The 71009-nt window shown below is 51.9% G+C and overlaps 1 protein-coding gene across 1 annotated transcript; it reads right to left on the bottom strand.

The window, feature by feature from the left end:
* Positions 1-26844: 26844 nt before the first annotated feature.
* Positions 26845-52629, bottom strand: TRIM29 (tripartite motif containing 29). The gene is made up of 9 exons (XM_065946226.1): positions 51826-52629; positions 42712-42807; positions 41726-41959; positions 40247-40445; positions 37547-37648; positions 34887-34970; positions 32703-32798; positions 29932-30008; positions 26845-27139 (listed from the first exon to the last, which is right to left on the bottom strand). Exons 1-9 carry the CDS (start codon positions 52627-52629, stop codon positions 27077-27079), a joined length of 1755 nt encoding a protein of 584 aa, XP_065802298.1. The 3' UTR covers positions 26845-27076.
* Between the last annotated feature and the right edge of the window lie 18380 nt (positions 52630-71009).

Below are 71009 nucleotides of genomic sequence, written 5' to 3'. Positions count from 1 at the left end.
AATCATAAAGTACACATGGACCCAGAAGAGAAATTCAACAGATACCCGTCCCTTTCTGCCAAGGCAGTTCTTTCAAGACTCGCCAACGTTCACAACCAATGAAAGTGAAAGTGTTCGTCGTTCAATCGTGTCTGACTCTTCTCAACTGTGTCTGACTCTTTGCGACCCCATGGACTGTACCCCGCCAGGCTCCTCTGTCCATGGGATTCTCCAGGCAAGAATACTGAGGTGGGTAGCCATGCCCTCCTCCAGGGGATCTTCCTGACCCAGGGATGGAACTTGGGTCTCCTGCATTGCAAGCAGATTCTTTACCGTCTGAGTCACCAGGGAAGCCCAGCATCCAGAGCTGCTGTCTAAACAACCGCACACAGATGCAGGGATTTTTCAGTGTCAGAGAGCATGGCAGAACACGTGCCATCTTTCTCTTGAAATTATCAAGGAGGGGCACCCCTTCGCTGGGGAGACACCTTAGGGCAGGTTTCACATCTGAGATAACATCACACCAGGTTGTGGGAGCAGAAATTTCAAGAGGCCTTTTTCAGATGCCATGAGTGTCAGGCTCCCAGACTTCCCACCCACCACAAGCGTATCCCCCTCCACCAGTGGTCACAGCAGTTCTGAAAACCGGAGGGAATAAGGATGCCTACTCGGATGCACATGTTGGGGTGGAAGGAGGTGTGAGCAACAAACTCTGTTCCCAATCATTCCAGACCAAATTCACTTGAAATGACACAGTTTTCAAAAACAATTTCTGGGTAAGTGGTGGAGAAAATAAGATCACCCTGAACACATGGAGGGAAGGAAGTAGCAGCCCGCCCCCCCGCCTACCAGAGCAGAGATGTGTTCTGGTCCACAGGCAGGCGAGGCTGGCAAGGTTCCTTCCTCACATACCTTCGCACAGAGGCATCGGCTGGGCTCGGACAATGACTTGTGTGGGTTGTCATGACGATGAAATTGAAACTGGGATAAACAATAGCCACTCAACCAGCAGCCTAACCTCACAACTGACCTGTCATTATGATGGCAGCCGCCTGGGCCTCATATAGACATCAAGAGATGAGCATCTCTGAGCCACTTTCATAACAGGTGGCTAAACAGGAGGTTGGAAATCAACTGGCTCTTTTTGCCCTTTCTTCAGCTAAACTAGGGGATCGAGCGGCATCCTAGGAAAGGTCCCCAGAGCCTGTGGAGGGACAGAAAAGCACAGAAAGCTAATGGAGTGGCCCTCCATGCCCACCACAGCCCAGCAGAAAAGGTGAAGCATTGGTCCCCCATCCCAAGTTCAGAACCTCTGAAATCAGGTCACTGTGGGTCAGACAGGTCATTCAGGGCTCCGAGTGTGCATGTACAATCGCTCAGTCATGTATAACTCTTCACCACCGCATGGACTATAGCCCACTAGGCTCCCCTATCCTTGGGACTTCCCAGGCAAGAATACTAAAGTGGTTTTCCATTTCCTCCTCCAGGGGATCTTCCTGACCCAGAGATCAAACCCGCATCTCCCACTTGGCAGGCAGATTCTTTACCATGGGTAGAATTTTTAAAGCCCATCGGGGATTCTTGACATCCCTTACCAAATGGGCACCGCAAAATTGTATTATTGTCTCTTAGAATTTGAACACGCCTTTGCAGTTCCAAGTCAAATGCAAATTGCCTAGTTCCTGTGGCACTCTGTCCCACCCTCCCCTCCATCTCTGCTAGCCTCAGACAAGGAGCTTAAGCCCCCCTCCACAGCCACAGAAACTGAACCCCAGGAAAGAGAATAGAATATGCCCCATAGGGTTCAACTTGGCTTTAAAAACTGGTATTGTTATTTATATTTAATAGCAGCTTCAGAAAAAGCTGCAAATCCTAGAGCATGGCAGAAATGTAAATGCTAACTGATTGTTATTCTTACGGAAACTTAGAATTCAAAAGTTTAATCACCCTTATTAGCATAATTTGGGCGACTTCAGTCCATAACCTTACCCTGGAGTTGATTATTTATGGCACCCTGAACAGAAGTCGAAAATTAACTTTGATTTAATGGAACAATTCCATCCCCAATATAATTCATAATGCAGAGACGTTTGTCAAAAATAAATCAGGCTGCTTTGCCCATCTCAAAACAAGAAATCTAGAAAGGGGTAGAAAGAGAATCCCTAATCTTTCGTTTCTGTGGCTGTTTCCACTCTTCCTTCCCCTTGTCAAGTCCCTGCCTGCCCAGGCATTGGCTTTGGAGGCGGCAGAGAGCTTCAGAGTGCGGAGAAGTCTATGGATCAAGACAGGCGGGCCAGACAGGAGTAGGGCTCCTCAGGGATGGACTTCTTGCTTCTCCTGAGGGTTTTATCCAAGTAATCAGCTTTCTAAGAAAATTGAATGAGAAAAAATAATAACAGGGAGCTAGTTTGGTGGAAGGGCTGCAAATGGAGAGCATCATCTATGTCTTGCCTGTGTTTGAGGTTTCTCGGTTTGTACAGTTTGCCTTCACCTGCATCGCCACATTCAGTCCTCACAATAATAGATAAGGCCCATGGAACTGAGACCTGGGGAAGTTAAGCAACTTGGCCACATCCCACAGGGCTTGTGCAAGACAAAGCGGTCCTGCAATGCCCATCTCCTGGCTCCACTTGCAGTGCCTTCTCTCTGCCAGCAGGTGCAAAGAAAGGTGCCTGGCCGAGCAGTCTGTCTCCCAGCCGAGGACTCTCACAAGGGCTTGGGGTGATGAGGGGAGACAGGGCTCTCAGAGCAAGCAGAAAACATCCTCATGACATCACCAGCTCGGGACTTCTCTGATGGTCCCATGGCTAAGACTGCATTCCCAATGCAGGGGACTCAGGTTTTATCCCTGGTCAGGGAACTAGATCCCACATGTCACAACTAAGAGTTCACATAACACAACTAAAAGGTTGCATGCCACAACAAAGATTGAAAATCTTGCATCCACAACTGGCACAACAGCAGACAAATAAATTAATTAAAATCCTTTAAAAAAGACATCACCAGTTTACCGATTTCCAAAAGCTCAGAAATGGCATTTATTACCCCTGCTGGCTTCTCTGGTGGCTCAGAAGGTAAAGAAAGAATCTGCCTGCACTAACAAACACATGAAAAGATGCTCAACATCACTCATTATCAGAGAAATGCAAATCAAAACCACAATGAGGTACCATTACACGCCAGTCAGGATGGCTGCTATCCAAAAGTCTACAAGCAGTAAATGCTGGAGAAGGTGTGGAGAAAAAGGAACTCTCTTACACTGTTGGTGGGAATGCAAAGTACAAACGCTATGGAGAACAGTGTGGAGATTTCCTTAAAAACTGGAAATAGAACTGCCATATGACCCAGCAATACCACTCCTGGGCATACACACTGAGGAAACCAGATCTGAAAGAGACACGTGCACCCCAGTGTTCATCACAGCACTGTTTATAATAGCCAGGACATGGAAGCAACCTAGATCCTCTTCAGTAGACGAATGGATAAGGAAGCTGTGGTACATATACACCATGGAATATTACTCAGCCATTAAAAAGAATTCATTTGAATCAGTTCTAATGAGATGGATGAAACTGGAGCCCATTATACAGAGTGAAGTAAGCCAGAAAAATAAAGACCAATACAGTATACTAGCACATATATATGGAATTTAGAAAGATGGTAACGATAACCCTATATGCAAAACAGAAAAAGAGACACAGATGTACAGAACAGACTTTTGGACTCTGTGGGAGAAGGCGAGGATGGGATGTTTCAAGAGAACAGCATCGAAACATGTATATTATCAAGGGTGAAACAGAGCACCAGCCCAGGTTGGATGCAAGAGACAAGTGCTCGGGGCTGGTGCACTGGGAAGACCCAGAGGGATCAGGTGGAGAGGGAGGTGGGAGGGGGGATCAGGATGGGGAATACATGTAAATCCATGGCTGATTCATGTCAATGTGTGGCAAAAAGCACTACAATATTGTAAAGTAATTAGCCTCCAACTAATAAAAATAAATGGGGAAAAAAAAAAGAATCTGTCTGCAATGCAGGAGACCTGGGTTCAATCCCTGAGTCAGGAAGATCCCCTGGAGGAGGGCATGGCAAACCACTCCAGTAATCTTGCCTGGAGAATCCCATGAACAGGGGAGCCTGGGGGCTACAGTCTGTGGGGTCTCAAAGAGTCAGACGTGACTGAGCGACTGTGCACAGCATGCAGCAGCCCCCTGGAAAAGCTCAGAAGATGTAGGTCCCCCGCGTGCGTGGTCAGGTGTCCCAGGAGGAACCTCTTTAGATGCTGGGGGTCATAGTCAGGCTGGAATTCTCTTTACCCCACTTCACATAAAATTGCCTGAGTTGCACCAAGCTCTCTGCCAAGGAAGAGATCCGTCTACAGGCAGCACCAAGGAGCCCGATGAGTGTTGCCGTACGGGCACTTCCTCTATGTTAATTCTCTGCACTGCTAAAGCCTTCCAGACGCGCCAAGTTTTAGCGGCAACAGGTCTGCCTGCCAGGAACCAGCCTCCTCGGCCTTCTCCCTCAAGCACCTACTGGCTGGGCAATGCCAGCTCTCCCCTTCCTGAGCTAGGCAGAGCCAATGCAACCTCATGATGGGCAGCAGAGTAGTGCCAACAGCCAGAGCCTTGCCCGATGGCTGGCAGGAAAGTGACCGAGCTCAGACTATGCCATTTGACTCTTCTGGCGTCTGCTGTGGAAAAGAACTGGCTGAGAAGAGGCAAAAGCTGTTGGCAAAACATAAAGCTTGGGTTCTCTTGGTCCCAGCTCAGCAGGGATAATCATCAGCTTGTTTGGCTTCTGTGATTGTGCGTGTGTGTCTTCACGCTCAATCACATATTTTTGAACAGTTTTAAAATGAAGGCGAAATCAGGCCACAGAACTCATTGTGGAAGAGAAGGTCTTGGATAAAATCATGACCATTCTTAGACGGGGTCACCAGAATGCCAGAACAATGAATTGATTCATCTGATTAGAGCAACCAATTAGTTCCTCCAGTTCAAACAACCACCTGATCCCACCAATGAAAACAATGTGTCAGTTAGAGCCTTTGTGGACCAAACACTCAAGGAGTTGGCTGCATTGATGTTTTACCAACTAAAGGCTGTGATGTGGTGCAGATACAGCTTTGGAATCACCTCTTCCAGGGTTTCACTTTACTGAAAGAAAGGTCTCTTACTTCTATTTCTAAATGTGCAATTCACAATAACAGTAACAAAAATGCATACATGGGTACATTCGCCATGAGTCAGTATTCCATTGTGTACTTCATATACTTTCTTTCAAGTCATCTTCACAGTCCTACGAAATCAATATTATCATTATCCTGACTGTAAAGATGAGGTAAATGAACCTAGAGCCTGTTATACAGACTGCAGTAAGTCAGGAAGACAAAAATATATATATAGTATATTAATGCATACATATGGAATCTAGATAAACGCTATTGATGAACCTATTTGCAGGGGAGGAATGGAGACTCAGATATAGAGAATGGACTTGTGGACACAGTAGGGGAGGGAGAGAGGGGGACAAATGGAGACAGTAGCACCAACATATATACACTATCACATGTAAGACGGATATCTGGTGAGAAGTTGCTGTGTAGCAAAGGGAGCCCAGTCTGGTGCTCTGCGATGATCTGGAGGGATGGGATGGGGGGAGGGGAGGGAGGCGAGGGAGGGAGGGGAGGTATGCACAAGTATGACTGATTTGCATTGTTGTATGGCAGAAACCAACACAACATTGTAAAAATTTTTTTTAATCTTTAAATGAAATTAGAAAGATGAAAAAGTTGAGGTTCAGCACAGTTAAGTAGCTTGCCCAAGGTCACACAGCTACTAAATGACACATCCAAGGCTCAGACTCAGATCTACCCAGTTTTCCTCTTTACATCTTGCTCACATGCACGCACTTGCCTCCCCAATTAGAGTATAAATTCCATGATGCAAGGGACCTGGGTTCTCACATCTAACACAGTGCCAACAAATAGGCACAGAAGAGGCTCTTGATAAGCATTTATTGAATGAGTGAATGGTTGAATGAATCTGCTCCACCATAACTGTGTCGTGAAACCAAACCATATCCACCTCCAACCTGAAGCCCCCAGCATTGAGAATGCCCAAGGATGGACATTGGGGTGAGGCACTCCCAGAGGGCAAGGGTGAGTGTGCCCATGTTCACTGCAGTCAGCAGGGGAAAGGAGGGCAGAGGCTGCCGGCCTTCCTGTCTCCTGGATGTTTACTTTATCCCACTCCAATGCAAGTTTCCCATCAGTCGCATATCTCCTCAATAGGCCCTTGTGCTGGGAATGCCCTGGGCCACTCGGCACCCATTAATCGTGCCATTGGCATCCATGCTCCATCATGCCAAACCACTGTCAGAGCCAGGCAGTGGATGTCCTTGGCAATGTTGGCCATAGAACCAGACAAGTTTCTACCTGAACTTTCACTCTACTGGTGACTGGATGGAGGAGCCAGAATAGAGACCTAGGTGAAGGAAAATGCCTTCTCTTTTCTGCTTCTGGACCACAAAAGGCCAAGAGAAAAGGATGTGCTGATGGTGGTGGGGAAGCACCAATAAGAAGAGATGGTCCTTGGGCAGATGGGAGCTCCAAACTCCCACTCATGACCTAGCTGCCAGGCTAACCTGCACAAAACTCACCTGGGACAGACCTGTTCCTCCATAGCCCCCAGACAGGAAGCTCCTCTGATAACACATTGGATCTACCACATTCAGACCTGCAGCCCCTCCCGATGGGCAATGGCAAGGAGTGGAGAAAACCAACAATCTGAGGGTTCTCCCTCAGCATAGGATGGAGAATGTACCAGTTCTCAACCGGGTCTCTCAAGCACAAGTGTTACTGCTCCTGTCTTCAAAGCCCCTGGCCCAATGTATGCCTTGTCCCACACTCTTTCTCTTAGGACACAAGAAAGTGAATAAATAACATGGTGGGTTTAACCCTTCCCTTGGCAGGGATAGGAAGTTGTCAGAGTTGAGTAGGAGTGAATTTGCAAGATGAATACCTTGGGCTTGCAAAATGCTTTATATTTGACAAAGTATTTTCTCACTGGAGCCTGAAAGCTGTGAGATGAGCTGTCGTTCAGTCGCTTGGTTGTGTCTGACTCCTTGCGACTTCATGGACTGTAGTGCACCAGGCTTCCCTGCCTTTCACCATCTCCTGGAGTTCACTCACATTCATGTCCCTTGAGTCACCGACACCTGTAGCTATGTAAGTATCTATTGATTCCATTACTCTGGAGAATCCTGACTGATTCAAGGCCCCAGACAGGCTTTGATTTAGGAGATGAACTGGGAAGCCGGGCTGCGCTGAGTCAGGCCGGCCTCCCATCCCCACATCAGTCAAGAAAGGAAAGGTTGTCTGCTCTTGCATTGACTCCTTTGAGAAGCTGCCCTTCCTCCCACAAAGAATTTTTTCAGAAATATTTACTGACCCCTACCTTATGGCAGGCACTGTTTGGGGAGTATGTGTATCAGTGACAGAAGCAGACAAAGCTCTCTGCCCTCATGACACTCAATTTCCATTGCAGATGTAATAAGGAAATTAGTGTATTACAAGGTGAGAAACACTGTAAAAAAAATAAAAATGGATCAAGGGGAGAAGGGTCAGGTATGTTGGGGTGAGAGCAAGTGAGCATGTTGAATCCAGGAAAGCCTTGATGTGGAGGTGAGATTGGAGTGGACTTAGAGGGGGAGATGGAGCAAGCACACGTGTGGAAAAGAGCAATCCAGATGGGGAACAGCCAATGCAAAGTCACTAAGAGGAGAGGTGCCTGATGAGCACAAGGAACCACACAAGTTAGCTCTGCTGATGTGGAGAGAGTGGAGAAGGGCAGAGAGGCAGGAGAAGGGCGAGATGTTGCAGGAAACTGGATCATGCTGGGCCGCTGTAAAGAAGATGTGGTACATATACACAGTGGAATATTACTCAGCCATGAAAAGGAATGAAATTGGGTCATTTGTACAAAAGTGGATGGACCTAGAATCTGTTATACAGAGTGAAGTATATCAAAAAAAGAAAAACAAATACCATATATCAACATGTGTGTGTGGAATCTAAAAAATGGTATAGATGAAACTATTCGCAGGGCAAGAATAGAAGGCAGATGTAGGGAACCCACGTAAGGAAATGGGTGAGGTGGGCTGGGATGAACCTGGAAATTGGGATTGACAGAGGTGCACTGCGGTGTGTAGAACGGATGGCTGTGGGAAGCTGCTCAATGCCACAGGGAGCTCAGCTTGGTACTTCGGGTGGGTGGTGGGGGGTGGGCAGCGGGAGGGAGGATCAAGAGGGAGGGGATATATGAATACATGCATATCTGTTGTTATACAGCAAAAAGTAACACAGCATTGTAAAGCAACTATACCCCAGTTTAAGGAAAAAAAAAAAACAGATGTGAAGGGAAGCTATGGCGGGGGGCAAGACAGGACACATGATCAGATCATGAGGGTCTCTCTGACTCTCTGTTGAAAACAGACTATAAAGGAAGCAAAGACAGAAATGGAGAGACCAGTTAGGAAGTCTTGTCAAAATCCAGACAGAGATGATGGTGGCCCTGCCCAAGGTAGTGTCAGAGGTCTGATTTTGGATGGAGTCAGTCAACAGGTGGAGACACACTCCCCAAAGGTGAGCAGGCAAGTTCCAGGTTCTTGGGTCCTTCTGCTCTCTGCCCAAGGACATCTTCTCTCCTGGGGCAAAAACTAGGAGTTGATCTCCTTTGGAGGAGATTGTTGAGGAGGATGAGAAAGCCAAGCTCTAGCTCCTTGCTTCACATCTGGTACAGCCAGTAAAGGCTGATGACACCTTACAAGTCCCCAGAGTTAGAGTGGGGAGGAAGGGGATGAGGGTATCTCTCATGAGTCTAGTCAGTGGCAAGCTGTAAAAGGTTTAACAACTGTGTGTGTGTTTGTGATTTTACTTATATAAAGGGTGCATTACATATTTACAAATAATAATAAATTATTACAAATAATAATAAAATTTTATTGTAAATTCCATATAGCCGATTGGTCCTCATAGAAGGTTTCTGCTGATTATTGCAGAACTCTTATACCCATAGCCAACCTATGGTTATAATGACAAACAAGTGTAGTTCCCCCATGAATGTGGGTTGATATTTGCATTTACATTAATGGGTAAAAAGAAAGTGAAGTGACAAAGACATTTTCAGGAAATTCCTTCAGCAATGATGTGATTTCTTTGCTGCATCAGATAATAGTTTTCAATTACTGCAAGAATATTTTCTCAATTTTTTGTGCTATTTACAATGTAATAGCTACACACACCACATATTACTTTGAGGTTTAATCTGCATCATTAAAATTTTCCCCATCACTGTTTTTAAGTCTAAACAAATAACGAAATAATAAATGAAGTCTTAACTTTATGGCATTTGCCAGTTTCCATGTTGCAAATACTCTCACGCCAGCCAATTTCTGGCTACCAAGATGATGTCACTGGTGTGGAGTTGAGAAGAGATGCTTAGCACTGTGTCATTACACCAGGATTTCCAACATACAGATACTATTGGTGGAAATAACCTCAAGAACAGAGATAATAGTAAAATAATTAGAAAATAATGAGTTTTGAGTATTTATTACTTTTGTGTTTAATGCAACTTGTTTAATTGTAAGTTTATATAATTTAATTTTTAATAATGACCGTGTTTATCAACTAGCTCGCAAAATCACTGAAAGTTTAACAACCGACTTGTGAATCGATACCAGCAGCTCAGGCACCCCACTGACTGTATGGGGCTGTCACAGAAATCACCCATCTTTCCAATAGGGAGACCAAAAATAGAGAAAGTGAGGCTCAGAGGGGTGAGCGATTTGCCCAAGGCGCCTGGTAACTGGTAGCCTTGGGTGTCTTGGCATGAGGGGCGGGTAGTAGAAAGCTGGGGAGCCAAAGGAAGCTTTATACGAGGCAGGGAGGGTCAATGGAGGCTGTGGATGTGAGGGACCCTCAAGCCCACACCCCCATCGCCACCACCTGCTCCTCCATCTGCCAGGCCAGGGTGATGGATCTTCACGGGGAGGCAGCCGCACCCAAGTTGCATAGGCTGTGGTTGATTAACAAACTGGCTGTTAGTCACATGCCCATCAACGTAAATAGCATGTTTGTCCACAGGATGGAAGATGTGCCAGGGCCAGCCTCCTTGGCTGGGCTCGTGGTGAAGCCAGCATGTGAGGATCAGGCCACAGGGAATCAGGTGGAGGGTCTGGCCCTCTGGCCCAATGCACTAGTGTTTCATTGTCCCAGAAATGAGAGAGGGGCCAAAAGAGAGGTTGATAGCTATCCCCCAACGATCCCAGCTGCAACTGTGAGGAGAGTCCCCTTTCCCCCCTAAGTCCTCAGCATCCTGTCTTGTTCCCCAAGTTCCTTCTCTACCAACCAGTGCCTCCAAAATACTTGCTTGACCCTCTGGGCCCCAGAAATGAAAGTGATAATAGCAAGGCCAGACTCACCCCAGCATCCCCAGGTTCACCTAGGTCCTGGACGCGGAAGGAGCAGCAGTGTGTAGTCCTAAATCCCAGGCAGGCTGAGTGTGGCCTTGGGTGTGGCCACTCTGATTTGGCCAAATCAGAAGCCAAGGGGCCGAGTAGGCCTCCTGAGGCTGGGGACCCTGTAAGGGGCGAGGGCAGCAGGGAGAGTGAGGGACTGGCCAGAGCGTGGCCCACACCCCAGCTTCTGTGCCCGGGAGGGAGAGCCCACCAACCCAGAGCTGTGTGATCTCAGGCAAGTTCAAAGAACCTCTCTGAGTTTCCATTTTCTCCATGTTAGAAAATGAGTTAACAATACAATAAATTCTTGGCTTTCATAGATTTACTATTTGGCTGTTTGGTTTTGTTTGTAGCCATTTAACAATCTGGACGTTTGCCTGGGCAGGACTCCCTCGTGGTCCCGGTTTGCCTTCCCAGAAGCTCTTGGTATCCTACCTCATTGGCCTTCTTGGAAGCTTGGGAAGAAGGATTCAATGTCTTTTCTAGCCTCCATCCTTGACTCAGTCTAGACTCACGCTTCCTGGATTTCCCTTCCCAGTAGGAGCTAGAATCTGCACTGCTGCAGCCAGGGCCATGCCGCTGGTGGCGGAGCCCCAAGACCTCCGCACTGGGGTCTGCAGCTCTGCCCCTTCCCCGTGTCCAGGCTTTATCAGTCCTGGGGATGAGGACCATGTGGGCCGCAGAGCGAGGCTTGGAGTTGGTCCTGCCATGGGACAGGTGACAGGAAGAGAAGTTTCCAAGGCCCCTTCCTCCTTTTCCACTAAGGGCCTCAAGGCAGCTCTCCTGGAACAATGGGAGTTGGGGTGGGGGGGCAGAGCACGTCTCTCCCAGTGACAGGTCAGGCCCTCAAAGGAGCTAAAATTAGGCCTAGCTCAGCCTTGGGCAATTCAGGGAGGGGGGGCCAGTGAGAGGGGAGACTGCAGTGGGAGAAGCAGGTGAGGGTGCAAATAGATGGGGGCGGAGACAGAGAGGGCGGGCAGAGCTCAGGATTTGCACAATACTGCCATAAATCACTTGGGAGAGGCCTGGGAACCCTCACAGCTCCAAGGAGAAGCAGGAAACCTCAGATCTAAGCCCAAGGAAAATCCTTTCCCTGGGAGGCCTGGGGGACCTCCGGCCACCCTCTGTTCTTGCTGGAGGTGGGGGGCTTCATTTATTCCACTGCAAAATACGAAGCGGGATCCCTTCCTCTGAGGCCCTGGGCAGAGACTGTGTCCTGGGGACACTGAGGTCTCCATGCACAGGTATGTGGACAAGCCATGGGAATATTACTAGCGATTCTCATCCCTAGCAGTATTAATAAAAATACTTTGTGCAGAGCTCTGGAACAAGCCTGCTCCGGGGTGTGGAACAATAACTAACATTTATATAGCGCCTCACAGCATGAAAAGCAGGGTGTATTTCTCTCCCGTGATTCCCACAATACAGGAGCAATGCAGGTAAGGGGGAGGACATTCTTCTTGTTTTACAAACCAGGAACTTTCAGTTCAAAGCAGCCCCAGGCTGGCCCAGGGCAATGGAACCAGGAAGCTGGGAAGAGCAGAAACTGCACCCCAACTCTCGCCCTTTCTGTGGGTCACACGGGAGAACCCGGTGACGGTGACTGAATCCCAGGAAGGAGAGAGACCAGAGGATGCAGGGGTCTGGGTCACTGGCACAGGGGTTCTGTGCCACTTCCTTGTTATAATGAAGACAATACCCACCCGCTAGGGTCATTGGGCACATTTGGAGTCAGGATGGATTCAAAGGGCTTGGCAAAACTCCCAGAAGAGAATCCACTGCTCAGTTAACATGAGCAGTGGATTTACTCTTCCTAAGATTTAAGAAATGGCAGGGTGTGGGGTGGGGGTGAGGGGGTTGCCGGCCACTCATTGGCCAAGAGATGGACATGATGACCCTCCTGGCTCTCTCCAGGGTGAAGGACCCAGAAAGTCATTTTCACACCTTTTCTCATTTCCCTAAGAGTCCCCTCCCCATGGAGGCTTTGGAGGCCTCTAGACAGTCAGAGGACATCACTAAGGTGATGGGTGTCCTGAGCTGAAGCAGAGGAAGTGGGCTCTAGAGCCTGGGGACTTAAGCAGCTTTTTGGAGTCCACTTGCACCCACGGCAGACCCGGGACAGATCTGCACCTCATCAAAGTCATCAGAGATGGAGGAGGAAGCTTGGAGCCAGGCAAGAGCATAGACCCTGGATGCCAACAGATCTGAAACCTAACTCTGCCTCAGTTTCCTTATCTGGAAAGTGAGATTATAGTAGCCATGAAAGTGAAAGTGAAGTCGCTCAGTTGTGTCTGACTCTTTGCGACCCCACGGACTGACTATAGCCCACCAGGCTCCTCTGTCCATGGGATTTTCCAGACAAGAATACTGGAGTGGGTTGCCATTTCCTTCTCCAGGAGATCTTCCCGACCCAGGGATTGAACCCGGGTCTGGTGCATTGTAGGCAGATGGTTTACCATCTGAACCACCAGGGAAGTCATAGTGGGGACTGAATGTGGTTACCTGGGTTGAGTTCCCCCTCCTCTCCCACCCCTCACTATGGAGGCTAGATGAAGGCCCAAGATGCCAGGCCACTGGGCGGAGGTCCCCAGCCCTCTCTGCGTGGATGCCCTGGGCTCAGGTTCCCTGGGAGGCAGGTCTCTCATCAGGCGGGACCAACACAGGGGGATGCTGGTCACAGGAGCATCAGGGCCTGTCTGTCATCTGCAGGACTGGGGGCTGCCGCAGCCTTCCAAGATATACCACCCCCCTGAGGCTGTGGATCCGTGAAGACAGCCCTGTCTCCCTCCTTGGCTACCTGAGTGCCCTGACCCCTGGTCCCTCCTCCACGGTCCCCTTGAGCCCTGAGCCATGTGCCAGCATCACATGTGGTCTCCTTCCGCCACCCTTACCCCTGCAGCAGGCAAGTAAGTCTGGTGACACGTTTGGAGGTTCCAAGGGCCCCGCCATTAAGCGGTGTAATTTAGTCTGGGTTCTGTGTTTTGATTTTGCCCAGCTGCGTCTGTGTGCATTTAGATTAATCCTGTTAGCTGGCGGGAGCAGGGCTACCTGCTGTTTATCAAGAGTGCTTGTGTGATTCGCGTTTAATATGCAGCCACCTTCCCTCGTGGTGAAGCCTTCTGTCCCCTCCCTCCCACCTGAGCAGAGAGAGGAGGAGGGGTCCACGTAGGGGGCTGCGGAGCCACCCACACTCGGCCTAGCACAGACCCACCTTTCAGCCTCCTCCACCCTCGTCACCTCCCCTGGGCTCCACTTTGATCGCAAGGCCTTTGATCTGCTGCATCTTGGAGTGTGGAACGCTCCAGCATCATGGGTGTGGCTGGCCTAAAGTCAGCAGGGGTCCGGTGCTCTGAATGATGTTTGGAGACTTGTCCCTGACTCTCAGTTTTCCCACCTATCAGATGGAGCTTGGGCTTCCCTGGCGACTCAAAGGTAAAAGAATTGGCCCGCCAGTGCAGGGGACACAGGCTCAATCCTTGATCCGGGAAGATCCCACATGCTGTGGTGCAACTAAACCCATGCACAACCACTGAACCTGTGCCCTAGGGCCTGGGAGCCACAGCTACTGAGCCCGTGTGCCCTAGAGCCTGTGCTCTGCACCAAGAGAAGCCTTCACACCACAACTGGAGAGTAGCCCCTGCACAAGGAGAAAAGCCTGTGCAGCAAGGAAGATCCAGCACAGCCATAAATAAATAATTTTTTTTTTTTTTAAGATGGGGCTAGTTGTGTCCGTCTCTTAGCGACCCACGGACTGCAGCCTACCAGGCTCCTCCGTCCATGGGATTTTCCCATCCTACTTATGCAGAAACTTGTCATGCAGGTGAAATGAGAGCATTCATTCCACAATATTCATGCAGTGTCAGCCCTGCTGCACCGTCGGGTGTAAGGCACTCTGGAGGCAGGGTCCCGTTCTGCCGATCTGCCCTTAGGCGAGTTACCACGACGCACGGCTGCTGGGACACCTCATGGGTTGCCCGCCCCATCTACCCACAGGGTTGATGCCAAGACCGGCTGAGATCAGTTTTCACCCATCGCTGGAACTCTTACCAAATGCTTTCAACACAGCATCTGAGTTCACTCAGGGCAACCCTAGGAGGGAGAAATGACCACCCCAGGCTCCTGAACCACTCCATTGCCTCTGAACTCGTGCTCCCAGCGTTGTGCTCCTCTGGTGGGACGCTGACTGGGTCAAGTTCTGTCCCTTTGCACAAGGTCACATCTTTAGTGGTGGTCTCCACATGGAAATAAATGGATGGGCAGGGTCACTGCTCCTCAGGACTGCGGGCACCGCATCAGAACCCCAGCTCCCCTCACCTGACGCTGATCAGTCCTCTCCTGCTAGAGGGTTTCAGGGCTGCCAGAGGTCACCGGCTGAGCCCATCCCCTGCCCTGATACCTCCCAAAGGTGCACCAGCCCTCCCCCCTGGGGGAATGAGGGCATTCCACCAGGGTCCATCATCCATCCCTTGGGAAATCCTTTCTAAGCAAGGTCACAGCCCCCCACACCGTCTCCATGAGCAACTCCCCAGCCTCTGTCTCCACCCATACCTCACCCCTCAGCCTCAGATTTTTTTCCTATGGATTTATTTCTCTTTTTTGAACAGTTTTGTTGAGACACAACCCAAATACCCTATAATTCGCCCATTTAAAGTCTACAGTTCAATGGTTTATTTAGTTTATTCACGAACGTGGGCAAACATCACCACAGTTCACTTTAGAACATTTTCATCATCTTAAAAAGAAAACTCGTACCTTTTAGCCATCACCCCCCCATCCCTTCAGCCCCACTCACGTCCCTAAGCAACCATTAACCTACTTTCTGTCCCCACAGATTTGCTTATTCTGAACTTTTGTAGGAACAGAATTGCATACTAGGTGGACTTTGGTGACTGACTTCTTTCACTTAACCTAATGTTTTTGAGGTTCCTCCACGTGGTAGCATGTGTCAGGACCCCATTCCTTTCACGGCTGGATGATGTTGCTGGGATACACACAGTAATAGCTGGCTTGTTTCTACCCTTTAACTGTAATGAATAAAACTGCTATAAATGTTAGCATACAAGTTTTTGTGTGAATGTATGTTTTCTATCCTCCTGAGTATATACCTAACAGTGGAATTGCTGAGTTATATGGCATTGCTGCTCTTTAATTGCCAAGTCTTGTCCAACTCTTTGTGACCCCATGGAGTGTAGCCCGCCAGGCTACCCTGTCCATGGGATTTCCCAGGCAAGCATACAGGAATGGGTTGCCATTTCCTTCTCCAGGAGATCTTCCTGACCCAGGGATTGAACTCATATCTCTTATGTCTCCTACATTGGCTGGTGGGTTTTACAACCAGTACTACCTGGGAAGCCCACCAGCAGTGTATGAGGTTCTAATACAACACTTCCTTGACCACACTTGCTACTATTGTCTGTCTTTTCAATTATCACCGTCCTGGGTGTGAGGCAGTATCTCATTGTGGGTTTGATTTGTGTTTCCCTGATGGCTAACAGTGTTGAGTATCTCTTCACATGCTTACTGGCCATGTGTATTTCCTTGGAGAAATATGTATTCAGATACTTTGCCCACTTTCTAATTGGGTTGTCTTTTAAAATATTTATTTATTTATTTGGCTGCACCGAGTCTTAACTGTGGCCCTCTGGATCCTTGTTGCATCATGCAGGACCTTTCGTTGTGTGCCCGGGCTCTCTAGTTGTGGTGTGCAAGCTTAGTTGCTCCACAGCATATGGGATCTTAGTTCCTTGACCAGGGATCACACTGGTGTCCCCTGCATTATAAGGCAGATTCTTAACCACTGGACCATCAGGGAAGTCCCTAATTGGGTTTTGGGTTTTTTTTTTTTTTTTTAAACTTTGGAGTTAAGTTTCTTTATATATTCTAGATTACAAGTCCTTCCAGCTCAGATTTGAACAGCTAACCAGGCCTAACTTTAAGGTCCAGGGGGAGGACAGTGGGCTCTGAAATGAGATCAATTTGGGCTCAAGTCTCCACTCAGGCCTTGAGTAGCAGAGAGTTTATGTAACTCATCTATAGAACGGAAGTAACGGCACCTGGAAAATAGCACACTCGTGTTTAGCTGGTGCTAAAATGGAACTGGAGCCGAGGCTCTGGACAGTTTTCCCACTGAGGTAGGTAAGGAACGGCTGTCATTCGTATTTTGCAGGGGAGGTCACAGAGGCACAACTTGCTCAAGACTATGGTGTCATCAGCGTCAGGCTGGGAAGAGCCCAGAACTGCAGGACTCCAGAGCTGAGAGCCACAATGATGCACAGCTTTTCCAAGGTAGACCATCAATGTGGGCTAAATGAATGAATGAATTCATGCCCCCACTGACGGGGACCTCACTACTGACAAAGCAGTCTGCTCTACTGTTGGAGATTCCTAGTTACTGCAAATTCTTTCTTTCTTTGAATAACAATTGCCTGTCCCTCATCATAACCTCTCGCGCTGGCCCTGGTTTTGCTCTGCAGCAGACTCCTGATGCAAGGACCACCGTTGACTCCAAGCCTCTCCCTCTGGCACTCAGATACTCACAGGTGAGCCCCAGTCCTGCCCACCTGGCCCCGGGGTTGAGTCTGGGGAGTGACCACTCCCACTGGCCTGTCAGCCCTCCCACTGGGTGCAGAGAGAGCCAGATTCCCCTCCCCAGGAACCAAGAGCTGAGGCCTCCACAAGGAGATGAGGCCCTTGTCGACAGTGATGTGGGAGCCGAGGCTTTGAGACCAGGTCAGGTTAAAGCAGACACAAGATCCAGGTGAGAGCCAGGGGGCCTGTGGCTGGCTGGTGGGGGGGGGGCGGGGGACGGTGCACACGGGGCGGGCAGGGGGGCAGGGAGCCACGCACACTCTAGCAAGCTGAGCAATCCCACGCTTGGTTAACTCTGCGAGTGACATTGATTTGGAGCTGACCCTTTGTGGCCACAAGGCTGACCCAACCAGAGGGCCGTGAGACCCAATCTCTGGCTGTGAGCCCTAGACAGCCTTGGGGCCAGGGTGGGGGGCAACTTGAGTGCATAAGCCTCCCCCCTACACACACACACTCCTCCGGGCATCGCAATCAGCCTGTTGTGCAGTCAGGCAGACAGTGCACCTGAGCCCCTCTGCCAGCCCCTCCAGACAAGACAAGGAAGGAACTCCACCTCTGTCCCTTCAGGGGTCCCAGGGTGGGCTGCCCTTGAGAATTCAGGCTGTGCTGAACAGGCTGGGACCATGACACCCAAGGATCCAAGGCCCGGACCTCTGGCTGTGTCCTGAATGTGGAGGGAGCTCCCCTGACATGGGCAGATCGGAGGGCCATCGTTTCCAAACAATTCCTGCAGGTCAGTATTAGTTGAGAGGCAGGCTTGGGGGGCAGGATGACCCCCAAGTTACTCACTGGCCTGACCTCAGCTTGCATTTCTGTGGCATGGGCTGGGGATGCTCATGTCGCCAACGTGCTATGAGGGTTAAAGGAATCCTCAGAACCAAGCCCACGAGATGATACGTTCTACAATTCCATTCATTCGACACTCCTGGTACCAAAATGATAGAAATGAGAATGGATCCGGGGTTGGCAGGGGTCAGAGAAGAGGGAGGAAGGAGGAGATGAGGGTGCCTACGAGGGGAATCAGAAAAGATCCTTTTGCTGACGGAGATGCTCTCTATACTGACCGTGTCTCTGTCAGTATCCTTGGTGTGAAATGATTTTTCAGGATGCTACCGCTAGGGGAACTGGATACAAGGCACAGGACTCTCGCTGCATCATTTCTCACAACTGCACATGAAACTACAAGTGTCTCAAAATTAGAAGTTTAATTTTTAAAAAAGAGTGTTATCTCGTGTCTGGTGAAGAATAGCATCTATGACGTTAGCTATTCTTCTTCCCCCTTCTCGTGGGTTCCGCTATGAACTGGTGTGGCCCGGAAATTGGCATTATATGAGCTTGTCACATCAAAAGAGGGGCAGCAGTGAGAAGAGGCTGACTGTGTGTCAGCATCTTTCACTTCTGTGCCTGCCATAAGTGCCTAATAGAGGCAGGAATGAGCAAACGAGTGAGTGAGTGAATGGCCAGCACAGCCACTGAGCTGGAAATGAAATAGGCTTAAAGCACATGATGCTTGGGGTAGACACAGGGCTGAACTTGCAGCCCCTAGACTGTCAGCCCAGGACCCCGCCTGGCCAGGTCACCCCGGGCTGTGTTTTGGGGTGTGTTGGGGGTGGGGGGGCAGGCTGTGTGCCTGCACAGACAGCACTTTAATTAGTGCCGGAGTCAATTACACCATAAGAGGAGGGCCCTGACTTCTCCCCACGGCGTGGGGAAAATGGAAGCCTAGCATTTTCAATTTAAGGTTTAGTTAGATAATGCCTATTGGTGCCAGTAGATTACAGAGTGGATATTAAATCCTGCAGGATTTGGAATCGGAGCATACAAGTGGAATCCGTAAGTAGGGGGAAGCCGCCGGAAGGAGCTGGCCCGCCGTCCTCAGCTAATGAGACAGCCTCTCTGTGAAGCAGCAGCTGGCACAGACCTGGATCCTCCAACTTCCGCTCTGGGACGGCGAGGGGTCAGTGATCACTGACATTCCAGGGGCTGGAATTGCTGTCCTTACTGCCTCCCTGCACAGATTCTTCCCGGGCAGTAGGGCCCGAGTTCACACCAAGTTTTGCCATCATAATAGGAACTCACACTTCAACCCCATCCAGCCCTTCCCTCCCCTCTCCATCTGATTGACTCCGACACAACCTTGGGACTACCCTGGCGGTTCAGTGGTTAAACTTTTCCTTCCAGTTCAGGGGGTGCGGGTTCGATCCCTGGTCAGGGAGCTAAGATTCCCACATGGCTTGTAGCCAAAAAAACATAAAACAGAAGCAATATTGTAGCAAATTCAATAAAGACTTTAAAATGATCTACATAAAAATATCTTGGGAAAAAAAAAAACTCCTACACTACCTTCAAAATGATTCAAGCTCCCCTCCTCCAGGAAGCTGTCCAGGTTGCTTCTAAACTACCCACTGCGGTTCCTCTGTGAGCCCAAGGGCATTCCGTTCACCACAGTCATTATCATGACTTTCCTTTCTTTCTACCCCATCTTTGAAGGGACCATTGTGATTTACCCTCCCACACTCCCAGGCACACAGGGGCAACCAACAAATATGCTGGATGTGAACTGGAGTTTTTATACTATGTTTGTTGTTGAATGACTGATGTTTTCTGAATATGTGATGCATTCACAGTACTCAGGACTCAAGAGGTACAGAAAGATGAGGACAAAAGTCTTCCTCCATCTGCCTTTCAGCCCAGCTCCTCCCTGGGGGCGGCCAGTCTTCTGTGAACCTGTCCAGGCTTTATCCTGCCAGCAAACATGTTTGGGTGTCTTTGCCTTTTTTAACAAAACAGGAGAACAATCTTCTTACACTATCTTCACCATCTTTCTTGGAAGCTCTTTCTTATCCCTGCTCAGAGGATGTCTTCCTGTGCCTAGTCCTCTTTGTACCAAATCCTGCATCTTCAGCCTGGGGAGCCTGTGAGGCTGTGGGGATGGACTCCCTTTTCCCCCTTTACTCCCAGATGGGCACGAGGTTGCCTGGGTGCTCTGAGATGGCCTCGAGGCTTACCTGGACCATTGTGCTCAAAAGTGTGGACACAAGGCCTCCAAGCCTTGGGCCCAGACCACGGCTTCCCTGAGGCCAGAATGACATCTCTGGCAGGCCCATTGCAAAGGCTCAGGCTCAGTGGAGAAGGAGGATATAGAAGATTATTAGTTTAAGCAGGATGAAATGTGTAAATTAATTACCCCAGCCACCCGTGCATGTAGCGGCCGCCCCTCGCACTGGGAGGAGATGCATCAGCCTTCATCCTTCTCTCAGGTTGCCTTCTCTGCTAGATGCTGTCAAAGGGCCTGTGGCTGCACACCCACTTGGGGTGCGAGGGGTCCAGGCCCATCCCATGCCCAGGAACCGCAGTGGGTGGTCTTGAGGGATGAGCAGGCCCTCCTGCGGAATGGTGAGGCTGAAATCTGCCACTACCAGCAGTGAAATCAGCAGCAGAAAAGGACAGCAAAGGCCCAATGCCCACTCCCGGAGCATTTATTTATCGAGGGATAAGGTATCAGGAACTGGGGCAACCCTTTGCTTGCTTCCTTTCATTTAATCCTCACAAAACACACAAATGGTTGTAATTACTAGCCCCATTTTACAGATGAGGACATAGAGGGCCAGGATGTTGAGACGCCTCTAATATTGAGAATGAGCAAGGAAGCCCCTACCAGTCCTGATACCACACCAATTCCCACTCCCACCCCTGTGCTCTCACCTGGGCCTGTGTGCGGACCCAATCCTGGACTCAAGTCATCTAGCCCAGATCCCCCTGCCTCCCAGACAGTTCCCCACCTAAGCCACCAAAGACACACAGCCTCACCTCTCAAGGAATAATCAGGAGTCCCGTGCCCCCCACTGCCAGATCTGCCTTCTGCAAGTTGCCAATCAGCAGTGGGCTTTGCAGTCCACTGAGAGCCTTGACATGAGGATGGAACCAACCTCAGAGAAATACAGTTTTCTCCCCAAGGCCAACTGCAAGGCCAGTGGGGAAATAAATGATCAGTCCACTCAGGATTAATTTCCTAATAACCACGAGCTAGCCAAAGACCTCCCCACCCTCCCTCACCCAGCTCCTTGTTCTTCCTGGAGAGCCTCAGGGACCAGAACTTGTTCTCATCCTCGGGGGAGGGGGTCCTGGCTCCCGCCACCCACTGCCACATCCTCTTGCAAGAGTGTCTAGTTGCCCCCGGAGTCCTGGCCCGGCTCCTTCCTCCTTCCTTTGCCTCTTCTTAGTCTCAGCACTGTGAGGTGATGAATTAGAAACCAGAAGTTGACACATCCACCCAGCAATTAGCGTTTATCTCTCTTGTTTATGTGGCTGAACAACTGTTCATTTTCAAACTCAATAGTCACTACTCAGAAAGATAAACCTGCCTGGGTCACTCCTGGTAGGCGATTTGAGGGTTTGGTGGAAAGATGAGGACAGGGCAGGAACTCAGCCCACGTCTTCACCTCCAAGTGCTCACTTCTCCCAGAGTTACTTCTGGGGGCCCCTGCCCTCCCTGCCTAGTTGACTAGGAGAAAGGTTCAATTCCCCCCCAATTCCATGTGCAGGAAATCTGAGGATGACAGATGTTGAGGGGTTCTGCAGTTTGCAGACTCTCCATTTTTCCTCACCTTGGACTTCAAGGGCTCACACTTTCCATCCCACACTACAAGGGGTCTGCCTTGTACAGAGTCTTGCCTTCAGGGGCTTTAGAAATGACCCTGAGGCACCCACTCGGCCCCCTTCCTGAGGCCCACAGAGCCAGCGCAAGGGCAGCAGCGCCTGCATGGAAGGGACCCACCCCATGCACCACACTATAACCCCAAGCCAGGCTGGACAGGGTTTGTTGGGATGAAGCAAGCCCCTCCTTCCTGCTCACCTGTCATCACGTTCCAGCCTAAGACTACAGGGTCTTGACTAATGCAGAAAGAGGCAAGAAAGGGGCTCCCCTTGCGGGGCCAGTCCTGACACAGGGCTAGGGGAGGGAGGCTCGGGGTCCATTAACAGTGGTGAAATGCTGTCACCTACTGGCCATGCCCCAAACTGCAGGGAGCCCTGTGGCTGCTTCTGGGGCTGGAGAGGAGTCCAGGAAAATGTCCAATGGCCCTATGGTCTCTCCCATCCAATGGCGGAAGGTCAAAAGGACCAGAAAACCAAGCTTGGTCTCAGGTTTGGATGCTGACTGGACAGCAATAATCATATTTTTACTCATTGAGCACTTGCTGTTCCAGGTACTTTGCACACATTCCCAACAATCCGCTGTGTGTGTGTGTGTGTGTGTGTGTGTGTGTGTGTGTGTGTGTGAGAGTTGCCCAGTAAAGTCCGACTCTGTGACCCTGCCAACTGTAGCCCGCCAGCCTCCTCTGTCCATGGGATTCTCCAGGCAAGAACACTGGAGTGGGTAGCCATTTCCTTTCCCCCTGGTCTCCTGCATTACAGGCAGATTCTTTACCATCTGAGCCCCCAGGGAATCCTGAAAGACACCCTTGTGGGATTTACCCTCCTAGAGGCCAGGGAGCTCGCCAAGGTCACACAGCTGGTGAGCTCTACAGGCCGGCTCCAAACTCTGCACTCCAAAGGAGCCCCAGTCTCTGTTCCCACACAATGGCGCAACCCAGATCCCCGCTTCCCTGGACCTCTCCCCAACTCCTCTTCTGTTTCTTTCACCCCCACTGCCATGCCCTCTCCCCCAAGTCCCGTCCACAGGATCCCATTCCTCCAGGAGAACAAAACTCCACGCAGTCCATATTCTGATGGGTCCTAATGATCCAGGCCCAGAGAAGAGCTCAAAGCTTCTAAGGTCCCAGTCTCCCCACCGTCTGAACAGGTGGGGAAAAGTCTCTTTGGGGATGCCCCAAGTCCCCATAGTTAGATCTAAAGGTGAAGTGGGGCAGCTGGCTGAGTTAGGGGAGTCTCGGGGAGTTGAGGGTCCAGTCCTGATCACAGAGCCCCAACCTGGGACCAAGCTGTGTTTTTCAGTCCCTTCCAACCACTCTTCACTGTGATCTTTGCCACACAGACTATCAGAGCTGGGAGAAGACCTCAGGAATGATCCAGTGAAAGCATCTCCTTCTACAGATGGGCTTCCCTTGTGGCTCAGCTGGTAAAGAATCTGCCTGCAGTGCTAGGAGACCTGGGTTCGATCCCTGGGTTGGGACAGTCCCCTGGAGAAGGAAAAGGCTACCCATTCCGGTATTCTGGCCTAGAGAATTCCATGGACTGTATAGTCCATGGGGTCACAAAGAGTTGGACATGACTGAGCGACTTTCACTTTTACTTTCATAGATGGGGAAGTCAGGCCAAGAGAGGGAAAGCAGATCACACAGCCCAAAGTGACAAATCAGAAAATCTCCGCTGCCCAGCCTGTCTATCTGCTCCCTCTTTATCCAGTCCAGACCCCGGGACTCCTCACCACTGTGCCCATAGGCTACCCACAGCACCCCCGGAACCACCTGAGGCCCAGAACAGGTGAGGCAAGGACATAAGGGCTCATGGACTTCAGAGGAACTAGGATGGAAACAGAGTCTTGCTTCTTTCTTTCTCTCCCTTTCTGCGGAGAGACGCCTCCTCTGTTCCCTGAGCCACTTGGGGCCTGAGTGAGTCCTCAGGTTTTCACTCATGCTGAGGAGGGAGGCTTTCTAAGAAGTGGGAAGAAAGGATCCCCTTGATTGCTTTATAATCACAGCTCCGGCGGTAATGGAACCGATGGGGATGGTGGGGGAGCATGGTGCTCCATCTGGGCCCAGCAGAGGGTCAGGGCCTCTAGACCCTGCTGCCCTTCTCTCTTCCAACCTTTCTGGCCTCCAGGCTGCAAGCAGCCACTCCCAGGGAGATCCAGGCCTTGGACACAGGAGGCCCAGTTGCCCCATGGCTCTCAGCAGGACCAGGGGCCAGGACCCCTCCTCAGCTGGCGGGCTTGGGGAAGGGCCCAAACTGGGCAGTCAGGCCCTTTCTCAGAGAATCTGGGTGCCCCTGGGGTCTCCTTACCATCACATCCATAGGGAGGGCAGGTCCTAAAGAAAGTAGGGGGGAGGCTGGAGGCACTGGGTGCTCACTGAGATGGACCTGCTGGGCCGGGGATGCTCATCAGGGGCACTGCTCATGGAATCAGCCCCAGGACTGCAGAGAGCAGCAGCTGAGCCTGGGGACACTGGGCCCCCAGACCTCAAGTAGGGTCCCCAAATGGCAGACCATCTCTCTGGCGGTCAGCTCTCCTTCCTGATGATGCCAGAAGGTTCTCCCTTCCTTCCTTCCCCTCTTTCCTCTCTGTCCCCCTTTTATCCATCTCCCCCGATTTCAAGGAGCCCCATTCTGGGAAGTCTGGCTGCTAGCTGGCTTCCCAAAGCTGTCTGGCCCAGCAGGGCAGGGAGGGGGGGTTTGCCCCTCCATGATGGGCCAACAGGGAGCTCACCGAAGCTCTTTTCCTGCGGTGGGTGGGTCCGCTCCCTCAGTGTCATTTGGCCCCTGCTGCTGCTGCTAAGTCACTTCAGTTGTGTCCGACTCTATGCGACCTCATAGACGGCAGCCCACCAGTGGGGAGCAAAGAGGGACATGAAAATGGAGGGGCGTGGGGCTCCCAGCCATACCGGAGAAGAGATGGATGTAACTTTCTTGCACTCTTTTCCCTCCCTGACAAGTCCTGCTTCCTTCTGCCTTGCTTGCCTCTTCTGGGGAGCCTCCCCTGACTGCCTCTCCAGGCCTCTCCGTGTCCCCAGGGGCTGGACGGCCTCTCTCCTTTGCCCGTGGCCCAAGCTCAGGATGACCCTGCCCTCAGGAGCCGGGCTGCCCTGCCAAGTCTCAGCTCGGGGCCCCTCAGCCCAGGAAGCCCTCCTTCTGCTAAGAAGACTCTCAGGTCTGGAGCCTCTGCCTGGCCTCCATGCCTGCCTGTGGGCCCTGCTCCCCCTGTGGCCTCAGGGGTAGGCTAGCTGGAGGCTCTGAGCTCCCACAGCCCTCGGGGTGTGCCGGTGATCCCCTGGACCCCACCCCATTGTCCTCCCTTCTGCTCAGTGTTAACCAGGCCACTTCAGGAAGGTCCAGTCTCCTGCACTGCCCACCAGGGACTCAGGTGGGGTGAGGAGGGGTGGGAGCACTGCCCACCAGGGACTCAGGTGGGGTGAGGAGGGGTGGGAGCACTGCCCACCAGGGACTCAGGTGAGGTGAGGAGGGGTGGGAGCACTGCCCACCAGGGATTCAGGTGGGGGTGAGGAGGGGTGGGAGCACTGCCCACCAGGGATTCAGGTGGGGGTGAGGAGGGGTGGGAGCACTGCCCACAAGGGAGTCAGGTGGGGTGAGGAGGGGTGGGAGCACTGCCCACCAGGGACTCAGGTGGGGTGAGGGGAGGTGGGGGTATTGTCCACTAGGGACTCAGGCGGGGTGGGGACGGCTGAGAGCATTGCCCACCAGGGACTCAGGTGAGGTGAGGAGGGGTGGGAGCACTGCCCACCAGGGATTCAGGTGGGGGTGAGGAGGGGTGGGAGCACTGCCCACCAGGGATTCAGGTGGGGGTGAGGAGGGGTGGGAGCACTGCCCACCAGGGACTCAGGTGGGGTGAGGAGGGGTGGGAGCACTGCCCACCAGGGACTCAGGTGGGGTGAGGAGGGGTGGGAGCACTGCCCACCAGGGACTCAGGTGGGGTGAGGGGGGGTGGGGGTATTGTCCACTAGGGACTCAGGTTGGGGTCGGGAGGGGTGGGAGGGAGGCCAAGAGGAACCATGTCTTCTGGAGGGAAGAAAGGAGACAACCACATACTCATCAGAGGTGGAAAAAGTGGGTTCAGAAGAACTGCAGCCAGTCCCTCTGGTGACCCTGAGGGAAACAGTGGTTCATACAAAGAAGTGAATGATCAATGATTTATTCAAGAGGGGAAAGCCCAAGCTGAATGTCTCCCTCCCCAGCGCCTCCCTCCCCCATGCCTCCCTCCCTCCCGTCCCCCCTCCCACCCCTGACAGTCAGCCGGCCAGCTCCCCGTGACCCCCACGGCCCTTGGGAGGGGTCAGTGAGATCAGGGATGACCCTGCATTGGTGCTCCTGGATTGGGCTCCTCTCCAGGAGGCCCCATGACAACATGCAATGTGGAGAGCTGTCGGAGGGGGGAGGAAGACTCTGGTGGGGGCAGTGGATGAGGGTGCGGGCAGGGTGTAAGGCGCCCTTGAATATAAGCACCTCTGGCTACCAGCCCCACCACACTTTCACCTGCCTGCTCACTTCCCACTGCCAGGGAGAAACACAATGATGAAACTAAAAAAATTCTGCAGGTAAACTACATTTCCCTCAGAGCGACTGGGCCAGTAGCTCTCTTCCTGGGTGGGGTATGCCATGCCAAGGGAATGGCGTATCTCAAAAGAAAGGGCTGGCAAAGGTCATCCTGGCGGTGAGGGAAGCCCGTCCTCAGGGACCACAGCCTCACGGTGGATGTGGGGAGACTCAAGGCTGGGCAGGGTGATGCCAGGACACTGGGAGCTTGCCCTCTGTGGTGGCCAAGGGCTGGGCACTGCTTGGCAGGACCCAAGCAGAGCACATGGGGCCAGTCTTCTCCTGGGGTGGGGGGCAAGCTGCCAGGAAGAGGTGGAGGGAGGCGGGCAGCTGTCGTGGCCAGGTGCCTACTGACCGCATCGTGGCGTAGGGCTCCTTGGAGAGAAGTGGCCGACAGGCCTGAAGAGAGCAGGGCCGGGCAGGGAAGGCGGGCGAATACTGCGTGGGCATCCGCCACGGGTCCCAGGGATCCTGCCCGAGGGCAGGAGGGTGGTGGGTTAAAGGTGAAAAGCCCAGCTGTCTCCCACCTCCATCCAAGCACAGGAAAGACAGTGACCCTTAATTACAGAGCAGGAGAGGCCTGGATGGAGCACAGCTGACGAGGAGGAAGGGGGCGGCCAGGTGGTCCTGAGAGAGCGGGCTGAGGGCAGGGGAGGGCAGGCCGGGGCCGGAACCCTCCCCCCCAGATGAGAAGCTTAGTGAGAGCAGCAGCCGGCGGGGAGGACGGGGTGGCGGGGCCTCGCTCCAGCCCATCTGGAACTCATGGGGCCTCATTGGACCCAACCCCGGTGCCTTTGTTGACGTAGAAGGGCCGGTAGTGCGACTGTGTGGGAAAAGGAGCGTGGTTAGGAGGTCCGATGGCACGCGTGCCCGCCAGCCAGACCCCACCCCCTCACCTCCACCAGGAAGCAACAGTGGTCTAGGGCCAATGACCCTAGGGCCCTGTGGCCTAACCTGTGAGTTCCATCTACCCTGGGACTGGGGTGGGCGCCAGGGGTATCAGAGTCCCCGGGTTCACATCCTGATTAGAATTCTTTCCACCAGTTGACGGGTGAGCTTGAACCTCAGCCCGGTCAAACGCTCTCTCCACACCCAGGAAGCCCCTCCCAGCACCATCATAGCTCCCATTCATCCAATGTTCTCTAATCTACAGACCTGGTGTGAGGCTTTCATTGAATTTTCACAACCACCCTATTAAGTGGGTTACTATTAGCAAAGACTCATTTTATACATGAACAAACCGAGGCACAGAGAGGCTAAGCAACTCACCCAAGGTCCCTTAGCTAGTAAGCAGAGGCACTGGGATTCGGACCTCAGCAACCTGGCTCCAGAACTCAACCCCCCTCCCTCCACCCATAGCGATGTACCACTTCTGAGTCTCAGGGGCTGGCCTCTGCTCTCTCTGCATCATTCTCCCTGATAGTAGGGGGTGTGGAGAGGGAGAACCACCCCCCAGCCCACACAGACTGGGGGCCTCCCCCCAACGCCAGCCCCTCCACCTCTCTCATGCTGGTCCTCTCATCAGGATTCAGGAAGCATCTCTCGGGACAGAGAGGGTGACAACTTTCCTGCCAGCCCTGTGTATTACGTCCCGCAGCAATTTCATGAAATCAGCACTCCCCTCTCCTCCCAATCACTCCATCAGGGCCCTAAAGAGCACATTTAGCTGCAGCTTGCCTTTGGGAGTGCCCTGGCCCCTGGAGGGGCCACAGACTCACGCAAGTAGCTTTGCCCTTGAACTGGGTCAAAGCCTGGGCCCATCTCACACCCCACTGATCCCAGGAGACCCCAAGGGTGACCCCAGCCCCTGCGCTGGCCCTGCCTGCCTGGACACCTGTGTCTACAGTAGCTCCTTGCCTACATCTGGTCCACTGTGGAGCTGGGGGCCTGTGGAACACGAGGACTAATAGAACTTAGCTCTGGCCTTGGTTAAACCACTCGTTAAACAATGGAAGAGACAGAGATTCAGGGCAGGGAGAGACATAGTCAAAGTTCCTCAGCTGCTTAGCAGGAGAGCAGGGCCTGGATCCAGTCTCCTGATCCCCAGATGCCAGCCTGGATCCCAGAAGAGTCAGTAAGGCAAAGTGGATAGACCCAGAAATGGCCAAAGCCTTTCTTAAAGGAAGGTTGGGTCAAGCAAATGGATCTTAGGTCAGTGAACGGTGCTGTCTTATTGAGAACCGAGTGGCGGGTGGGCACAGAGCCCCCTGGCATCTGGGCAGGGTGCTCCCAGCACATACACACCCATCCCCCTCCCCTGTTCCCTCCCAGGCTCGGGGTCATAGCACATGAAACTTGAAAGACTTAGGAAATCATCCAGGCCATCTGCCCATGCTACAGATGGGAAAACTGAGGCACGGGGGAAGAATGACTGAAGTTGGTGAGAGGACTGGGGCAAGAGCCCAGGCATCCTGACTCCCAGGCCAGCCTCTGCCCACACTAGCACCTGCTCCCATCCTCCCCCTTGCTGGGTGCCAGCAGGGGACCGCAGAACCCTGCCCTGCCAGGCATCTGAAGGTGGTGATGAGCCTTCTGTGCTGGGACTGGGGTTCTGGGATGATGGGAAAGTAGGGGGCGGGTGGGGAAGGACTGAGCCAGGAACAGAAACCTTCCTTTTTCTTCCCATATCTGCTTTTTGCAGCCCTGCTGTTGCAGTGTCCCTGGGCCTGGTTCAAATTACACATACCATCACTTAGTTCCATTGCCAGCAAATTAAAGATTCTCTTCCAATTAAACCAACCCCAGTCCCTCTTTGTAGCCGGGAGCAAATCACCTCTATGTTCTGACCTCCAAATACAAAGACAGCAGGGAGCCAGGGGCTCCAGGCCCTGTGCACACAGAGGCCATCTCCATCCAAGGCAGTGAACTAACCCCTTCAGCAGGGCCTGGCACAGGCCTTGGGAGAGAGCATTCCCAAGAGGAGGCCCAGCCTCCACAGTGAAGGACAGGCCCTGATCACTAAGGTCTCGGGCGGGGTCAGTATGTCAGCTCTACAGATATTAGAGATCAATCCCAACTCAGCAATGCATTGTGGAGTCCCAGAGGCAGCTCTGACTCATCCAGGGTCACACAGCTACCAGGTGGTTGGACTCCAAGACCACGCTCCTTCTTGTCCTGCTCTTTGATGCCCCTACTTGGCGACATTAGCTATCCAATCTTAAATATCTCTATTCCAAACTTCGCAGCCTCTGTTTCACCCACACTATCATTCCAATGGTCTCTATGCTGTCATAACTGGAGACCCACCCCCAGGGACGTGAGACTCGTGTCTAGGATGCCAGTCCTCCATATTCAGCATTTTGGCCACCATTCAATAAGCAGAGGCAGCCAACAACCATTTGCAAATTTTAAAAACTCCCCGCTTTACTGATTAGAAAATCAAGACCCAGAAAATCTGTGCTCACCCAGGCCCCCTGCCTATCAGCCCTTGGTCTTTCTTTACTACCCTATGCTGGAAGCTGGTGTTCAGGACACTGCCTCCTCTCTCCATCCTGTGGCCAGGAAATATCACCATGCTCCCACAGGCCCTGGACAAGTGATGACCAGTTGCCCCTGGGAGCCCCATTCAAGGCCACTCTGGACATGCTAGTGCCCAGGCAGGCGGTCCTCACTCACCAATAAAGTCTGCTTGCTGGATTTCCAGGTCTGGGGCTGGGCCTTGGGACTCTGGCTCCTGATGAGGGAAGGGTAGCCTGGGGAGACAAGGGGCTCCAGTCAGAGAGAGCACAGGCTGGTGGTCAGGGCCTCAGGACTGGAGCAGCACACATGCCCTCTCTAAAGTGACCACCAAGCTCCATCCAGCCCATTACCAAGTGCAGCCAGGGGGGGTGCCATGGAAAATCCTGAGGAGGTAGGCCAGAGGGAGGAGGCATCAAGGCAGACAGAAGGAGGAGGAGCAGGCCAGGTGGGCTGGGCCAGGCAGCAGGGGAGCATCACCCCAAATCCGGGCCAGGATCACATCTCTTGCGGGTATCGCCAACCCCCACCCTGCAGTCTCATCCCAGAGGCCCCTCTCCTTCCCTCCCCAAAGCCCAGGAAAACCCCTTTATAAGCACAGTCTGCCCAATCTCCACCAGGAGGTGCTCATTCCAACTCCCCGAGGTTCCCCATTTCCCGGCCTGCCTCCGGACAGGCACTACACTGGATTCCACCTAAGTCTTCCCTGTTCCTATTGTCCTGGACTGCACAGCTAATTATCAGCGGTCAGAACTGGGCCCAGAGAGTGGCAGTAATGTGGCTGTGGTCCAGGGTTCAAACAGCAAGTCCACAGGGCACTCTCTAGGTCTGGGGTCTCAGAGATGCTAGTCCGGGGCAGTGCTGTCTGAGCCCACCTCCCCATCCTTCTGCCTCAGCCCAGCAGGTTTGTAAGGGGCTCCGTCCACAGAACTGTGAAAAACAGTGTCAGCCCTCAGCCTGCAGAGAGCGACAAGGCTGCCGGGGAAGGAATAGACTGTGAGCTGGACATAGAGGAGCTCAAGAAATTAACAAGGTCTGTCTTGGCAGGGGCAGGCTGGAGCCCTGCACCGAGCTGCTTGAAGGGCAGTGAGCTGGTCAGAACCAGAACCTGCAGCACTGCCAGGCTGCCAGCGAGGCTGGCCCTTCCCAGGGCTGGCGCTTGGCAAGGGGGCAGAGCCAGTGCAGAGAACCTGGCTGTCTCCCTGCATCTGGGAGTGGGGGCAGTCTTGGAAGGAGAGAAGGAAGCAAAGGGTCCCTCAGGTCCTGAGCGGAAGGTTAAGACAAGGGGGGAATTCAGGTCACTTCTCAGTTCCCAGAAAGAAAACCCCAGGCCAGCCATGAGAGAGGTGGGGATGGGGGTGGGGTAGGGTGTGGTCCAGGAGACCAGCCTGTGCAGCAGGGATTATCGGGGGGCGAGTAGGCTAGGATGGCTGGGGGGAGGGGGGGGCATGCATCCTCTGCCAGGGGGCTCTAGGGAGATGGGAGGGGCCAGGACACGCTAGAAGTGGCAGAGAGCCCCGTAGGATGTCCCAGTTGCCCTGCTGTGGGAGAGAAGAGAGGTGATGCAAAACAGGCGGGTACCAGGATTATTTTTAAACAGCCCACTGCCGTCCAGTGGTTTGGAAAACTCTGTGGTGGCCTGTCCCAAGGTGGTGAACTGATAGGGGACTTTCCCAGTGCCTGCCGGGAGAGAGAGAGCCATTAGCACTGGTCCTGGGGGTCCAGAGGGGGTCTCAGGTCCCGCAGGCGCTGCTGCTCTCAAAGCACTTGCTCAGCCCTCCCTGGCACCCCCAGAGTAGATGCAGGTGGGAGCCACGGGGCAGTCCATGCCCAGGACCCCCATCTAGGCCAGTTCTGAGCAGATCTGCATGAAGGTGACGACAGGTGTCCTGTGGGTCCTGGTGTATTTGAGCAGGGGCTCTCCTAGAGCAAGCCCCCCTACCTGGAGAGACTGTGGACCGCCAGGGAGATGCTGGGGAGCAGGGAAGCTCTGAATCACACTTAAAGGGGGCCATCTTTCCTGCCTGGTGGCCTTTGATCCAAGCTTGACCAGAGAGCAGGGAGGGACCTGCTGGAAGCCAGACCAGGCCAGAGCAAGTCCCAGTGCACTTCTGACCTGGTGATCCTGCAGGCTGGGACCCTCTAGTCATATCCCCTTGCCGGTAGATCCCAGAATCCCAGTCCTGGGTAGAGGCTAGGACCCAGCCCAGAAGGGGCAGCTGGATAAGCAACTGTCTGAGGCCGCTGCCTGGGGGTCCAGCTGCACCTGTCCCACCTGAGCCCACCTAGACTGCTTACCCAGGCTCCCAGGCCAGATGTTTGCCAGCCAGAAGGCAGACAGACCTGCTCCCACCACCCCCAGAGCTGCCCCGTGGACCTTTCGGAAGAGACATGAGGGCCGTAGACCCACTGGGAGCTGGTGTCTGGCCCAGGCCGGCCCCTCGGAACGGCCTCAACCCCAGGGGACAGGAGTCATCGACCACTCAGTCTTGTCAAATGCTCTGGGGGCAGAACCAGACTCGGGAGGGAGGCCTTTGAGATCATGTAGTCCGCCCGGCCCAGCGGGGACTTGGCAGGACTCTGGCTCCGTGGGAGGCTGACAGGTGCTTGGGCCACAGGGTTCTAGAGTCACCGGAAGCTGGGAGTCACTGGGTGACAAAGTTAAATAAACTTCCTGCAGTAGGAAGGCTCGGAAACTAAGCCTGATGCAAGCCCCCTGGGGATGTCGGGGCACAGGGTACAGAGGGTGTGGTGTGTCTCCCTCACCCCCGACACTAAGGCCTGTATCACAGTGCATCCCGAGGGACCCACGTGCGGTGGCCCAGCCCTCCTGACGGCAGAGACCTGATGGAGGCGGGGCATGGTGAGCAGAGACCTAGGCAGGGCTTACGGAGGGCCCAGAAGGCAATGCCCGATGGGGGTGAGCTCACCTTTCAGGGAGAAGGAAGAGCTCCCTTGCACCGCAGGCATGTCGTCAGAGTTCTGAATGGTGGAGGAGTATTCCCAGACCCGGGAGGTGTAGTTACCTGGTGGAGAAAGGAAGCAGAGTCAGCCCTGGGCAGCCTGGCACGTGGTGGGTGGAGGGGGGTGCGGTGAGCAGAGGCCATTTCTGCAAATCTCCCCAGCCAGGAGGCAGCTGAGTCCTCATCACACCTCTGACCAATCCTTCCTGCCATCAAGTTGTCCTTCTAAAGCATGGTCCTGTCCTTGCTCTCAGATTAAGGTGCAAAGTCCTTAACACGACCCTCAGCTCTTTCCTGAGTTGCTGCTCCCACCCCTCTCCACCGCCTCCACTTCCTGGCTTCCCCACTTGCCGCTCCTGGCACTCAACACCCCAACCAGGATGTGCCCTGAGTTCCTGACGCACACCAGGCTCTCTCTTGCCCCAGGCTTTTGGCACAGGCCAGGTCCTCTGCCTAGGAGAGCCCACCTGCTCCCCAACACTTAGCAAATTCATGCATTGGGTCTTCAGGCATCAGCTTCCGCGTCATCTCCCCCAAGTCTGCATATGTCTTAGCCCCACGCCCCGTATCACATTGTAATCACACATTGAATGGCTCCCCTACTGGCTCCATGAGGGCAGGTGGTATGCCTGTCTGACCCAGTCTCCCACCCAGTGCCCGGCACCTAGCCTGGCTCCTGGAAGGCGCTCACTGTCCAGCTGATGGACGAATGAATGAGTGAAGGAATAAATAAACACAAACACAAACTAAAAGTTGGAGACGGAGGCAGCTGCTACGAGCCCTGCAATTCTATGTGCCAGGATGAACAGGCTGCAGTGGTCCACTTGCACTGGATGTAAACAGACCTGGGGACAGCGTGACGGGGACAGCAGGGACACCACGAGGGCACTTGAGAGCCCCCCGCCACCCGTGGAGGCCAGCCCACTCCAATCCCTCCCCTCAGTTGAGCTCATATCACAGAGGAGCCCTCCAGCCCTGGAGATCTCCTGCCACTGCCTGGGGGTGGCGGGTCAGAGGTCAGATGGGGGTGGGGGCTGGCCGCCTGCCCTATCATGAACCCCTGCCCACAAGGATCTCTGCCAGAGTCTGCACTAATTTTCTCACTAGACATGTCCATCCAAGGCTCCAAGGGGCCATTTTCTTTGCCCTCTCATCCATTCATTCATCACCCCCTCTTCCTCCCATTAAACAAATGTTTGCTGAGCCCCTCCTTCTGGACCTTGAAGTTGGCAGCAGGCAACAGGACAGACCCAGCATCTGCCTTCACGGAGCTCACAGCGTACGGTGCCTGCGATGAACCCAATCCTGGACATGGAGACCTGGGCACTGCCCTGTCCACAGTGCCCCAACCCCCAGGTCTCCGGATCTACTAGCACCCCCACTTCCTTCCTTGCTTCTCCAGACCCCTGGTGCTGTGTCCCCAGGGACTCTGGTAGAGCTGGCCCGAGTCCCCTCCCCATCTGCATGTGGTATACACCCAGGAGCCCCCCAAACCCAGGTCCATCAAGGGCTGGGCCCTGCCCTTGGCAGAGCAATGCCCTCTGCACTTTGGGCAGAGGAGGGGACCCTGCACTTGGCAGCTCTCCCTGGGGAAACACATCTCCACCCCTGTTTCACCCCTTCTGGGTCTTAAGGACAAGTCGCCCACTCACATCCCTGGCAACCATATCTCCTGGGTCTCCGGGGATGGCCCATCCCATAGCATGCCTGACTTTTCCTTGCCTGCTACCCTAGCCTGTTTTAACCAGTGTCTGATTTTCTGACACAGGAGTGCACAAATCAGGAAAAGTCCTCTGTGGTCCCCTGGCCTGCCACCTGCTGAGGGAAGTCCTCACACACCTTACCCCGGGGTCCACTTTCCCCAACTCATCTTTCAGGGAGAAGACCTTACGGACTCAGGGATTCCAGTGATGCCGAGGTGCCTGGCTGCCTTTCCTCAGCCGAATGATGTCACACACATGCACACATACACATGAACACCCCTTAAGTTCAGTAGGATCCCACCTCACCCTCCTGGCTAACCCCACTCCAGCTCCCCAAATCCACCTTGTATGAGGAGTCCAGGCCCCCTGTCCATCGCCCCGCCCCCACTTGCTGTCGGCATGGCCCCACACAGAGGCCCTGCCACCCTCCCGCTGAGCCGCCTCCTACCTTTGGTGCCATAAACATTGTTGAAGTTCTTCTCCTTGGAGAGGCGGCTCGGGGAGGCCGGCTGGTACGAGGTCCTGGCCCCACCTGTGAAGGGGATGAGGAGGGGGCTGTCATCCCAGAAAGGGGGGCCTGGTTCAGCCAGGGGCCTATGGCTCTGACTTGGGGGGTGTCAAGCAGGACTCCTTGCTCCCCAAAACAGGTCTGCCTGCCTGGGTCAGGATCTGGGTTCCACCACCAAGACAGCACCCTTGGGTCTAGGATAAGGTGACCACATAATTTACCATTCAGATCAGAATAGTTTTGAGAGTGAGAGGGATGATGCTAGTAGTCATGCTGAGGGTACCAGTGTAAACTTGGAGAGTCCTGGATGAAGTATGAAGTATGAAGTCCTGGATGAAGATGTATGGGCATCCTAATTAGGGGTTTTGAGGGTCACCAGAACCCCCCTGAGCCAGGCCCTATGTGCTGAGACTCCATAGGCTGGGTGAGAGTTGGGGTGCCCGTGAGGAAGCTGGACCAGGGCCACCATGGGGGCTGAGGTGCAGTGAGGGCTGCCAGCTGGAGAGGCTGATGAGCTGGTACCATGAATACCTCCCCACCTGGGTAAGCTTTCCCCAGGAATTGGCCCTAAATGGCATGGGTTTCCCCCCCTCCCCTATTTGGGCTCCACAACCATCTGGGGAGAAAGGCAGAAAGAAGGGGTTCCACACCCTCACTTCACAGATGAAGACATCACATGCATGCATCAGAGTGCGCATCAGCTCCTGCCCTCCTGCCTAAGCAGCCCCGCTCCCGTTCTGGAGGAGAGCGAGCGTGCTACACCTTCACACCTTCAGTCCAGCCCTCGCGCCCCTTGCCCTCCGCCCATCACAGCCACACCCTCTCTACCAAGCCCTCAGCCCCTCTTTCAGGGGGCCTGGAAACTAACTCTCCTCCAGAAGTCTCACTGCCCAGCCCCACTGCCCCAAAGCTCCCAGACTAGGGCCGCTGGCCCTGCTTCCTGATCTCTGAGCTCACTCTCCTCGGCCCCTCCCTTGTCTGTCTTGAGCCTGGGAGCCCCCAGAGGGCAGATTTCCTCCTCCCTCCTGTCCTGGGTGAAGGGGCAGAGACAGGATAAACCTGTTTCTTCTGCCTACAAATGTCACAACCTGAGTCACAGTCACAGAGCTGGAGGCTCTCCTAGCAGCTGAGTCCAACCCCCTCCTTCTCAGGTAGGGATCCTGAAGGGGCAGGGACCAGCTCAAGGCCACCCGGCCCTGCCTCTCCGGTGACATCTGGGCGGGTCCATGCTCCTTCCTCAACCCTCCATTATTACTCGGATCCCCTCCATCTGCAACAGAGCAGGCCAGCCCCGCAGGGCCAGTCGGGGTCTGATACTACCCTGGGTCTGGTCCTCAGAAACTGGTGAGCCGAAGATCTGGACCACAGCCGGGGATGCTGGGACAGCTGATTAATGCAGCTCATCTTCCCAGAGAACTAGGCTCGAAGAACAGTGCCCCGGGGGAGGAAAAGAAGCAGAACTGGCCAGCCCGGACCTGGCTGGCCCCCACCAGGAATGTAGGGCAGGGTCCCTGCGCCTATCTGCCTCGCCGGAAATCCAGGTGTTGTTTTGACGTTGGGTGGGGCGGCCTAGGTTCCTCTCTGCTGAGCTCATCTCTCCAAATACCCCCTGGGCCCCTCCCGCTGTGCATGCGTGCCTGAGGGTGTGAGTCAGTAGTGCCCAGGGCCTCAAGGCTCCCCTTCCGGGCCCCTGGTGTCTTCCCCAAGTCTCCTGTCTCCCCCTTCCCTACACACCTTCTCTTCTCCTGACCCCTGACCCCTGAAACACACGCATGTGCATGCACCCCTCTGTCTACCAGGCACACCCACCCTTATGTAACGGGCATCACTGTGGTTTGTTTGTTGCTGATGCCAAAGAATGTGATGGGCTACCGCTGGGCAAGGACAGGCCGGCGCTGGTCTCTTCCCTCACCCAGCTGGGCAGCCGCCCGTCAGGCCGGGCCTCACCAGGGCCTGGGAGGGAGGGCTGGCTGCCTGGGGGAGGGGGGACTGAGGAATTTACAAGAGCACAGCCCTCAGTCCCTGCCCCCACTGCCCTGAGGAGCAGGATGGTTCTGGAGGAGCTAGCCCTCCCCCAGGACGACAGAAATCTAAGCAGAAGCAAAACACAGCTCAGCCTGGCAGATGGAAGTGGATGAGACCGTCAGGAGTCCCTCTGGAAGGAAAGAGAAGGAGGTGTGGGTTGGAGGTGGAGGTGGGAGGGTGGGAGGGTGGCACAGGGCAGGGAAACCAGTGAAGCAGGTGCCAAATGGAGAGCAAGAGGTGCTGGTAACTGCACCAGTAGGCAGGTACAAGGGCCTCTCAGGTGGCTCAGTGGTAGAGACACAGGAGACACAGATTCGATCCCTGGGTCAGGAAGATCCCCCAGAGAAGGAAACGGCAGCCCACTCCAGTATTCTTGCCTGGGAAGTCCCATGGACAGAGAAGCCTGGCTGGCTACAGTGCATGGGGTCGCAAAAGAGTCGGACATGACTTGGCATTTAACAACAGCAGCAGGCCAGGACCTTCCCAGGCAAGTCCAAGAGGGTCGCCCCCCTGGGGAACATGGCTACGTCTCTCCTGGACCAGCCCCAGCGGCAGGACCCTCACCCTTCTCTTACCCTTGGGCGTCAGGTACATGGAGTATCTCTTCATGGCGTCTGGAGCGCTCCACTCACTGGTATAGCTGCTACTGTAGTTGTTCATGTAGCGATGGTCACCCCCTGGGAAGGAGAGAGCTCGGGTCAGCAGAGGGCGGGTGGGGAGGACAAGCTGGCCCACTGGGGGCGTCACTGAGTCAGCCCGCGGCCGCTCTGTCCCAGGGAGAGGCGAGGCCCCCGACCTCAGAGACGGTGGCACCCCTGCCCTGCACCCACTCTGGCCCTGAGCTCCTGGTGGGCGAGGGAGGGTTTGCAGTGGGCCATCCGGCCTTGCTGGGATGGGTTCCTATGAGGAGGTGGTAAGCACAGCACTTTGCAGTTAACGATGTGCTTTTGCGTTCCGTTTCTTGTCTGATGTGTCCATCAACCCTTGGGCTGGCATGAAGATACCCGGGTGGCAGATAAGGAGATTGAGGCTCAGGAGGTGAGTGAAGCCACTGCCCAATGTCACGTGGCCCATAAGGGCAGATTTGGGATTCGAGTCCCCATGCCCACTTCCTGGCCTTGTCCCAGCCACTGCTGACAGCCCAGGGGATGGAATGAGGTCCCAGCACTGGCCTCCAGGGCCAGGGATCCAAGTGGCTGAGTGGAACCATGCAGAGGGGAGTGAACTACTCAGAAGGGTCACTGACTGCCCCCACCTGGCACCCACCAGCAGACCCCTGAACCCAAACAGACCTGTGGCTCCACACTTGCCCTCCACCCCATTCCTCTCTCTTGCTTCTTCTCCATCTCCTTCTCTCCCTCTGCCCTTCCCTCTCCCTCTCTCCTGGGCAAGAGGAGGAGTGGGGGACTTAGACCCTCACCCTTCATCTCCATCATGTGGGCCAAGCAGGGGCCTGGCACACAGTAGACACGTCATGACAAACAATCATCCTCTTTGATATTGGTCCAGCTCCCTCCCCGCCAAGCCCAGGAGGGAGATGCCCTGGTGTCTCTCAGCCCCCACACCTTTGATGGTGAGAACTGAGCCCCTGGCCTGGTGGGCAGACCACCATCAAGGAAGAGAGGATGGTCACTTCAAGGTCTGACTCACTGGCCACCCACCTCCCACCTCCTACAGCCAGACACACTCCCAGCAGCACAGCAGGGACAAAACGCCAACTCGGAGGCCCAGGGCCCCAGGCACAGGTGTAGAGCCGCTGACGTCAGCACAGCCCATCCTGCTCCTGGCAGCTGTCTCCCCACACACCTTGTACAGGGCGCAGGGCCACACCTGCACGGAGGGCACGGCCAACACAGTCATGACCTAGAAATGGCACAGTGGGCAAGCGGCGGTGGGAGGTGGGGGGTCCCTGCGCCCATGATGCTCACAGGCCATCCCAACGCCATCAAGTCCGTCCTCATGGGTCTGGCCCAACCTCAGCTGAGGAGCTCCCCCACCAGTTCTGTGCCCCAGGGAGCCTGACCCTCACACCCCCTCCTCCTCTGCAGGCTACCACGAGCAGCAGCTTCTCCAGTGAGAAGATGTGGGTGGAGGGTTTGAATATGAAACCCAGCTCGCCCCCTGCTTAGCTATGTGCCCTTTGAAAATCTCCTTCTTTCATGAGATGCCATACATCCCGCAGGGAGGCTAAAATAATGCAAGAGAGGCGCTTACAAAAAGCCAGCCTCCAGAGAGCACCGGATCACAGAGGGCTGTCCCCAACAGGGTCGTTGCCATTTTCAGGGGGATTTCAGGACCCAAATTCCCCTTGAAGCCAAATGACTGTCTTGCAGCAGTGGCTTATCTGTCCTCAGAGGTGGCCATGTCCCTCACATCTTCTGGGGACACTATGTGATGTCAACATCCCCAAGACATACAAACACCACCCTCTGAGTCCCAGCCCCTTGGTGCACCATACCCCCATCTCATGCCCCAAAGAATCATATACTCCCTTTGGAGACCAAAGACAGTGTCACTTCCTCTGGGTGTTGCAGCTAGAAATCATTAACTAGGCTGCATCCTCAAGGCCTGGGCCGCCGGGTGGAGTTTGGGGAAAGTGTCCAGCTTCGGGCCCTACGGGGCTGGGCTGTGACTGGTGGAAAAGCACTTAACGGGGCAGTTTCTCATGTTTGGAGGCTTTCTATGAAGATGATTCAGTTGCCTCTCCAGAGGACAGCGTGATTCAATAGAGAAGCCGACTTCAGGGGAGCTGGTGAGTCACCGAGACACGCTATGCTCAACCATGCCCAGCCAGTCCACCAGGCCAAGTCCACCTCTGGGCTCAGCACGGCCATGATGACAGGCAAGTTCTCCCTAAAAGCCTGCATGCAGTTCTAGGTCATGTCCCCTGGAGCCTACAAAGCCCCCAGATTGGAGTCTGGCCCTTACAATTTTCAGCATCCACACAGCTCCTGGCTAGTCAGACACAAGTTGTGAAACCAATCCCTGAGTTTGATGGACAATCCAGGAAGAAGACATTTGTCCCTAGTGGTGCATCTCCCTAGCCAGTACCTGGGATGCTCCCCTGGAGGCCCCTTGTAATAGCTGCATAACTTGGGCAGCAACTTTCAGAGAGGAGGGTACCACCTCTGAGTCTTGTCCAAACACCCTTAAGTGAGATGGGAGGCTGGAAACAGTGAGGGGCCAGGTGGGATGCCAACCTGAGCCAGGCAGCAGGAATTGACCCAGGAGAAAACCTCCATGGCCTTAGGGCCCACCCACAAGAGGGGACTTACCATTCTCCATGTGGTTCCTCTCAATGAAGTTGCGGCTCAGTTCCGCCTTGCACATCTTCTCAACGTGGCGCATGCACACGTTAAGCAGGTCGTCCTTGCAGTTGCCCAGCGACTGCCCCAGGCCCTCCCCCTCCAGCAGAACATGATAGGTGGGCAGGGGTGGTGGGAGGGAGTAATTGCTCATCAAAGCACCAAACTCCTACCAGGAAAGGAAAGAAGCCATTAACGTCCTGGGTTTTTAGGAGCCATGGGGACCCACAGTCTAGCTGGAAGACTCAGCCGGGAGCCGAGGAGGTGGGTCGACATCTAGCTTGGCTATTTACTGGCCTCACTTTTCCTCACTGGGCACTCATTTCTTATTCTTCTGTAAAATGAGGGGATTTGACTAAAATCTACTAGATGGGGACTTCCCTGATGGTCCAGTGGTTAAGACTCTGTGCTTTCACTGCTGAGGGCATGGGCTTAATCCCTGGTTGGGGAACTAAGATCCCCACAAGCCAAAAACTGAAATTAAAAAATTTTTTTAAATTAAATTTTAAAAAATAAGTAAATAAAATCCACTAGATGCTACTATCCCTGATGGCACTAGCAGTCAGGCATGTGACTCTATGGCTCCCATCTCTTAAATTGGATGCATGGTGCCAGCCGTAGGGGTTTGTTTGGGTTTATGGGAGCAACACGAGCTGCAAAGTCTTTGGGAGTGAAACCACCAAAGAAGCGAAGGAATCACTAGTACTGTGGGTCAGTCACAGTGGTCTCTCCCCCTGCACGTGCCCTCAGTCCTGCCGCTATGCTGTAGCACGGGTTACCTTCTTTCTCCCTCACTGGAAACTCTCTACATCTTTTCAAATCTTAACGGGTTTTCAAGACCCAGTTCAAGTTCCACTGCCTCCATAAAACTGTCTCCAGCCTGTCTGCCCTTCCCAGAGCTCCCACAGGCACTTATCTCCTGAACCAGAGGCTTTATCACTTAATTGCATGCTCTTCTCTATTGTTCTCTAATTGTATGTGTCTTATCTTACCAGCTGGATTGCAGCTCCTTGAGGGAAAAAACTACGTCTTCTACCTTTCTATTCTCCACAGCACCTAAAACTGTGTATGTTTGGGTGTACAGTGCCCAAAATACTCTAGCAGATGGAGGAACAGATGGACAGACCAGATCAAAGATAGCAAATATGAATGCCTACTTACCACTCTCCCATACCCAAAGCAGGCATCACTAATCTATCACAGAGCTGTTTCCTGAAGTACTATTAATATGTATCAATTGAAGTTGGTACAAGGTGATCTTTGTGTGCCATCTTTAAAGTAGCTAGGATGGCTTGGATGGAAAATTAAATAGATGGAACAGAGCTTAGAGGGACGGATGGATGATGAATGGTGGATACAGGGATGGATGGACAGACGGACACTGGATGAGGGTTTGGGTAAGCGGATGGAAGGAGTGAGGGGTTGAGTGGCAGCAGAGTTGTTCGTTACCTGCAGAAACAGCACCGAGTCGCTGATGTTGTGCAGCTGCTCCCTGGTCTGCTTGTCGTCCTGCAGCACCTTGGCCCTCTCTTCCAGAGCATCCACGATCACCTTCACCTGGTCCACTGCATCCTGCTCCCGCTGCTCCAGCGCAGCCCTCACTTCCTCCTTCTGCTTCTCCAGGTCCCGCACCAGGTCCCGGAAGCTCTGCTCCAGGATGGCCTTCTCATTGGTGGTGAAGCTCTGGGTCCAGGGTGAGGGCAGAGGGGAGGAGGTGCATCTTTATGTTCCCAGCATAGAGTCAGGGCATTTCTACTGCCCCGACCCGGCAAGCCTGTTCAGTCAAGAATCTCATTTAAAGGCATCACTGAGGGATCCTATCTCTTGATAGAGATGGCCAGGGTGTTTTTACAGCCCACCCTTCCTTATCCATCAGCAGCTCCTCCCACTCAATGGTTTGACAGGAACCATTATTCTATGCTTGGGCATATCTATGGGTCCAAAAGTTCCAGAGGAGTCAGAGTGTGTCCACTGAAACCTCAGCCAGAATCAAGCATCATTCAGAAAGTGAATTGATGAGCTGTTTATGTAGCCAGGTTCAAGAATCAATTATCTCAGGTCATAGTTTACAAGTATTCAAACCAGGGCAGACATTCATCTTGCCACACTGCACAAATAAAGGGACAATGGCATGCATTTGATGGCTGGGTAGTCAGTGGGCAGAATAGACATTGGCAGACATTGGGAGACACACAGGATAAGCTGGTCCAGGGTCTTGAGATGATAGAAGATGAGCTTTAGGTGACGGGTAACATCCCACGTGGATGCCTGGCCCAGACTTAGAAGGCGAACTTATGGAAATGCCAAAAAGGGTAAAAGAACCCAGAAGACACAAGTGTAGGATGTAAATGTGGGCCTGAGACCTTGAGCAAGAGCTCAGGCCCAGGCCTGCCTCCTCCAGGCCGCACTGGTGGGAGACCATGAGCGCTGCTCACCTTGATGCGGTCCTTCTCCTTCTGCCACTTCTCAGCTTCATCTTCTATCTCAATGATCTTGAGCTGCAGCTGTTCCTTTTGCAGTGACAGCTCCGTCTGTAGGGAAGGAGCCGGGGTTGGAGGAAAAGTCAGAGGGAGGAAGTGGAAAAGATCCAGAGAGTCAGGGAGGAGGGCCCACAAATCATCATTCTGCCCTTCATTCAACCAACACTCACTGGGCCATTGAAAATGCCAGGCACTGTGCCAGTCATCAAGGATCCCGCAACAAGTCAAGCGCCACCTCATTGTAAAACTCTGGGCTCTGAGGCTGGGCAACCCAGCCATGTCTTTATAAGGCAGACCCTCTACCAGGCCCTCCACCCAACGTGAGCAGGAAGGAAGCTCATTAGGGGGTTCGCACTCCTTTCAATGGACCTGCAGCCATCGGGAAGCAGCTTACAGGAGAAAGGGGACCCAGCCCAGCTCAGCCCAGCCCAGCCCAGGGAGCGTCCCATGGCAGTAAGAGGGTACAGCATTTCAATGACATGACGTGAGGCTTGTGTTGCAAGCAGGAGTCTGGGTTGCCGCCAGCGGGGAGTCTGTCTGGGCAGGCACAGCTGTAAACCTGTTTATGGGAAGTGGAGCGCAGTTTGCAGTCTGGGCAAGATTGGGACTTCATTCAAGTCCCTGGGGGAGGAGAGAGGCCAGCGAGTGAGGCAGTGAGGGTGGATGGGAGAAGGGAAAGAGCGGATCCAGGTTCCCTGCTCAGGAAGAGAATATTGGCTGTCAGGGTCTGGGGTGGGTTGGGAAGAGGATCTATCAGGAATGAACTGGGACATGAGCTCTGATATAGAAAGTGTGGATAACAGCTTCCTTCCGTTGGAGAAACACCCTTCTCTGAAAAGCAGCTACGACACACAAAAAAGGGGAAGCATGAACTACGTGTACGCTTAATCACTCAGTTATGTCTGACTCTGTGACCCCATGGACTGTAGCCCTTCAGGCTCCTCTGTCCATGGGATCTCCCAGGCAAGAATACTCAAGTGGGCTGCCATTTCCTTCTCCAGGGGAATCTTCCTAACCCAGGAATCAAACCCACATCTTCTGCTATGCAGGCAGATTCTTTATCCATTGAGCTATTGGGGAAGCCCGCATGAAGCTAAGGACAATAGAGTCCCGCCAAGAAGCACCTCTTTTGATCTGTGGGTTCCCCACTGGTGCCCCAAAACACCTTCCAGTTTGAAAGGCAGGTGGGTGATCTCCACCTGAAAGCAGGAAGACCGGGTATCTGAGAGCACCCCAGAGTGCTCAAGGTCTCCCCGCTACACTGGATTTTGAAGAGAGTCCCAGCCCTTTCCAGCCATCTCCTTGAGGAAACACAAGAAGAATCAAGATGTGGACGCCACAAACCACCAGGAATGTGAACTGTGCTGGCAAGGAGCCCTGAACCGCTGTGCACACAAGTCACAATTCCTGGATGCTCCCACAGGCCAGGGGCTGCCGGAGGGTCCCTGGTGCAGAGACCCGGGGGAGTGAACTGATGCAGGAGGGAGCATCCTGGTTTTTGTGGAAAAGAGCACTGAGAAGCTGATGGGGAAGGTGGGAAGGACTGGGGCGGGAGCCGAAAAGCTCCCAGACCCGAAGCCCCGGATTCCCACCCCGCCCCTCTGCCCACACCCCGGGGCTCTCCGGGCCGCAGACTCTCAGTTCTTCTCAGGAAGCCAGCACCCCACCAGCTACACACGAGAAATCCCACAACATGGAAAATGCCACCAGCCAAGATGGGAATTGTTTGTGAGGAGAAATAAAAGCAGACGAGGACGGGGGTTTGGCCCAATCTCTGGACAAAGGCTGAGAGAAGCCAGCTCTCCACAGACTGGGTGGGAGGAGGGTGGAAAGCAAAGACAGAAAGACCTCACGTGGCAGTGGAGACTCTGCGGGAGGTGGGCAGAACCAAGAGCCCAAAACACAGAGCTGGGCAGAGATGGTGGCCTGGAAGGTTCCTAAGAAGCCTGAGACTGGTAGTGGGTCCAAGCTGTGAGGAAGAAGCCTAAAGACTGAACAGTGCTGGGCAACTTTCCTATTCCTGGATAACCCCCTCACCCCCTCACCCGCAGCAAGTGAGGCCTGAGGAGGGGGGGTGATGCTGGAATCCCCTCCCCCCTGCATCTGAGATGTTGTCACCAGCCCAGAGATGAGCAGCTGACACTGGGGTTCCTCACCCCCACCTCGCACCCAGAACAAGGAAAGCAGAGAACAAACATGCATTCACTCCCCCAGGCCTAGGGAAGCGGGGACAGGGCAATTCTTCCATGAAACAAGCCTGGGGGATCCAGGAGGAGCCCACCCAGAGCCCAGGACTGGAGTCCAAAGGTTTGAATCCAGTTACCACCACCTCCAGGCAAGTGGCCTTTGCAAGTTACTAAACTCCTCCATGCCCCAGTCACGCTGTCTTTCATGGAGGTAGTAAGAGGACCACCTCCCAGGCAGGTGTGGGATGAACTGGGACCAGGCAGGTGAGACTCTAGAGAAAAGCTCTGACCACTGGTCCCATTACCACTGCTGTGTCAGGCACCTTCCATGAGCCGGAGCTTGGAGAGGAGAGGACAGGGAGGCAGGCAGGCCCACAGGGCACAGACAAGAGGTGGGAGCAGGCAGGGGTGAGCAGGTGGCTCTTGGTGGTGTTCGGCGGTTGGGATGGTGTGTGCTGGGGTCCAGGTGTGTACACAGTCAGGATACAGAGTGAAGTGTGCAGGAAGGGGGGAGGTCAAGACATCAAGAGGTCAAGAATGCTCAGTCGTGTCCAACTCTTTGTGACCCCATGGACTATAGCCCACCAGGCTCCTCTGTCCATGGGATTCTCCAGGCAAGAACACTGGAGTAGATAGCCATGCCCTTCTTCAGGGTATCATCTCGACCCAGGGATTGAACCCAGGTCTCCTGCATTGCAGGTGGATTCTTTACCATCTGAGCCACCAGGGAAGCCCTGAGGATGTAGAGACTAGATGGTGGAAAACTGAAGACTGGAGGATGTTGGGGGAAAACAGAACAGAAGGAGGATAAATGGGGTGGAGGCGGGCTACCCGCTGTGAGTGGTAGAAGGTCTCCTAGAGAAGGGGGAGGTGAGGAGCCAGTGGAAGGCACAGGGGTGCTTAGGAATGTCTTACCCACAAGAGCACAGACTCACTGGCCAAGAGGGAGGAAGACGGCACTGAATCCCGGGGAGGGAGAGTCCAGGGGCTTTAGAAGAGTGAAGAGCCTCAGCCAAGGGCAGCAGGAGTCAGCCCCTGGGGGTCCAGCCTGTGTCAGAGAGGCCAGGAAGAGGGAGGCTAGTGGGAGGGGATGTGCCGAGAAGAGCCAGAGATGCTGGCCAGTGACCTGGGAGGGGAGGAGGGAGAGGCTGCCAGCGATCTGGAAACATGCAAGGGCAGGGTCAAAAGCGGAGCCTTGCTGTCTGCAGCCGTGGGTGGACGCATCAGTCAGGGCAGGGGAGACTGGTCTCCTGGTTTCTTTGGGGCACCAGGGAAGTCAACACGGGCGGAGTGGGGGCCTCGCAAGCCCTGACTTGCCGAGCAGAGTGGGCTCTCGGAAGGGACCTTGGGCTGTGAATTCTCTGCTACTAGAAGGGTCTGCTCTCAAGTCTGGGGTGAGTGCTACCCTGTTAGGAGAGGAGGGTTTGAACTGAGACCTCTGGGGATGCAAACAGCACCTGTTTAGCCCATGGCAATTTTTTCCTGCTGGCCAGGCTGCACAAAAGCCAGACGAGGCAGGAGACAGAAAACAATATAACATAGGAAGGTTCTGAAATACTGGGTTCTCCTGTCACCATAGAAGGAAGGACCCTAATTGCTTTGTTGAGCATTCACTGTGTGCTTGAATTTTTCCTTTCATCTCAAAAGCCCCATGGGGAGGTAAGCCGTGTTGTCCCCATTTTACAGATACAGAAACCAAGGCCGAGGCAGATTGAGGAGCTTGCCTGAGTTCTCCCAGTGAGGAAGTGGGAGGACCACGACACAGAGACAGAACTCAGCTCGGTTACATGGCCTCAACCCCTGGGCTGTTCTCTGTATCATCCAGGACATCGTAGTGCCAGGCCTCCCCACCCCCTACCTCATAGACGGGGCAATTCATGGATTCTGCCTCTCTCCCTGTCCTCCCCACACGTCCCCATCGCCCCCTAAGGCCCCGCTTTCTCCTTCTCCTCCCTGGGCTTGCTAAGTCGTTTCAGTCAAGTCCAACTCTTTGCGACCCTATGGACTCTAGACCACTAAGCTCCTCTCTCCATGGGATTCTCCAGGCAAGAATATTAGAGTGGGTTGCCATGCCCTCCTCCAGGGGATCTTCCTGACCCAGGGATCAAACCTGTGTCTGTCAAGCCTTCTGCATTGGCAGGTGAGTTCTTGACCACTAGCATCACCTGGGAAGCCCTTCTTTCCTCCCTAGGACTCTGATTAAATCCCCTGATGGGGCCTCAGCGCCTGTCAGCTCCACCCTGTCTACACCTCCCTCCGACTTCCTTCTGCTCCCTGCTCATCCCTTCGCCCTGCCCAGGCCTGCCCCTAAATGCCTTCTTTGTTCCCTTCTCCCACACTCCTCCTGTTGCCTCTTGCTCTGTGGCTGGGACGGGCCCTGTGTAGGCCACCCAGCCTTGAAATCCTTCCAGCCTTGGGGGAGCAAAGAGGTGGCCAGCAGCTGGTGGTGCCTCGGCTGGGACAGCCTGGGCCTTCAGGTGCAGACACACCTGAGCGCTCACCTGGACAGGTGTGCCTGTGCTGCCCCAGGGAAGGGGAAATGGGGCCCAGGATCCTCCTCTGGCCTGAATTAACCACATGGGCCATTGGCTATGACATTTGCCAAATGAGCCAGTTAATTGCCAAATTTGTACTTTCAGACAAATGGTAATTATCTGGATAAGAATCTGAAATGCTGGATAGATTTACGCATTCCCACCCAGGTGTCAACCAGCCCAGTATTCATTGGCTTTGTTGCGACTCACTGTTCCTCTTGCTTCCTTGGTTGTCAGGATGAGGAAAGGGCAAGATTGGGGGCGGGGAAGAGCATCATCCAAGTGGACTCCAGACCAGCAGTGGGGCCTTGAGAAGTTACCCCACCTCCCAGGCCTCTTTTCTTCCTGATAAAACTGGACTAGGTTCCTGATTTCCAACCTGGCTACACATTAGAATCCTTGAGGCTGACTTAAAAATACATATCTTGTACCCTGAACCAGAACCTCCCAGGGAATTCCAAGGAGCCTCTGCCAACCCTGTGGGAACAACATTTAAAATGTTGCATGGTTATACGGCCTCGGCCATGTGAAATGGTGAGAGAGAACAGTGGGCTATGGCCACGTTGAGTTTGAATCCCAGCTTGGCCACCCCCAGGCTGGAACACTGGTTAAGTCTCTTGGCATCTCAGATCCCATTTCTTCACCTATAATACAGGTGCAGATACTCCCATCCGTGGGACTGTTGTCAGGAGTAACAGTATAAATGCCCTGGCCAGCGCCTGGCACATCGATGTACTCCATAAAGATGAGGCATTCCCTGCCCGCCTGCCTGGCGCTCTATCTGCTTCCTATCTCTATACTTCTTTCATTTGGTCCTTTCCTCCTCAGCACCCACAGAGGTCACCCCACCTCCTTTCTCACCCACCTTGTCCCACAGCAGTTTCCCCCCAATATCTCCGAGAAGAGTGGTCTCAGACACCCCCCCCAACCCCATTCCAGGCCTTTAGCCTCCTGGCTCCTCTTCCCGAACTTGGTCATGGTGGTCCACCCAGAGAGCCCCAAAAGCCCAGACCAGCACATCTCCCAAAGCTCAAAGACCAGCAACCGCCCATGGCCAGCAGCCTGGCAGCTCAGACTTCATGGAAAGAACTAAGCAATGAGACCAGAGGCAAAGCCACAGACCACTGTGGCAGAAAGAACCTGAGCCAAATGATGGCGTCAGAAGAGTGGCCGAGGCGTCGAATCTGAGCTGCATGACTGAGTTAGGACCTCGCCCTCCAGAGCAATGCTTGTCCTGAATGCTCCTCCCCGTGCCTGGACAGGCTGCCGACCTAGAGGACAGAGGACCCACAACAGGCAGATACCCTGCAGCAAGAGTCATGGCCAGGAATCCTCCACTCTGACCCAGTGCAGAAGAAGGTACTTGGGAGAGGCAGAAAACAGGCCATGAGACGCAGGGGATTTATACATTGAGAGGGCTTCCCAGTTGGCGCTAGTGGTGAAGAGCCCACCTGCCAATGCAGGAAGGATGGTCATGTTGGCACACCAAGCGGCCTTTCTCCAACACCACCTCTGCTCAGGTTCTGTAGAGCCGAGGCCCAAAAGCACTGCAGCCCAGGGTGTTGTCTACAGTCTCATACAAGAAACCATGATAGATCAGTGATGACCTCATCTGGGCCTCACCGACCAGCCTGCAGAACAGGTTCTGGACAGGACTTCTTGCAAAAAAGTTGTGTGTAGGCTTATGTTTGGGTCTGCAGGGACTGCTTCTGAAGGATGTCAGAGCTGACAGGCTCATTCACTTTGATCTGTCAACCTACCTAAGACTGCTCTATGCCAACGCCCCCCGTGTCTGACATTCCAGAGGTGCTGGGCCTGGACAAAGAGCTCCACTCCATCTCTGCCTCCACTCAGCTGCTCAGCACTGCCCTTTCCCGCTTACCTATGCTGCAGTACACACACACATGCGCACACACACACGCGCACACACACGCACACAGTCTGAAGCTCCCACCATTAAAGTCATTCCAGTGGATCAGACATTTCCCCCTGAGCCCCGTAAGGCACACACCTCCTGAATCCCATCCCCCTTCCCCCAGTTGCTCTCAAACACTGGAAGAGGACTCAGGGGGCTTCTTCCTTAAGCACTGAGCCTGGACGGGTCCCTTCCTTCCCCTGGACCTATGTCCCCATGCAAGGTGGAGAGGAGATGGCAAGATTGCTCATTCTCCATCCAGCCTAGCATTCTAGGCATCCAGTCCTCTGCAAGTTGATGTTTACTTACAGCGCTGCTGTGTAACTAGGCGGATGCACCCCAGACTGGTTTGTGCGTCTGAGCTCTGCCTCTTGACCTACATCACGAGCCCTAGAGCGTGAACTCCAAGTCCCAGGTGCTGCCAGAGAAAACTGCCAAGACTGTCCTGTCCTCTGGGGCACTCAGGCTTTTCTTAAGTGGAGATACCCTGGTTTCAAATAAAATGTGAGACCAAGCCCTACACATGTAACAGATAAAGAAGAGCAGGTGCTGGAAAATCCCATGGACAGAGGAGCCTGGTGGGCTACTTCCAAGGATTGCAAAGACTGGGACATGATTGGGCATGAGCGTGGCACAGCTGCTTGCAGCAGCGATGGTAACCTGGGGCCCCTGCCTCCTTGGCATCAGTTTGCACCCCCACTCCCCGTCATCCCTGACATCTGAAAGACACTCCTAAGAATCTTCAGGCTCCAGGTGGTCATTTGAAAACTTCCAATCTAGTCCAACCCCTTAGCTTCAAATGAAGGGAAACCAAGCCTGAGAGAACATAAGGGACTTGTCCGCTGTCTTACAGCTGGTTGGAGGGAAAATGAGGACTGGAGCTGAGGTCTCCTAAAACCCAGCCTGGGGCTCTGCAATTTCTTGCTTGTGGTGGTTGAGGATAATTAACCCTCATTCAGTTTTGATTCCCTAAGTGAGATCCTGGAGGAGCTCCATGGTCCCTGCCCCATCTCCATCTCCCTGTCTGAACCCTGAAGCCAGGCTGGGGTCAGGGAGTTAGGGAGACTAGGATCACCTTTTATTTCCTGGGCCAAATGAGGTTTCTGAAAAGGCTCCTTGAGTTTTTTGTCATCTCTGACTCGTCTCTCCTGCCCAGGAGTATGGATCGGAAAGAGTAACCCACAGATTTCAGGTCAGGAAAGCTGGGCACAGAGGGGGGCCTGTGCTGCCCCATTCTGGGGGGGTGCAGAAAGCAGGGTCTCCTGCCTTGACAGTGAGCACGGCTGACCCCGGCTGGAGGCCGCCCCATGTCAGGGGGCTGTGTTGCTGTGGGGGGAGGAGTCCCAGCATCTGTGGAGCCACAGACGAGCCCTCATCCCAGCACACACTCTCCAGGTGTAAGCTGTACCACATCCACAAGCCTCCGCATGCCTCTGCTCCTCCCCGCAGAAGAACAGGCAGAATCACGTACACAAAACACATGCACACACTCTTACATACCTCATATACAGTCAGATGCAAGCATCCATATACAGATATAAACACCCACGTGCACAAAAAACAAACACATGCACACATATATGTACACCCCCCCCCCCACTCAAACCTCACTACAAGCGTCCACCTACAGGCAATGGCCACACACACAAAGCACTGAGGATCCAGCTGAGGGAAGGATAAAGGAGGCCACTGGGAGTGTGAAGACTGGCTGCGGGATCAGACAGAACAAGAAGGAGCCACTGTCCTACAGAGACCAACTCCGAAGTCAGGGAAAAAAAGGGCCTTGATATGGTCCCCAAATTCCCTCCTCCTCACCCATGACTTATCCCCACGAGCCAGTCCTACTCAGCTAGGAAGAATTCTCTCTCTCCCTTAAGTAGAAAGAGGCAGCTTTCCCAGTGGCTCAGATAGTGAAGAATCTGCCTGCAAGGCAGAAGACCCGGGTTTGACCCCTGGGTCGGGAAGATCCCCTGGAGAAGGAAATGGCAACCCACTCCAGAATTCTTGCCTGGAGAATTCCATGGATAGGGGACCCTGGTGGGCTACAGTCCATGGAGTCACAAAGACTTGGACATGATTGAGTAACTTAGCCACTAAGTAGAAAGGAAGAAAGAAGCACCCAGCCAGGCAGACAGCCCAGGACTGAATGCTGATCTCCTGGTCTGACTTGAATTTATCCTATGACCTTGGCCAAGCCCCCCATCTTTGCTGAGCCCCTCTTTGCTCATTTAGGAGATGACCCAACTCCTGAGGCCTTAGAGGACTGGGGAGCCATCTCTGACTCCCAGCTTGGGGGTAGGAGGGGAAAGGACTATTTTCTGTAAGAACCAGGGACAGCAGAGAGGTAAGGCTCAAACCCTGGGAGCGTCCAGTGGAGAAGATGAGGTGGGAGGGTACTGCGAGGGAGGAGACGCCTGGAGGGGCCAGCTCTTACCTCCTTCTCGGCCTTGGCCTCTTCCACGGTCACAGTGCTGTGGTTCTTGTGCTCCTGGAACATGCAGAGGTAGCAGATACAGGTCTGGTCTGTCTGGCAGAAGAGTTCCATGGTCTTGCCGTGCAGAGGGCACTTGCGGGCCTCGAAGTCCCGGATGGGCTCGAGCAGCTGGTGGTCGCGGAAGGCGGCGCCTTCCAGGTGGGGCTTGAGGTGCAGCTCGCAGAAGGAGGCCTGGCACACCAGGCAGGACTTGACGGCCTTCTGCTTGTTGCCGATGCACGAGTCGCACAAGACCTCCTCGGAGCCCGACTTGGAGCGCAGGAGGGTGCTGGAGTCGCCCCGGGGGTAGCTGTTCCGCCGGACGTCCCCAGGCTCCACGATGGACACCGAGGGCTTGCGGGGCTCCGAGAAGATGGACCTGCGCAGCTCCCCCTTCTCGGCAAAGGTGACAGGCGGCTTCTTGGCAGCCCCCAGCTGGAGCCCGGCATAGGGCGACCGCCTGCCTTCCCCAGAGTCCATGCTGAAGTAGCTGGATCCCTTGTCATCCACCGACTCGACAAACTGGATGATGGGCCGCCGCCACTCGCTGCCAGAGAACAGGGAGCCCTTGCCTTCTCCCGGCTTCAGGGCGCCACCTGCGCCCTTGCCCTCGGCCACCTCCCCGCCGTGCCCATTGGCAGTTTTGGCCTCTTTGCCTTCCGCTTTGACCCCATTCTCCAGGCTTCCATTAGGGCTCAGGGGGCTGCGGGCATCCCTGACTTCCGGGCTGGCTCCGTTGCTCCTGGAGGCCTCTGCAGCTTCCATCACGGGTCACCTGGCTGGTCTGTGTCGTGCGCGCTGGGGGTGCGGGTGGGTGACCTCTCGGGCGGCGGCGTCTCTGCAGGAGTGAGACAGACAGCCACGGAGCCCAAGACACACCTACGGGGAGCGGAGAGGAGGGCCTGACACAACGGGCGGGCTGGAGAGGCAGGCGGCTCCCGAGCCAGCAGAGCAGCTAATTATACAGAGGGGCCACGCCCTGCACATTCATACCTAACCTGGTTTTTTAAAGAAGCGTTTTTATTCTTCCCCAGTTTAATTATTTTCCACGGCTCAGCAACCAGTTGGGCTGCTTCCTTCTGATGCACTTTCTTCTCATCAGGAAAGCGGGAGTCTCTGTTCTCGCAGGTGGGCAGGCTTCCCTGAGCCGAGCCGGCTGTGGGACAGAAGGTGGGGTGTCCACAGAGGCCCACAGGACACAGGGCTATTTAACTGGGTCACACAAGCCAAATAATCTTGTAACTTGATGAACTGGGTTTCAGAGGAATATCCCCTGCCACCCTGAGACACTGGAGTTGCTTCTCATCTTTTTTTTTTTTTTTTAATTTTCATCAAAAAGTTTAGTACTTTTTTAAATTAGAGGATAATTATTTTACAATATTGTGTTTGGCTTCTCATCTTAAAAGGAATGATGAGTTCCATTTGATTTGGGTTTCAGGATTTGGAGTGAGGTGGTTACTGATTCTGAACCCCTACGTGCCAACTTCCAGGCACTGTGTCAGGTATGTTACCTATATGAGCTCACTTAAACCTTTCAAGGGGCTTCCCTGGAGGCTCAATGTTAAAGAATCTGCCTGCCATGCAGGAGCCACAGGAGACACAGGTTCAACCCCCGGGTCAGGACGATCCCCTGGAGGAGGGCATGGCAACCCACTCCAGTATTCTTGCCTGGAGAATCCCATGGATGGAGAAGCCTGGCAGCTACAGCCCATAGTGTCCCAAAGAGTCAGACATGACTGGAGTAACTTAGCACACACACACACACACACACACACACACACGCAAGCCTTCCAACTTGCGTGTATTCAAATATCTCCATTTAATAGATGAGAAAACTGAAGCTCTAAGAAGGCAACTTGCTAGCCTGCATCAAGTGGGAGAGCTAAAATTTGAACCCAAGTCCTTTGAGAACCAACAGCCACCTGACTATCTCAACGGAAGTCAGCTTTAGGAGGTCACGTCCCACCCAGCAGCCCTAACAAGATGCTTACGGCTTTGTGTTACTTCTATCAGAGCAAGTTAGAACCTGCTTGGAGCCAAAGGACAGGGAAACAGCAGTGAGGGACAGGAACGCAGGCAGTGCCAGGCCAGGTGGCAGCGTCCTCAGGACCCCCGCCAAGGGAAGGGCCGTGCCTCTCCCAGGCTGGGCTGGACTGGGCAGAGCAGGAGGTGGGTGGGCCTGGGGTGGCAGGTGCCGGGCTGTGCGTAGTGGAGTGGGTTTCCTTCCCCTCGAATCCAGGTCAAACTCTGGGAGCCCCCGCCCCTTTGACTCACCAGGCCGAACAGCTAATCCTCTGTAACAACAGCTCCTGGGAATGAGAGCAGAGACAAGCTTAGCTCCCCAAGCAGCCAGAGTTTTAAGAGGAGGTGTGGGGGTGGAGAGTGCTGCTTCATCATGGGGATTCCCTCTAACCTTGTGTCTCTGTTCTCAGGCTCTGCAAGAGCCCCGTCTCATTTGAACTCACTGGTGAGTGGTCTAAGAGCTTGTGGGGGCTTCTGGGGGCAGGAAACACTTTCTCAAAAAATCTTGCCCAGGACTTCTTTGGTGGATCCGTGGCTGAGCTTCCGCATTCCCAAGGCAGGGGGCCCGGGTTTCATCCCTGGTCAGGGAACTAGATCCCACACGCTGCAAAACTAAAGATCCCGAATGCTACAGCTTAAAGTTGGCATGCCATGACAAAAATCTCACATGCTGCATTAAGACCTGGCACAGCCAAAATAAATTTAAAAAAAAATTTCTTAAGTCATGCCCACTTCCACTGGGCTCTTGCCTGAGGTGTGGAGGGAAAGGAAGAGAGACAGAGATGGAGCCACACTGTTCCTTCCCCTGCGGGTATCTCCTGGGCCCTGTGAGAACAGGCTGCGAGGAGCAGAGCAGAGACGGCAAGGGGCAGCAAAAGGGGAAAAGCAAAGTGTTCTGCTTGTGAACCCAACATCAGTGTGGGCTGACCCTCACTAATGAGGAAGTCTAGGAAAGATTCTGAACCTGGAGAATAGGCTGACACAAAGAAGATGTTCAGAAAGCATTTGTGGAAAGATGGATGGATGGATGGATATGTGGGTGAATATATAGAAGAAACAAAAGTTAGATGGATCTGAGTTGGAAATGAATGGGTGGGTAGATGGATAACAGTAACAGATGTATGGATGACAGGTGAGTGGGTGGTGGGATGAAGGATTGATGGGTGGGTGGTGAAAGGATGGTGGATGGATGGATGAGTAGGCAAGTGGGGAACTGGATAAAGTAATTTTAAAAAAGGAAGGGGAGAGGAGGAAGGAAGATTTGTGGAAAGGAGAGAGGGAAGAGAAAGGAAGGAAGGAAATGGACAGGTAACACATGGACAGGTAGTAGACAGGCAAATGTGCTGATAAACACTTAGCAACCATCTCTTCCAGAGCAAAAAAGCACAGGTTTATAGTGTTTGCCAGTTTCTTCCACCCTGACCAGTTTCTAGCCACCAACTTGAGATGTGTTGGGAAGACATGAACACGGTCAGCTCCCGACAGGGTCAGGCCATTGTGAGCCAGTCAGAGCATCACAGGGGATTGGTGGGTAACTGGGTAGATGAGTTTATGTAGGAGGGAGGACAGGAAAAAAGGATGATGGAAAATTCAACTCTCAACTGTCCTGAGAGAGGAAAATGGGTTCAAGTGATTTCAAGGCAGTGGAAGATAAGGCTACCTTATCTCTTCCACAAGACTTTCCCCCCTGATCCAGGCCCACAGATTGCTCCCTCTTCTGAACCCCTGAAACATCACTGTCTGTCCTACTCAGGAGTATTTGTCTCACACCATCGGATGGTGTTAATTACTCACTCATTCACATTGATATTTCTTCAGCACCCTACCATGTGCCAGGCTCTAAACAAGGGACTGATCACACTGCATGCATGAATCCCAGATCTCGTGGTTGGGGAGCTTCCAGTCCAGTAGGAAAACAAACCAGTGAGTCAATCATTTGATTCTGGCATGACCGTGAATGAGAGAAATCCATGTGAGAGGCCTGGGCTGCCCAGGGGAGGGAAGAGTCCAGGCTGTGCTGTGAGAGGCGGTCCCTCCAACTGAGCACAGCTCACTTCCCATGCACAGAAGTGTCCTCTCTGGCCAGACAGAGGCAGCATTTGATTTGACTCAGCAGGTATTTATTCAATTGAATTCTCAGTCTGTGTTTGTTGATCAGAGTTTTGGTCCACCCAGACAGGGGCCCCCAGCACTTCCTCACTCCAGATGCAGGCTGGACTCTAGGTGGAGTGTCCTAGGAATCCCCAGAATCCACGAGTTGAAAAGGAGAAGCCAAAGAAACAATTGTGTCTCCAGGGACACCATGACTCCATGCACACCAGCCCCAGGGCTGAACTAAAGAGGAAGGATTTCTACCCTAACCCTAACCCTAACCTAACCTTAACCCCTACCCTAACCTCTGGAGTACTGAGGTCTGGGTTGGGCACTGAGGACCATCCACGGCAAAGGGATTGCTCCCAGGAATTCCCCAAACCCTTACTCCAGTTCTGCCATTTTGTCCCCCAAAACTACACGTGGCACCATCTGCTGGGATCTGGCTGCTCCTTGATCCCAAATCTATTGCACAGGCTCCACAAAAGGGCATTTCCTGATGCTAGCAGAACCTACGTGCAAGCTGGCCAAAAGTCCCCAAAAGCTGTCACATCCATCACTGTGGCTTGGAGGTGAGGGGTCTCCTGGGAGCAGAAGAAACTTTGTTTTTAAAGGCCTTGAAAGAAAGGAGTCCATGGAAACCCCTCTGTCACTCATCTCCCACCTTATCCAGTTCTCCCTCTGGTCTGGCTTAAAGCCTTCTTGCTGCAACGTTTCTCTCTATACCAAGTGATGGTGGAATGTGATGGCTGCCAGCCCCAGCCCCAACCCCATCCCTTGCAAGGGTTAGGAGGTAAGAAGAGCTGGCAGGTGTGGCTTCTGAAGGAGTCCTGTGAAGCCGGGGAGAAACCTTCTTCTTCAGACTAAGTATGTCCAGCCAGTCAGCCCCCACCGAGTCCCTTCTTCCCACGCACACTGGTCAGCCAACCCCAAGCCTCCTCCCAGCCTTCTTTCATGAGGCATCTCCAAGCCATTCCCCTCCTGGAAGTCTCCCTTGATTCAGCGGGTGGAGCAGCCTCACCCACCCACTTCTGCAGTCTGGAAGCACCTGATTCCCTCCCCAGTCACCTTCAGATGAAAGAGGAAACCCCTTTAAAAGGAGAAAGGTCCTCCCGCTCCCTTGGGATCCCAAGGTTGGGAGGGAGTGGCCAGCAGGTCCATCCCTTGCCTCTGATCAAAACTGTATCTAAAAACGTCCTCTAAAAGATCTGCAAAGAAAAAGATGTCACTACCTCCCTCAGCCATTCAGTTTCAAGCTTTGGGACTATTTGCTGCAGGAACATCTTCTTTGAATCTATCTGAGCCTCATGCCCTGAGAAAGACAAGCTAAGGGGCAGTTGTGTCCAAGAGAGGAAGGCTCTGGTCCAGTCTTAGTGCTGGCCTGTATCTCTGTCTTTCTGTGCCTCTGGTTATAGACAGCAGCCAGAAGGCTGTGGTGGTTCAAAACTTTGTGTGTTAGTCGTTCAGTTGTGTCCGATTCCTTGTGACCCCATGAACTGTAGCCCTCCAGGCTCCTCTGTCCATGGAATTTTCCAGGCAAGAATACTGAAGTGGGTTGCCATCTACTTCTCCAGGGGAACTTTCCAACCTGGGGATCAAACCCAAGTCTCCTGCATTGCAGAAAGATTCTTTACTATATGAGCTCAAAACTTTATAGCAACAATAGAATTTCTGAGGCTTTGTTTACTCATTTCTGCTATTCTAGTCCTACAGAGTTTGTCATGAAATTGGAGGGGTTTCAATTATATACTAAGAGCTCTCTAATTTCTTTTTCTTGTGATGAGAACTCTTAAGATCTACTCTCTTAAAAACTTTCAATATACATGACAATGTTATTACCTATTGTCACCATGCTGCACCTCATGTTCCTGGGACTTATTTATTTTAAAACTAAAGGTTGAACCTTTTGGTGAATAAGAAGAAAGAGAAGAAGAGGGAGAAGGAGACAGAGGAAAGAGAAAAATAACTCTCTAGATTGAGAGTTACTCTTTCTGCTATCAAATTTTCTTCTAGGAAGAACTTTAAAAACAGGTCTGATTTCTACCTACCTAGAATATTTAAGGCACCTGCTGGGGAGGGTGATGAAGGGAAAGAAACAGACTTGTGTAGCACCTTTCCCATGGGCCATGGTCCCAGCCCTGGGATACAGAGCGATAAGACATGGGTCCCACCCTCAAGGACTCTTGGCCTACCTGGTCCCTCAGATTCAGGCAACAATCCTCTTGATCCTATTCCAAGGACTGCCCTTTACTCCTTCCTAGTCTTTTGCCCCCTTAAAAGTCACCGAGTCTTAAACGAAGCTATCAAACAGAGAGCAGGGCCTCCCCAGGGGAAAGCAGTCTGGTACAGATCTGGTTGGGATAAGCCTGACCTGGGATCTAGCACCTTCATAGTGGGGAGGCCCAGAGGGTTCTGCCATCCTTGGCACCTTCCCAGCACTTGCCTTGAACTCTGGGGAAAATACCCACTGGATCAAGCCAATTTCTCTCCATGGACACTCATAAAGGAGGGTGTGATGTGCAGCTTTCCGTGTCAACTTGCCTAAGCTATAATGCCCAGTTATTGAGTCAGACACTAATCTAGGTGTTGCTGTGAAGATATTTTGTAGATGTGGTTACATTACAGTCAGTGAACTTTAAGTGAAGTAGATTATCTGCTTTATTGTGGTCAGGTCTCATCGAATCATTGGAAAGGCCTTCACCAAGAAAACTGAGGTTTCTTGGAAAAGAAGAAATTCTGCCTCAAAACCTGCCATCAACTCCTGCCTGAGTTGCCACCCTGCCACCCTGCCAACCTGCCACTTACCATCCCCCACAGTCGCATGAGACAATTCCTTGAAATAAATCCCTTGATGTAAAAATTGCTGTCGCTGCTCAGTCACTAAGTTGTATTTGACTCTTTGCGGCCCCATGGGCTGCAGCACATCGGGCTCCTTTGTCTTCCACTGTCTCCTGGACTTTGCTCAAATTCATGTCCATTGAGTCCGTGATGCTATCTAACCATCCAGCTTCCTATGCGGTATTGTTCTCTGCAGTATGACTTTTACCACTAGACACTTCCACCACTGACACATCCACAGTTCCTACTTTGGCCCAGCTGCTTCATTCCTTCTGCAGCTAATAGTAACTGCCCTCTGCTCTTCCCCAGTAGCATACTGGACACCTTCTGGCCTGAAGGTCTCATCTTCCAGTGTCATATCTTTTTGCCTTCTCATAGTGTCCGTGGGGTTCTTCGGGCAAGAATATTGGAGTGGGTTGCCATTTCCTTCTCCACTGGCCCCCATTTTGTCAGAATCCTCACTACAGCCCATCCGCCTTGGGTGGCCCTGAACGGCATGACTCATAGCCTCATTGAGTTACACAAGCCCCTCCACACCATGACAAGGCTGTGATCCATGAAGGGGTGGTATAAAAATAAAGATGTATAAATGAACCTCTTTATATAAACATATAGAGATATAAAGATACATAGAGATATATAGACAAACATATCTCCTGTTGGTTCTGTTTCTCTGTGGAATCCTGACTGATTCCTATTGCAGCCTGGTGCTGGCCTCCCTGGAGTTTGACAGATTCTCCACGAGGGAGATGCTTCCAGAAAGGCCTGTGGGAACTGGCTCTCTGTGGGCACCGCGGGAATTGGGGTGGGAGTAGCAGGAGCAGGGACTCTGGGCAGAAGAGCTCTGGAACTTTCTTTGAGTGTAAATTTGGGCAAATTACTTAATCTCTCAGAGCCAGTTTCCTTGCCTATAAAATGCCTGACAGGACCATGGAGGGATTAAGGAGGTCACAATTTTGAAAATGCCTTGATAGCACATCGCTCCCCAGAACAGCTCAATCAATTTTTGCTCTAAAGGGTAATGAGCAGAGTTCTCCCTGGCTGGAGGAGGGATGGGGAAGGATGTCGTGAAGAGGAGTTGTCTGGACTTTGCTCCCATGCTGGCGACTGGACCGGGCAGGGCCTGATCATCTGCGTCTGGCTCCTCCATGCCTCTCCTAGGTACCTTCCAGCTCTGAAATTCCATGATTATAGGGTGGCGTCCTAAAATACAGAGAGGGCAGTGAAAATAATTAAAGACTTGGAAAACAGAACCTGAGAGGAAAGGGTTAAAGGCCCCTGGGATTATTTAGCCTGGAGAAGGAATGGCTTAATGACACCCTTCCTAACCTCAGGAGGGTTATTTGGATGAAGGCTGACCAGCTTCTCTGCACCTCTCTAGAGGCCCAAACAAGAGGGCCCCGGCTAACAGCCCATCTAGAGGGACTGAAGTCAGACCGCAGGGTGTCTGCCTTGCCTGAGGTATCCTCTCCTTTAGAGGACTTGGGGGTGCAGGGCCGGGGGGCGGGGAATGCAGGGTGGGATTGTCACAGACCTGCCTTGCAGAAGGAAACGGGTTGGATGACCTCCGGCTTTCCTTCTTGCTGTTTGATTTCTAGAAACTGATTTCCCCAGAATTGTGAAAGATAGGAGGAAAGGAAAAGAAAAACAAACAACAATCCTAGGGCAGACAAAGGGTGTGGTGGGGCTGATTCAGCAGGGCTTCGCTGCCCTGAGGGGGTCCTTCAGCAGGAGCCCTGTGGAGCAAGAGGGGTCGGTCACAGAGAGAAGGCTCTGTCTGGGTTCACTCCTGAGACTTCCGAAGGCCCCTTTCTTCCCTATTCCTTCTACGCAGCTTGAACATGAACCTCCCCAGATTTAGACAATGCTGATATCTCAGGAAGGCATGAAGGAAAACAAGAAGCACTTCTGTGATAGGTAGCTGTCTCTCCCGAGGACCACACAGAACCAACCAGTTCCCTCCCAGACCGCTGAACCTCTTCCCCATCTTCACCATCAGGATAGCGATACTAACAACTATTTTGTTGAAGGTGTACTCTCTTCCTGGCACATTATATAGGTTTCCCCCAATTCCACAACTCTCTCTGGTACATAGTACCAGGAAACAGAGGCCCAGAGAGATGAAGCAACTTGCCCAAGGTCACACAGCAGAGCTGGAATGCAGCCCTGGGCCATCCATCCATGTGGTATAAACTCACCATTGAGATCGCATTATCCCCATCTCACTGATGAGACAATTAAGACCAAGAAGTTGAGCCCATTAATCGATAAAGCCATACATTCCAGCTGCCAAACCTGAACATTTCCTGCATGGAATGAAGATGATAGAGAGCACCCCTATTCTGCAGCTCTCTCATTCCAGGGGGGGTGGGTATAGACCCCTGTGAGGCCCCCATTAGGTGGTAGGCAAGGGTCACTCACCTGTCCATCAGAGGGATTGCAGGAAATGATACCAATAAATAGCATTTTAATTATTTATTAAGCCTTCCCTGGGGGCTCAGATGGTGAGGAATCTACCTGCAATGCAGGAGACTCAGGTTTGATCCCTAGGCTGGGAAGATCCCCTGGAGAAGGGAATGGTTTACCCACTCCAGTATTCTTACCTGGGGAACTCCATGGACAGAGGAGCCTGGCGGGGCTACAGTCCATGGAGTTGCAAAGAATCGGACACGACTGAGTGACTAACACTTGACCATGTAGCTGGAACCATGCTAAGCGCTTAACATGGATTATCTGACTCAGCCCTCCCATAACCTTGTGAGGAGGGTACTTTCCTTCTCCCCATGTTACTGAGGAGGCTATTGAGACACAGAGAGATTAAGTAACTTGCCCAAGGTTACAAGGTTAATAAGTAGCAGAACTGGGTTTTGAACTGTACATCTTCTGACTCCAGAGCCCTCCTTCTAATCGCTTAAACTAGACTGTTAAATTCGTTTCTTCTGAGCCAAGCATGCTAACTGATTTTAGAGTCTTTGTGATGTCTCACTAAACTCCTCCCGTGTCTTCTCTGCTTTTCCAGCCTCCACTCCTGAGAAGTTCTCCCACAGCCTGTCTCACCACCCCGGCTCAGAGATGAGGGAGGCCCTTCCCCGGGAGGCGCTGGGGTTAGAATCTGCTCTCCTGGCCTTGCCAAGGCCTGGCTCCTGTGTTTGGCCTCACTTGTGGGTCCAGCTGAGCCCAGAACCAGAGTCGGAACCTGAATCAGAATTGGAACTGGGACCGGAAACGGAACGGAAGCCAGAGCATCCCCTAAAAGGCAAAGGGGGCAGAGAAGTCTGCCTGACCCCACAGAGGCAGAAGGCTGAGTCACGTGAAAGCGGGCAAGCCCAGCTCTGCCTGAATCATTGCCCAGCCTGAGGGCTCCAGGCGGGGAGGACCGCTGAGGAGGAACAGCAAGCACCCGGGCGCCCCCGCTCAGCACCATCCCACTCAAGTCCTGTGCTGCTCAGGGGAGGCTGGCTCCTGCCATCCCGGAGACCCCTGGTTCAGCCAGAAGCAGCACTGCCTTGGGAGGGGCACACGGCCGGCAGCTCTGGCCGGGGAGCCGCGGGCTCTCCAGGCCACACCTCCCGGCCCAACCCACCCTCACACCCGAAGTCTAGCCAGACTGAACCTTCTGCAGCTCCCAGAGGCCCTGCCAAGGCACACTCAGCCTGCGGCTGTTTCACAAGCCTCTTCTTTGCCACTCCACCCACTTTGGGTCTTAGCTTAGTCGGCATTTCCTCCAAGAATCGCTTCCTGACACCCCCTCACCCCAAGCCAAGCCATGTGACTCCCTCCCGTCCTCCCCTCCCGCTCCTCCCATCCCGCCCTCTCCCCCTCCCCCCAGTTCTCCTAGTTCCCCAGCGGCCACCCCGGTGTCACACCACCCTGTAACCTTCTGTTCCTCCGGCCACCAGGCTATCTCCATGGTCATCAGTGTCTCACTGGGTGCCCGGCTCACAGTGGGCGGCCTGATAAATATCTGTTGAGTTCCTGGATGATTAAAACAGAACAGAAAAAGTGAAAGAGCAGACTCTAGGCATTTTGCGGGCCGTGCCCCTCAAAGCCCACAGTTTCTGGAACAGCGCCGGGCACTCAGCTGGTCTTGGCAAGATCAACTCAGGGTACCGGAGCTGAGAGATGCTGATGAGGCAGTGACCCAGTGGAAGCCGGGGTAGGGCAGGGTGGCTCCAGAAAGGAGATGAGCTGGGGTTTAGGGCTTGGGAACCTGGCTCAAATTTCCCTCAAATCTCAGAGTTTTCAGAGAAGCCAGGTAGAGGAAACGTGTCCGGGCAAAGGCAGCCCGTCCGTCCGGTTGCAGGGCTGGCTCTTGGGCGGCAAAGCAGCAGGAGCAGACAGCCTCCTCCCCGGGAGGCACGCGGTGGCCGAGCCAGGGGAGTGAGAGGAGAAAGCGGGAAGCAGCACCCGCCCTGAGCTCCCCAGGCAGGCTGCTAGCTGTGCAGCCGCCCTTCAAGACACCATCCTCGGGACTTCCCTGTGGTTCAGTGGCTAAGACTTCACACTCCCAATGCAGGCGGCCCAGGTTCGATCCCTGGTCGGGGAACTAGAGAACTAGATCCCATGTTCTACAATTAAGGATTCATGTGCCACAACTTCAAAAAAGAAAAAAAAGAGATCCCTCATGCCACAGCGAAGATCACACATGCTGCAACTAAGACCACATAAATAAATATATGTGCATGTTTAGATGCTCTGTCGTGTCTGAGTCTGCGACCCTGCAGACTGTAGCCGTGAGGTCAGCTGTTGTTGTTTAGTCACTAAGTCAAGTCCGACTCTTGTGACCCCATGGTCTATAGCATGCCAGGCTCCTCTGTCCATGGGATTTTTCAGGCAAGAATACTGGAGTGGGTTACCATTTCTTCCTCCAGGGGATCTTCCTGATCAGGGGCCGAACTCGGGTCTCCTGCGTCTCCTACATTGCAGGTGGATTCTTTACACGCTGAGCCATTGGGGAAGCCCTTAAATAAAATACATTAATAAATTAAAAAAAAAAAACACCACCCTCACCCAGACCAGGGCCACCAGAGCCCCATGCGGCAGATCTGGAACCATCAATGGACAAAAGGCGATGGGCTAGCGAGACAAGGAAGGGAGTAGGCAGGCGGGAAAGATGAACGAAAGCAGAGCTGCAGGGAGGACAAAGAACGAGAGTGCAGCAGACAGCAAGAACTAGAGTGAGAAAATGAGATGGAAAGGGAGGCAGATCCAATGGAGAAAGCTCATGTCAAAACATACTCCCCAGCCTCCAAAATCCTTTTCCCAACGATGCCTCATATGAACGCACAACTGCTCCAGGAGGCATCATTATGCTTCTCTTTCCTTTTATTTTATTTCACGTTTTATTATGGAAAACTTCAAAAATACACAAAGTAAACATAATGGTATAATTTAAATCCCTGTACACCCATCGCCCCGCTGCAACAATTATCTCACTGTGCCATTCTTCTTTCATTATATTCTCACCCACTCAATTTTTATTGTTTCTTGACATGTCTGTTTTTTAGAGAACTTTACATGCATTAAAATGTACAAATATAGGTGTATCACGTTGATAAATGTTTATATCCAAGTAACCCCCATCCCTGTTGCAATATGGTATATTACCATCTCACAGGGAAATTCTCCATGTTCATTTCAAGTCAAGCCCACCACCCACCTCCACCCTAAACTGACCTAATCTGTAGCTAACAATAGTTTTGCCCAATCTGGAACTTCACGTAAGTGGAATCATACAATATGTACTCCTGAATGGCTCTCGCCTTTCTCTCTGCATATTATTTTTGAGACTCACACATCTTGATACATACACGAGTTATTGTTTAGTCACTAAGTCGTGTCTGACTCTTGCAACCCCATGGTCTGTAGCATGCCAGGCTTCTCTGTCCCTGGGATATTCCAGGCAAGAATACTGGAGTGGGTTGCCATTTCCTTCTCTAGGGGATCTTCCCAACCCAGGGATCGAACCCAGGTCTCTTATATCTCCTGAATTAGCAGGTGGTTCTTTACCATTGAGCCACCTGGGAAACCCACATACATCAGTAGTTAATTTCTTTTTCATTGCTGACTGGTCCTCCAGGGTTAGTTAGTTCAGTCGCTCAGACATGTCTGATTCTTTGCGACCCCATGAACCACAGCACGCCAGGCCTCCCTGTCCATCACCAACTCGTAGGAATGTATCACAATTTATCTAGCGATTCTCCTGTTGATGAGCATTTGGCCTGTTTCCAGTATGTGACTAGTATGAATAAAACTTTTATGAACAGTTGCTTTTGTGGGCATATGTTTTCATTTCTCTTGGATAAATACCTAGGAGCAGAATTACCAAGTCAAAGAGTAGGTGTATAGGTGTATGTTTAACTTTATGAGAAACTATCAAACCTTTTTCCAGAGTAGTTGCACTGGTTTGCATTCCCACCAGCAACTTGTGTGTGTTCCAGCTGCTCCACAGTCTCGTCAACATTCAGTGGTTGTCAGGCTTTTAAATTTAGCCATTAAGGTTGGTATGTCCTGCTTGCAATTTGCGTCACATTAATGATGTCAAACAATGTTTAACATGCCATTCATTCATACATCTTTTGTGAAGTACCTATTCAAACCTCTTGCCCATTTTTAATGGACTTGCTTGTCTTTTTATTATTGAATCATAGGAGTTCTTTGTCTATTCTGGTAATCTTTCCTTTATTGGATACATGTTTTCAGAATATTTTCTCCAAATCTGTGGCCTATTAATTTTCTTAATGGTATCCTTTTATCAGATTTATCAAGGCATAATTTAGATAAGATTCACCCATCTTAAGTGCACAATTCAAAGAGTTTGGACAAATGTGTACAGTCATATAACCAACATTAGAAGCATGATCTAGAATATTTCCATCATTCTGAACCATTCCCCTGTGCTCCTCTGTAGTGAATTCCCTAGGTTCTGGGAATCATTGATACCCGGGTTCCACCTGTTCCAGAATTTCTTTAAATTGAGTCTTGCAGTATGTAATCTTCTATGTCTGCCTTCTTTTGCTTAGCATAGTGTTTTTGAGATTTATTAATGTTCTTGCCTGTATAGATAATGCCTTTACATTGATGAATAGTATCCCATTGTACAACTATTCTACAATTTATTCACTTACCACTTAGTGGACATTTGGGTGTTTCAAGTTGCAGCTCTTACAGATAAAGTTGATGTATTTACATAAATGTGTGTGTGTGTTTATTTTTTTATTTACCCTGGGAAATTCTTTGGAGTGAGTATGTTTGCTCATGTAATAACATGGTAAACTTTATAAAAGTAACTATCAAACTATATTTCAAAGCATCTCTGCCTTTTCAAAGCATCTTTTCAAAGCATCTTCATCCCTGGAACATGTGGTAAAGTTAGTCCCTGAAGTCTTAGCCATCCCACTGGTTACGTAGTAGTAACTTGGTGTAATTTTAATTTGTGTATATCCAGTGACTAAAGAGGGATTCCCAAATGGTGCTGGCAGTAAAGACCCCACCTGCCAATGCAGGAGATGCAAGGGACCAGAGTTTGATCCCAGGTTCAGAAGATCCCCTGGAGGAGGGCATGGAAAGTCACTCCAGTATTCTTGCCTGGAGAACCCCGTGGACAGAGGATCCTGGCGGGCTACAGTCCATGGGGTTGCAGAGTCTGACACAACTCAAGTGACCTAGCACTTGCACACAGGCAATGCAGGAGACCCCGGCTCAATTCCTGGGTTGGGAAGTTCCCTGGTGAAGGAAATGCCAACCCACTCCAGTATTCTTGCCTGGAGAATCCCCATGGACAGAGGAGCCTGGTCTATGGGGTCTACAAAGAGACAGTTATAGTCAGAGAGAGCTACAGTCCTTGGGGTCACAAAGACATGACTGAGCTACAAAGCGCAAGGTGACCAAAGATGTCTAGCTTCTTTTCACATCTTGTTTGCTATTTCCTTACCTTTATTGGTGAGATGTCTCGCCAGATCTTTTGCTCAATTTTTAATCTTTTGATCACTTTTTAATTTGTCTTGCTACAAATGGGAAGAGTGGGAAGTTTTTCATGCACCCTCTGGATCCAAGTCCTTTATTAGACATACAATTTGCAATATTTTCCACCCCATTGTGACTTGCCTTTTTACTTTTTTGACACTTTCTTTTTTTAAGAAGCAAAATCTTTTCATTTTGATGAAGTCTAATACATCGATTTTTTTTCTTACTAGAAGTTGTCCTTTCTGTATCCTAAGAAGTCTTGGCTAACTCAAAATCACAAAAATTTCAGGTCTTTGACCCACCATTTCAAGTTGTTGTTTATTGTATGAGACAAGAGTCATTTTTTAATATACATAGACATCCAAATATTCCAGCACCATTTGTTGAAAAAGACTGCTATTTTCCTCACTGATTTACCTTAGCACCTTTGTGAAAAGTCAACTAACTTTAGATGTGTAAGTATTTCTGGACACTCTATTCTGTTCCACTGATCCGAATTTCTGTTCTACACCAATATGTACTGTCTTTATTATTGTAACCTTATTGTAAGTCTTGAAATCAGGTACTAATTCCTCCTACCTTGTTCCTTGTTTTTCATAAAATTCGTTTTAGCTATTATAGTCCTTTCCATTTCCACTTAAATTTTAGAATCAGCTTGTCAACTTTTCAAAACATCTGCTTAGATTTTGACTGGGAATATGTTAGATCCATAAATTAATTTGAGGAAAATCGAGATCTTAACAATATCAACTATTCTGATTCATGAGCATGGTCTCTCTATTTATTTAAATCTTAATTCCTCCCAGCAATATTTTATAGCTTTCAGCATACTTTATAAATTTTGATAATTTGTCCCTAAATGTTTCATATTTCATGCTATTATAAATGTTATTTTTAATTTAAATTTCCAGTTTCTAGTATATAGAAATACAATTCATTTTGTATATTGAATTTGTATCTTGAAACATTGCTAAACTTACTTATTAGTTCTAATGCCCTAGCTTTTCTATAGATTCCTTAAGATTTTTCTAGATAGACAATCATGTTGAGTGTAAATAAAGAAACTTTCAAATTTTCTCTTCAAAACAACATGCCTTTTAATTCTTTTACTTGAATTATCATGTTGCCAAGGACCTTAAGTACACTGTTGAATAGAAATAGTTATAAAAGAGGTGCGGGCATGGTGGAAATGGGTGAAGGTGGTCAAGATGTCCAATTTATGGTATTAGTAAGTTCTGGTGATGTAATGTACAACTATAGTGACTACAAGTAACAATAATGTATATTTGAAAGTTGCTTAGAGAATAGATCTTAAAATCCCCATCACAAGAAAAAATATATAGCTATGTATTAACTAAATTTATTGTGGGGACCATTTTGCAATTTATATATACATATAATCATTATCTCATACACCTTAAACTAATACAATCTTATGTGCCAATTATATCTCAATAAAACTGGAGGGAGAGAATACTTTTAACAGATTCCCTTGTCTTGTTTCTGAACTGAGAGGGAAAACATTCAGTCTTTCACCACTTAACTATGATGTTAACTCTTAAGATATTTTGTAGACATCCTTTTTTTAGGTTGTGTAAGTTTCCATCTATTCCCAGTTTGCTAAGATTTTATCACAGATCTATGCTAAATTTTGTCAAAAACTTCCTTTGCATCAATTAACATGATCACATGTTACTTCTTTTAAGACTGTTTAAATGGTGTGTTCATGTTCCACTTAGTTTCTTACTGTTGCTGTGACAACCTTAGTTGTTAAAAACAATAACTTAGTGGCTTAAAAACAATACAGATTTATTATTTTACCAGTCTGGAGGTTTGAAGTTCAAAATGGGTCTTACTGGGCTAAAGTCAAGACGTTGGCAGGGCTACCTTCCTTTTGCAGGCTCTAGGAGAGAATTCTGTTCCATCTCAGAATCCTTAATCATGTCTACAGAATTTCTTATGCTACTGAAAGCAGCATATTCACCAGTTCTGGGATTCAGACGTGGATATTCTGTCTACCACATATGATAGAGCATAGATTGACTTTTGAATATTAAAGCAACCTTGATGGGACTTCCCTGCCGGTCCAGTGTTAAGACATCACCTTTCAATGCAGGCAGTGCGGGCTTGATCCCCGGTCGGGGAGTTAAGGCCTTCCCTCGTAGCTCAACTGGTAAAGAATCCGCCTGCAATGCAGGAGATCTTGGTTGGGAAAATCCCATGGAGAAGGGATAGGTTATCCATTCCAGTATTCTGAGGCTTCCCTGGTGGAGCAGAGGTAAAAGAATTTACCTGCAACGTGGGAGAACTGGGTTGATCCCTGGGTTGGAAGATCCCCTGGAGGGGGGCAGTAAAGACTCTGCCTATAATGCAGGAAACCTTGGTGCCATCCCTGGGTCGGGAAGATCTCCTGGAGAAGGGGATGGCTACCCACTCCAATATTCTTGCCTGGAGAATCCCATGGACAGAGGAGCCTGGTGGGCTACAGTCCATGGGGCCACAAAGAGTCAGACACAAATGAGCGACTAAACTCAGCACAGGAACTAAGATCTCACATGCGTCAGAGACAAAAAACCAAATCATGAAACAGAACAAATCCAGTAAGAACTTTACAAAGTGAAAGAAAGAGAAAGTGAAAGTTTAGTCACTCAGTCGTGTCCGACTCTTTGCGACCCCAGGAGCTGCAGCATGCCAGGCCTCCCTGTCCATCACCAACTCCCAGAGCTCACCCAAACTCATGTCCATTGAGTCGGTGATGCCATCCAACCATCTCATCCTCTGTCGTCCCCTTCTCCTCCCGCCCTCAATCTTTCCCAGCATCAGGGTCTTTTCAAATGAGTCAGCTCTTCACATCAGGTGGCCAAAGTATTGGAGTTTCAGCGTCAACATCAGACCTTCCAATGAACACCCAGGACTGATCTCCTTTAGGATGGACTGGTTGGATCTCCTTGCAGTCCAAGGGACTCTCAAGAGTCTTCTCCAACACCACAGTTCAAAGGCATCAATTCTTCGGTGCTCAGCTTTCTGTATAGTCTATCCATTCATGACTACTGGAAAAACTATAGCCTTAACTAGATGGACTTTGTCAGCAAAGTAATGTCTCTGCTTTTTAATATGCTGTCTAGTTTGGCTAGAACCTTCCTTCCAAGGAGTGTCTTTTAATTTCATGGCTGCAATCACCATCTGGAGTGATTTTCCTGTGCTATTTTTTTTCTAGTATCTGAAAAACATTGTTTCATATATATTTCCAGTTATTTAAGTTGTTTTAAGTTATTTATTTAAGTTATTTATTTTTCTAGTTATTTAAGGTGACAGGGTAGATCTGGTCCCTGTCACTCCATTGTGATGAAAGCAGAAGTGTTTATTGATGAATTAAGTTTTTTTTTTAATTAAACCTAATTTATCTTTTTTTTTTTTCTTTTTTGGTTATTGACTTTTGGGTCTTGTTCAAGAATTCTTGGGCTTTCCACGTAACTCAAGCAGTAAAGAATCCACTTGCCAATGCAGGAGATGCAGGAGAAGCAGTTTCAATTCTTGGTTCAGGGAAGATCCCCTGGCGGAGAAAATGGCAACCCACTCCAGGATTCTTGCCTGGGAAATCCCATGGACAGAGGAACCTGCTGGGCCACAGTCTAGGGGGTCACAAAGAGTTGGACACGACTGAGCGACTGAGTGCGCACACACACAAGAACTCTTTGCTTACTTTTGGGTCTCAAAAATATTCTCTCCTATGCTGAATTTAAACAAAAATAATTATAATGTTAGCTGCTACATTTAGGTCTATGAACCAACTCAAATTTTTTGATATAAGATATAAAGTTCAGGTGTCAAAGCTTATTTTTTTCTGGATAATGACATCCAGTTGTTTCAGGACCACTAACTGAAAGATTTTTTCTTCCCAGAATTTCTTTGACACCTCTGTAAAAATCAATTAACTGTGTGAATACAAGTCTTTCTAGAATCTCTATTGTGTTTCATTGATCAATTTGTCTATCCTTACGTCAATACAGCACTGTCTTAATTGCTGCAGCTTTATAAAAAGACTTAAAGTAATCTAGTATAAACTCTTCAGTTTTGTTATGCTTTTTTAGGATTATTTTGGTCTTTTGAACTTCTTTAGATTAAACTCTATAGCCTATAAAATACTATTTAAAAAGCCCTTCTAGGATTATGAATGTAAACCCTTCTAGGATTAAAATTTAATATATTAAACCTACAGATTAATTTGG

The sequence above is a fragment of the Muntiacus reevesi genome, chromosome 9 (genome assembly GCF_963930625.1).
Source record: "Muntiacus reevesi chromosome 9, mMunRee1.1, whole genome shotgun sequence".
Classification (NCBI taxonomy): domain Eukaryota; kingdom Metazoa; phylum Chordata; class Mammalia; order Artiodactyla; family Cervidae; genus Muntiacus; species Muntiacus reevesi.
The sequence above is the reverse complement of the archived record's forward strand: the minus strand, read 5'-3'. Positions and strand labels throughout refer to the sequence as shown.

Bases quoted from the DNA above. Each gene is read 5' to 3' on its own strand.
- TRIM29 (XM_065946226.1), bottom strand. From the start codon at position 52,629: ATGGAAGCTGCAGAGGCCTCCAGGAGCAACGGAGCCAGCCCGGAAGTC. The intron at 40,446-41,725 runs GTAACGAACAAC...CTTTCCTGGTAG, and splicing joins ACTCGGTGCTGTTTCTGCAG to GAGTTTGGTGCTTTGATGAG. The intron at 32,799-34,886 runs GTAGGAGGCGGC...TTTCTCCACCAG, and splicing joins CAATGTTTATGGCACCAAAG to GTAACTACACCTCCCGGGTC.